Source organism: Zosterops lateralis (genome assembly GCF_965231275.1).
Source record: "Zosterops lateralis genome assembly, chromosome: 2".
In the NCBI taxonomy this organism is placed as follows: Eukaryota; Metazoa; Chordata; class Aves; order Passeriformes; family Zosteropidae; genus Zosterops; species Zosterops lateralis.
Window position 1 is genome coordinate 73,158,995 of NC_139763.1, and position 72,089 is coordinate 73,231,083.

At 40.5% G+C, this 72,089-nt stretch overlaps 1 protein-coding gene across 1 annotated transcript; it reads left to right on the plus strand.

The window, feature by feature from the left end:
• The first annotated feature begins 4,187 nt into the window (after positions 1-4,187).
• Positions 4,188-55,671, plus strand: CRYL1 (crystallin lambda 1). The gene is made up of 8 exons (XM_083854718.1): positions 4,188-4,319; positions 6,878-6,985; positions 14,016-14,142; positions 26,113-26,274; positions 30,266-30,460; positions 39,317-39,422; positions 51,535-51,641; positions 53,418-55,671. Exons 1-8 carry the CDS (start codon positions 4,288-4,290, stop codon positions 53,529-53,531), a joined length of 951 nt encoding a protein of 316 aa, XP_083710844.1. The 5' UTR covers positions 4,188-4,287; the 3' UTR covers positions 53,532-55,671.
• The last annotated feature ends 16,418 nt before the right edge of the window (positions 55,672-72,089 follow it).

A 72,089-nucleotide genomic window follows, 5' to 3' on the forward strand; every position in this document is an offset into this window, starting at 1 on the left:
TTTCTGCCTGTGAATCCTCAAATATAATTGAACCTATGGTTTTTACATTTTTCTCCTTGTCCTCAGATGCATTAATATGCAGCAATTGTGGTAGATTGTGTGGTAAGAGACCTAGCTCTGCTATCCAGCTTGTCCATATTGGGGACCTGGGCATACTTGTGCCCAGCATTATTCTCCCATTTCAGCCCAAATATCTAGGGCAGTGAAAAGAAGGCACTGTGCCAAGGAGACAGTGCATCTAATTTGTAAATGAGGTGGTGCTGAGGCAACCCTGGAATCTGACCATGTTCCTATTGTCAAACTTCCTTACCCTCCAAAATTGGGGCATGCACTCAGACTAAAGTGGCCCCTGGCCTGTATGGCCTCTGACCGTACTGGGAATGTGCTCTGGCCCAGGTCCTGAGACCTTGTATGCCAGCTGCTACTGGTGACATATTCACAAGAATATGAGACTCTCAATGACTTTGTTCATGTTTCTAAAAGCTGTGTCAATTGGCAGGGTTGGGTTTTTTCCTATGAGGTGCTATGAAGTATAAATACACCTTAATACATGAGGATTTCACACAAACCCTCAATATCTCAGGATCCTTGGTGGCAACACAGGGCTTGTCCTGAGTAAGCACTCATGGATTGTGATCATAAGTCATCATCTAACAAGATGATGCTACAGTAAGAAACCCTCTGATGGTATACGATGATGTAATTGTCTTTACTGGCTAAATCCAGAGGGCAATCTAGAAAGTGAAATTGCCAAAACAAAAACAACCAAACAAAACTAAAGTAAATTTAGTATATAGTCCAAGTAGCATTGTATGCTTTAAATTCCTGATCATTTTAAGCTGGACTAAATCACAACAGTCACTAAATGCTCCACATCAGTCCTCTTACTGGCATCAAGTTATATAATTGTGCAGCTGAAGCAAACTGCTAATCTGATGAGGTTTTCTTTCGGTCACTATTCAAGACATCAAGTATACCTGATCCAGTGAATTCAGTGAAAATTTAGAACAGATTAAAGAGACCATGAAGCTATACTCTTAAATAGGAATTTCTTTGCCTTTCAATACATAGTGTATCTGCCTTTTTCCAGTGGTAACTTTGCAAATAAGGACTCAGCCAAACTGTTCCAGGACTTACTAATTTGGGTTCAGGGGTTACTGGCCATGGTCTGCCTGTTATAATTGCTGTTAGTGTGTACCTTTTGTAATCGCTGTTAGTGTGTACCTTACCCTTGCTCTGCCAGTTGAACTGTTCATCTGATCAAACACTGATTGGTGGTTTTCTGAATTGAAAATGTAATTCTCCCACTGTAATCTTTAAAAAAATGATTTTCTAGTACTGAATTCTGGACTGATCAGGTCTTTGGGATTTCCTGCTGTCATGCAGAAACCATTCAAGTAGCTCGACTGACACAAACAGTGAAGCTGCATTCAAGTGCTCCTCGGGGAACTAATGTATCTAGTCAGCATACAGTTTGAAAACAAAATAAATGGAAGAATCTCATTATGAATGATGCATACGTTACAAATAATGTATATAAAACCGCATATGTGAATTGGAAGAGATCCACAAGGATCATCAAAGTCCAGCTCCTGGCCCTGCATAGGACACCCCAAGGATCACACCACGTGCTTTTCTATGTTGTACCATATGTTGTAGTTTGGGTCTAAAATACATTTGCAACAGGAAAGTTATCTTCTTAACAGGTATTTTTACTATTGAACTATATAATTCTATCTAATTTTGTTGAATTGTGCTTTAGTAGTATCTACTCTAATACTAATTATTTTCTTATTCTTTCAGATTGCTTCTTTAAGACTCATCATTTTAATAATATTGGTAGTATTTGCATCAGGCCATCTGCACTTTGAATGACCACCCAAATTAACAGCACAAACTATTAAAAGTAATTAAAATTATAGTTTTAATTGTAACATCATTTCAATATAGCCACTAGTATGCAAACCATTAGTTAGAACTCTACAGAACAGCAATAAAGTTATTAATTAAAGATATCTTTTTAAGGCATTATACTTCACGAACCATTAGGAACACAGTAGCAACAGATCATAGTCCATTACCAAATAAATGTACCTTCTGGTTGCTCTGGTGAACAAGTGATATATTAAACAGATGTAATATTTAACAAATGTGAACTATGCCTCTGTGTTTATTCCGCAGTAAAAGCTCAGAAATCACTGTATTTTAAAAGCATACCATTCCTTTATTTTCTCCAAGGGGGAACTCACATCTCCTTCATATTCTACGTCCCCATGGCTCAGAACTATTGAGAGTTATTTCCCCTTGCTCATTACACAACCCTTTTATACCATAGTGCTTCTCCCCTGCAGTAAATCCACCCCTCTGTGGCCAGTAGCAGATTTCAACTCTGCCTGTGGGGCAGCAGTGGAGCACGGTCCATAGAAAGAGACTAAAAACATAGAGGGATCAACTGTGCAGCTCCCAACGCAAGTTAAATCTGCCTCTATGCCTATTTGGCTTTGACAAAAGATTACATGTGCTGGTGAGTGCATATTTGCTCCACTTGGGCCTCTCCTGCTGCCAGTACAGGCTCTACTTTTCATTCTCTAATGGAGCCCAAGTCCTTTCACCATGTTATTGGTTGGTGATGGTTTTTGATGTTTCTGGGCTTACAGTGCCTTCTGTCCTGCCCACGTGAGTGGCAGAAGAGGGAGAAGAATCACTGTCCCTATCTTGTGGAGGCTGCAGGAACTGGGCCTAAAATTCTTATGCTGCTACACAAAAATTAAACTTGTACTTTGTTTTTAAAATCATATTTTCTTCCCTTGACTTACAGTTCTGAAAATTTAATTATCTATATTTTCCTTTCTTCTTGCAAACATCTCTCTCCTCTTGATCTAGTTTGGACTTATCAGTGTGATCACTGCAGATACTGGGGAATATGGCTGCGGTCATATCCTAATTTTGATTAAGTACTGCAGAGCTATGAGTCTCTATCACTAATATATGGATAATAATAACAACAATATAGTTCAGATTTCATTGCCATAGACTTGTTTGTTCAGTCCCAGAACTAAAAGACCCTGAAATTGTTTTTATCACAGCTGTGATTAGCTCTCAAACCCTTGCAGCAACACTCCCAAACTGAGCTTTGAATTCTCTAAATCCATTTGTAGATCTGCAGTGGCTTTTGTCTCTTAGTCTATTGCTGATGACAAGTAAGGTATAAACACACATCTCAGGAGGTCAAAGAGTATTAAAATAACTAATAAGTACTTCTAAATGGAAGTGATGGTAAAGTTATCCTGAAGAACATTTTTCTTCAGCCTGGGTGACATTACTTTTATGTTCTAGGAACTTACAATTTTTTCCTTTGAAGCAAAACCCTGAGTTCACAAAATAAATGTACATTGTTTGCTTTAGTTATGCTCTGCCTATGCAAAGGTCTTTGTGTTTAGAACATGTGCCAAGTCATGCCATTTTGAATGAGTCTGCAAAGGAGCAAAATTGGTAAAACCTTAAAATGCTGCTTTGTACACCAGCCTTCATAAGCCCTGAGCAGCAGAAGTGGCACAGCATCCCCACACTCTTCTGTCCCACTGCCTTAAATCTTCCCATGGCCCAGTTTACTGCCATTTTGCTCCACTAACACTTCCCATCTACTGGCATATCTCAGGTTACATTGGTGGTGTTAAGGCCAGGAAGCCAGGGAGATGATAGTTTGGTTTTCTGCCTTCTATCTGTAGAGCAGTCTTCATGACGCCTTTAGGAATATATAATTTTGACTTCTCTATCTCGTTGTCGAATGTGATTAGAATTAGCAAAGTGCCAGTGAGCGGGCAGATGTACCAAATTATTAAGTCGGCCTTATTTTTATTTTTTTCTTTGAAAGTAGAAGAAATATTAGCTGAACAAAGTTTCAAATAAAGCCAAACAAAGGTTCACTAAACTTCATCAGTAACTACCAAACCTTTATTCTGGGATCAAATGTATTACTTTACGACCGTTTGGGGTTTTTTTTCAGAAAGACAAGAAAACTTGAAAGTATTTCTCGGATATATTAAGAGTACATTAACATAATCTTTGATACTTATTATTTAAAATATTTTTTCCCCGGCCCCGCCCCTGCCCCTGCCAGGCCCCGCCCCCAGCCCCGGGCAGGCCCCGCCCCCGGGGCGGTGCCGGCGGCGGAGCCAATGGGCGGCCGTGACATGGCGGGAGCCGCGGGCGGGGCGGGCCCGCACAGGGCAGAGGTGGCCGATCCCGCTGCCCATCCCGTGTTTGCCGGTCGCAGCCCCCGCAGCCATGGAGCCCTCGCAGGTTGCCATCATCGGCAGGTAAGGCCTCTCGGGGAGGAGGTGCTAGCCCGGCGCGGAGCCCGCAGGACGGATGCCCGCGGCTGCGAAGGGGCTGGGGCGCCGTCTCCCGGCTCGGCCCGGGGCCGGCTCGGGGCGGGCGGTGGGGTTTGCCCAGTGCGGGGGCGCTGCTGCTGGAGCTCGGCAATGGGGGGGATGCACCTGCTTGGCTCTGCTTAGAGCGCTCTCTGATTAACCCCCCTGACAGCTCTGTGCTACCTGAAAACAAACAGCAAATAAACATCTTTACCGAAGTAGGTCACCCTTTAGGTCCGAAAGGCTGCTGTCCCTTTTCATTGCCATGCCTTGTGTGAGTGAGTGCAAGAGGAGTGGAGAAGTCCAAGCACTGCTTAACGTCCTGTTGGTCAGCTGTGCCGGGAAACTCCTGAGTTAGTCTTAGACACTCCAGAAGTAATATTGACTTGCCACAAAAGTCATAAGTCTGGCCTATGTGGGAATGCATTGTTTCATCCTCTGATGCAGCTGAACCTAAAGTTTTTTATTTGAACAGGAGTCTGGAGGGGAGAGAAAATACATGCTGGATTGTGGAGTAGATATTTTGTGAGCTTGAGAAGAGTGCACTACTCTCCTGTGCACCACTGTACCTTGGTGCTGCCGGTGTGGGCTGCAGCAAACCTTATTAGCAAGACTATTGGAAGCCTCAGATGGGAGTTTTGGTGCTGCTGTGTGACACTGACCAGACTGGCTCCTGCTGCTGGTACTCAAGGAAACTTGCCTGCTGTGGCTCCTGCGGCACTACTGCAGCTGTTGGTAGCACCTGCAGAAGTTGTGTCAGCAGATCTGGTTGTTAGTGATTTGTCTATCACTGGACCCAAAATGACAGCGCTTAAAGTGTCAAAAATACTGTCTTGGAATCAAATATGCTAACATCAGGTTGTAATGATGCTGTCATGTACAATGCAGTAATGGTGCAGGCCTGATAGGTACCATCAACTTACTTTGTGGTTCAAAAGAAAAACCCCACAGTCCTAAAAACCTGTATTAAAGTGAAAGCATTTTTTTTTGTGTGTGTGTTTTAAAGAAATTTAATTTCAAAGTACAATTTAGAGAGGTTATGCTACTTTGTAAGGATACTGGTAGTTCAGATATACTTATGTCAGGTTGAAGTGATTCAAATGCTTTTATTTTATAAATGCTGATTAGCCAGGAGGCTGCAGTAGCTAACAAACCTTGACCATCCCTATTCTGTAAGTGTGTTCTGTTGCTTGCCTCAGAATTTATGAACTCTGGGCTTACTACAGAGAAGTTGTTTATTTTTACTTTTAAATAGTAGTTTTTGAGTGAGACCTTACTGTCTGTTTAACAGCACTAAATGCTTCACTTTTTTTTTTTTTTTTGTCCCAGTTATTTCCACTGATTCCTGCTATTTCCTGAAACTTCCTGTTTTGATCCTTTTTTAAAATATATAGTTAAACCAAAGGCTGAGCATGTTCCTGTTTTTTCTTCCTTATTTTCTCATCTACCCTATTACTTTATCTCTGACTTTTGCTCCCCTGTAATCTTTTATTGATGCCCTAATGGCCTTGAATTTTTCACTTGCCAGAGATCACTGAAGTTTAATTCTGCAAATACAGTGATCTTGGAAATGAGAGAAAATGCAGGTAATTATCAAAACCCCCACTGTAACAGTCATGGATATGGAGTTCTGATCTTGCCTTTGTTATAGATTTTTTTTTCCTAATTTTTTTGTGATTTCAGGTTACTTAAGCTTGACACTGTGACACTGTGCCTTGGTGCTTCCATTTGAAAAGACTGCTGCCTGCTACACATCTAATGAAGTTAAAACCTGCATTGCTTTAAGAGAGATAATAAAATTGTCAGTTACTACAGATTTCCTCCATGTATTGCTCAGTAATATGATTTCACCGAAAGATGTAGGCAGACTGTTCCTGTGTGTATCCAGCATGATTAAGTGCTTAATCTAAAAATAAAGGTAGTGCTAGCAATGGCTAGGTGGAAAAATAATATCAAACCCATGCTCAGTTGGGATTTTTTTTTCCCTCTTTTCATGTGCTTGTGGTACTTTCTGAATTGCTGAGGACCTGTGACTTCAGTAGCTGGGCCTTGGGTTTTCTGATCACCTCTGAAGCAGGATCTTGCACTCTGGGATCAGTGGACTGCTGCCTGTCTTCAGTCTATGAACTAGACAAATCTCTGTAATATAAATGCATTAACCAACTGCAGGTTAAGGTTGTGGCTGACAAAACTGTTGGTGATTGAGTCCAGTATCCCAAAGTAGTAGTTCCTCCTATTTGAATTCTGCTCTCCTTTTTCTGGTTTGCTTTGGGTTTTTTCTTCTTCGTTATTTTCATTCCAGCTTTCAGAAAAGCTGCTATACACAGCCAGCAAAGGGGATTTCTCTGTTAGAGAGATTTGTTTCTCATCAGTATGTAACTGATCTTTTTATCAAATATTAAAGAGTCCAAGCTCTGGTTTGTTTTTTTCAACACTTTCAAGATCTCCTTCCTCCTATTAAATGCTGGTTTATTAATTGGCTGATTTTTTTATTTTTTTTTCAGTGGACTCATTGGTCGCAGCTGGGCCATGGTGTTTGCTGCTGGAGGCTTCAGAGTGAAACTTTATGATATTGCACAACAGCAGCTAACAAGTGCACTGGAAAATATTCGGTAGGTAACCTGGCTTGGAATAACTGGGGTTGGAATGAAACTGTGGGATTTTTGTAATTATGAATGAGTAGCCATATCTTGTTAGTTCAGTGAGCATATATTTTAGTCTTTGAAGAAGGCTTTAACTTAAAAGTACAGGTTATGATCTAAAGATCTGTGCTTCCAAGTGTCACTGAAACTTCTGAAGAGAAATTGAATTTTTAAGTTATTCAAAATTTTAAGTTTAAATTCAATTTTTTAAAATAATGCTCACCCCCATTAGGTTATATGCTAGGTTTAAAATATGTGAATGTAATAGTTTTTGCACAGAAAGGCAACAAAGACCCTTTCAAAGTGGAGGTAGGTTAAGATGGATTGCTGAGAAGCCCTGCTACAATTACTAGCATTTTATAACTGGTTTTTAAACTCTTAAACTGGTGTTTTTCTGTCCAAGGAGAACAAGTTGCTAGTGTCATTGATCACTTATAGTTGAAGTAGGAAGCATCTGTAAAAGGAGCACCAGTTTGAGGGTGTGGACGTGACATCGCTCACACCAGTTGAGTCCAGGAGGCCTCCAGCCCTCTTCTATTGCCCATGGCACTGTGGCTAAAGGCTCCTGCTTTTTTTACTACAAGAGCTGCAAGTTCAAGTCTTTGCCTGTCTGCTCCCCTCCCCCAACCTTCAATGCCAACAAGTTAATTACCTGTTCAGTCACTCTTAACTGGATTTCTTCCAAGTATTTCTCTCACCTTCCCTTGAACTGATATAAATCCTTCTGTGGCCTCCTTACCAAAGGACTTTGTGTTCTGCTGATTTACTGCTCGCCGTGTGAGGAGCCATTCCCTTGGGTTTGTTTTGAACCTGGCTCCGAAGTTACTTTGATTGACCCCTAGTTCTTGTGTTAGGAGGAACATGTCTGCTTGGTCCTATGCACCCTCTTCTTGCTGGGCATGAAAATATAGCTTTTATCTGCCTGTGAGAGAAGGTGAAAGTACAGTTATAAAGTAGTTTTATGTACAACCTTATGTTGCTATGTCAGCATTTAATGCTGGACTTCAGATGACTTCACAATTAGCATTAACCTAAATGGTGCCTTGGAGTGACATAATGTTAGCTTGTGTGTCAGCTGTATGGGGTATAAGGTGCACCTGAAAAAAGGTTGTGATGTGTTGTATCTTAATTGCTTTCTGTAACAAGCCTTAAAGCAAAGAGGAATGACTTCAGGAACACCTTGTAGATCAGTTCCGTTGTTAGAGTTCAGAAGTTAAACAGTATGTGATGTCTAGAGAGATCTGCTAAAAAAGGCTTGATAACAAAAGAGTGGGAAAATCTATCCCCTGGTTTTTTTCTTTCCAGGTAAATGTTAGACCAAACATCTCTGTTGCATCACTTAGATGACACAAACTTTTGGGTTTTTTCAGAGTTGCTATCATAGTGGTAGCCACAATGGATTCGTGGTTCTGGATTAGTACCTGGCAGTTTTGTGGTGTTCATTACTAAAGCCAGCACTTGCCTCAAATTTTTTCTTTTTCTAATAGCAAGCTGAAGATGTTAGCCTTCCTAGGTTTTTAGCTTGAAAACATGAAGCATAGAATGTCATGTGTAATAGGATAGAGTGCTGTTTGAGTGGGTCTGTACTGTTGTGTGTTCTCCTGTAGGAGTTCACAGAATCACCCAATGGTAGTGTTGGAAGGGAGCTCTGGAGGTCATCTAGACCAACATCTCTGCTCAAGCAGGCTTTTTAAAAGCTCCTTGTATCCAATCAACTTTTGAATAGCTCCATGAAAGAGACCCTACAATCTTTCTGGGCAAGCTGTTCCAGTGTTTAGTTACCCTTGCATTATAGAAGCTCTTCCTCTTGTTCAGGTGGAGCTTCCTGTATTGCAGTTTTTGCCTGTTGCCTGTTGTCCTATTGCTTGGCACCACTGAGAAGAGCCTGGATGCATTTCTTGATATTGCTTTCAGATGCTTATAGAAAGCACTCTTTCAGATGCTTATAGACATTGTTGAGGTCCCCTGTGTTGCCTGTTCTCAAGGCTGAACAGGCTAAACTCCATCAGCCTTTCCTTGTAGGAGAGATGCTCCAGCACCTTTATCATCTTCATAACTCTCTGCTGGGCCTCCTCCAGGAGCTCTGTGTCTTTGTCCATGTACTGAGGGGCCCAGACCTGGACACAGCACTCCAGATGTGCCTCACCAGGGCAGAGGAGAAGAGCAGGATCTCCTCCCTCGACCTGCTGGCACTGCTCTTCCTAATGCACCCCAGGATCCCTCTGGCCTTCTTGGCCACAAGAGCACTGCTGGCTCATGGACAGCTTGTTGTCCACCAGGACCCTCAGGTCCTTCTCTAGCAGGTTGGCCTCCAGCCTGTGCTGGTGCCTGGGGTTATTCCTCCCCAGGGGCAGGAAACTTCATCTGCCTTTGTTGAATTTTAGAAGGTCCCTCTCCAATCTGGTCCTCATGAAGGGCTGCACAGACCTCTGGGGGTATTGGCCACTCCAGTTTGGTGTCATGAGTGAACTTGCTGAGGAGGCACCTGCCCGTTCATCCAAGTCATGATAAGTTCAAGTTCAGTTGAGTTCAAGGCAGGTTTTGCCTTTTACATAAGATGTTCTTAACTTATAATTAACTTGGGTATTTTGGCTATGGTAACACTCTAGTTGAAAGGCCTAGTTTCAGGAAAATGTAGTTGTTGTGACAAGAATACAAGCTACACAGTTTCTTCAATCATTATTTTAATGATTGTATCTATCAAAATAGGGTCAAACTTCTTTGCACTCATTTCGTAGCCCACAACCTGCAGTAAATCACAATGAGTTACTGATGTGATACTTCTGTAAGAGTTGGAGCTTGAGCAGATAATGTGTGTGCACAGGAGAGCAGCAAGGGGAATGTCTGTCTGATAGAACTAGCTGGTGACTGATTCTCTGAACTTGGTGTAATTTGCTTTCCTTTTTTCCTCCAAATAGCAAATACTTTTAGGGAAGTTTTTAGGCTTAGGGGTTTTGGGGTTTGTTTTAGTACTGGAACATATTTATTCTACTCTAGTCAGCGCAAACTTCTAGTGTATGGAGGTACTACTTATTAGGGAGAAACTGAAGTGTACAGATGACTATTTGTAGTTTCCCTTTTCCAAATAAAACTGGGATTTGAGTAGTAAACAACACTCACTTTACTTCTAAAAGGAGATGATACTTCTTTGGTGGCAGAAGTGATACTTAAAATTTTCAGTTGTTGCCTTTTGGTCTGTTGACTTATAACTCATTGCCTTTTATATAAATTCAGAACTTCTCAGGGTCTGCTCTGATGGCACAACCTTTTGTTCTGCTGAAGAAACCAAACTAATAAACACCCTTATACCACACTGGACCTACTGAAATCATGCTTTAGTAGTCTGCCTTGGGAAATGTAATTTTTCATATCCAGCATGCTTTTTCTTGCATTGGTGTGACTCTGGTTTGAATCCAAGATTGCTAAATTTTGAAATAATGAGAATTGAAGAAACAAGTAGAATCCTATTCCTGAAAGTAGTCCTAAAACATAGGATGCAGAAATGCTTTAGTGCATGCCTCTCTGCCAAAAATAAATTTCTGATTCTTGTAGTATGTAAACTTTCCCAAGTAGTTACTGTACTATTGTTCTAGACATAATTATTCTGCTGATAAAGATTGATTAATTACCAGGCTTACTGGCTTAGTCTTCCAGTCTGTCTTATGTCTTGCTTTGTTGTATTGGTACTGTATATATCAAGAGCAAAATGCAGCTTGGCATAGTCTTCTTTGATAGTTTAATATATCTCCTTTGAGGGGAGAACTTCTAACTAGATGATTCTTTTCAGAACACAGTTTGATATTGAATGCCTGATCCTGGCACTTCAAGCTTGTGCTAAATCATCGGCTTGATTCTACATTTTGATTTTATCTCTGTCCACCCACCATGCCCAAAAGTGCAATTAACTAGCTGGGCAAAACTGCTTCACTTGAAGAACTAACTAGAGAACATATTGATAGGCTTTGGAAGGGGATGGATTCCATCCTTACAAAGGTTCTGTCTGACTGTTCTGTCTGACTGAGTTGAAAACACCTCCAGAAGGAAATGTTGTCTTTTCACCTCATTCCTGCTTGGTAGCCAGTCCCCTGGGCAGCTGGAACATACGATTGCAGTAAGGGTGATTTGTGCAATTAGCAAAGTTGTGTTTTGAGAACAGGATGGTGCTCACATTGGCCTGGTATGCAGAGTAACAGGCTGTCCAAGGAGTCGGTGAAATCTCCTTTCCTGAAAGCTTTCAAGCTTGGCTACACAAAACCTACTTGGTCTGTTCTGTCTCAGGCTAAATATATGGGACCAATGATGGTTTGTTGGTTTGTTTTCGCCATGCCAGCTGCTATCTCATTTACCAGACAGCACTAGATGGTAGTCTTTGACTGGTGAATAATTCTAGTCTTTGGGCAACAGCAGCTGGCTGAACTTGTGAAGAGCAGGGCTGGTGTTTTCTTCTCTTCCTTCCCTTCTTGTTAGTGTGGGCAGTATGGTTGTGATTAAGTGGTCTTAATTCCATTAAGTATTTGCTGGTTGCAACAATGTGTGCTGAATATAACTGCCCAGTAGTGGCTGTGGATAAAGATGTGGCAAGTAGGGTGTGAACAATATGAGTTACGTGTTAGCATTGCTTTCAGGGTCCTTCTGTAAAGACTTTTAGAGTAGGATTTGTAACCAGAAGCATTCCAGGCATTTTATGTGATTGGGATAGTTCCCATAGATTGGATGCCTTATCCTGAAGCAAATACTAGCCCAGTTCTCAGAATAGTGCTGAGGGGCAGACAGGTACAACAGTAAAACTCCAGAGGTAGATGAAGCATAAGCTCAGAAAGGAGGTAGTATTTTCTTATGGGTGTGAATTCTTCTTTCTTCAAAGACTATGCAGGTATTGAGTGAAACTCTCTGAGCTGCACACAGAATACATCTCCAGATTGAAAGTATGGACATGGCTGCAATGATCACAGTCTAGGGTCATCCTAGGGATGATCGCCTAAAAACTTAGGCTTTCTTCATTAAAAAGTCATCCAGTAGAGGTCAGTGGTGCACTGCTGTATGTACAAACCTTTGTGTCTTAATGTATGGTGAGTGTCAGGGAACACTGTTTTCCTACAGTTCTGTAGCAATCTAATACCCCGTGGAAATATAAAGATGGTTTAGTGTTTGAAAGACTAAAATTTATTTGTGGAACAAAACAACCAGAATACCTATAGGAGCAAAAAATGAAATTTTCCCAGGAGGGAAAGCTAAAATTCAAGTAATGCTCGTGTTTCCTACTCCATGTTTTAACTGACTTAAATGCATGGCTAGTATGAAGATTGGTTTTGTTAAAAATAATGTTTTTTGTTAAGGAGTGGAAAAAAATCAATCCAGCCTCAAATTCCAAAGGTGAGGATGATAGTTTTGAAGGTTAACTAAGAAACGGCATTCAGAACGCACAGTGTATTGTTAGTGGTTTATGATAGAAAAGCAGAAATTCAGGATGGTTATGACTGGCAGAGAAGGAAAGATATGAAACAGGAGATAGGTGCTGCAAGCTTCTGTAAGAGCTTGAAAAATAGAAGCTAGATTTCTTAGTCTATGACTAGCTGTTTTGAATCCTTCAGTCACCAGTCATGTACTGTAATTTTGGAGAACCTGGGAGGATCAGACAAATGTAGTATTGCAATGAGAGTGAACAAGAACTTCACCCTCTTCTTCAAAGAAGGAAGTAATTCTTATATGATCTCTTCAAATGTAACTTCTGTTTTGTGTGTGTTTTTAGTTTGGTTTGGGGTTTTTTAAAGCATGTGAATGAGAGGGCAAGAGCACCTGGGAAATGAACTTCTAAGGAATGGATAGTAAACACCTTTTGAATTATTCATCTTGCCTCACAAGATGTGAGGGACGCAGAAGTATGGATTCTCTAGCTTAGGGCACCTGTTTCTTTCCAGATGAAGCACTGGCACCTTTGTGCTAGAAACCTTCAGTGTTGGATGAAGTTTCTGCCCAACATGCTGTATATGCCCTGTGACCTTGGGAAAGGGAGCTGAAGATCCCTGTTTCCCATTCTTTGCCATGAATTGCTTAAAAAGTAGAAGTCTGTGCTTTTCAGCCATCCATTTTTTGTGTCCTTAATTAAGTTGGTAGGAAGAATGAAGGATTTTTTTTTTACTCCTGCTATTTGTTAGGTCAATTTCCTCGTGTCTTCACAAGGATGAGCAGTTTTTGCTGAACAATAGCCAGAGGCTCAGAGGAGTTCTGTCTTGATGAAGCTGATGAAAATGGAACCAATTTAACCATGATAAAGGCTACATCAAAAAGCTTTAGGTTGATTGTTATCAGACAGTTTAATCCCAAATAATTTCTGTGGCCATTGTTCCTCTAAGTGCCTTATAATGGTTTTGAAAAATAGATTGCTTGTTCTGGATGTTTGAGGGATTCAAACTGCAGGGAGCTTTACTGGAGAAGTGGCATGTCTGGTCCCAGCCGTGGTGTGTACTTGAGCATTCATTTCAAGTTTAGTAACTATTTGAATTTTTCAACACTTGTTCTGTAGTCATTAAAAAAACCCAAAATGTTATGGCATGGTTTTTAGAAAGGACTCTTGCCTGTATTGAATGTATTTATTTGTTTCTGTACTGGTAAAGAGGTGTTCCTGCAGTGAGGCTTTGTAGCAAAAGAGCTGTTTGTAAAACTAGATTAAGTATGTTAAAGGGACTTTGCTTCCCATTAAATTTGAGCAAAATAACCCTCTTGCTGATTGTGCATCAGTTAAAACAAATTTGAAGTGGTGATAGTCTTGCATCTCGGTGTAGATCTTGGAGCTGTCTGTGCTTGAAGAGAAGAAAAACCTTTGATAAGATGGGGGAGGAAGGAGAAATAACTGAAATTAACTTTTATATTTTTGAATATAGATGTGTGCAGTGGCACGACAAATAGTACAGTACATGGTTTGTTAAGAAGCTTTTTTTAAAAATTGATAGTGGGTTAACAATGATAAAGTGTTCAAATGAGTCTCTGTTGTTTCTGTCAGCAAACAAATGAAAGACATGGAGAAGATGGGAGTCCTGAAAGGAGCTTTGAGTGCGGACCAGCAGTTGGCTCTCATTAGCGTCTGTACAGACCTGAAGGCAGCAGTAGAGGGTGCTACTTTCATTCAGGTAAGCAAAGATTTGTTAACTCCTAACAAACGGTTCAGAAAGGTGATTAAAAGCTGTGCTACGCAGTAGGTGAGCACTGGAGAGTTCAACATCCTGATCCCATAAGGATATAGTTGTGCTTGTTAAAGTTCTTTCTAGCTTGGTATCCTACATTAGAGTCCTTGCAAGTTTGTTCTGAGTTATGGAGGGTGAGGCTGGCAGCTAAACTGAGAGGGAATTGCTGACCTCCATGATAATGACTGTACCTGTTAAAAGGCTGAATGTGAAGTGAATGTTAACAGGAGATTTTTGGGGGACAGATTATTTCTTAGAGAGTGCCACACATTCTAAAACTGGATCTGAAATGTGTTTTTTGCTCTCCAGGTACCTAATGAAGGCAGAGAGTATGACATATGGGGTGGCTCTTCTGTCTGTGAGGGGGTGCTATAGCCAAACACAGTTATCCCAGAGTGTTAGGGTATTAAAACCAGGGTGGATACATACAGGTTGATACAGGTTTGAAATCTGTGCTGCTAAGTAAAATTGGAATGGGGAACAAACTGAACTGTTAGACCTGATAGTTTGTGGCTGCTTAATTATTGATATGCTCACTGGAATTGGACATAAGTGCAGAGAATAGGCTAATCTAGGACCATTTCTGGGATAAAGTATGAATGAATTTTCATTAGGATTGGCGTCTTCTACCCTGTGTTATTATATAATATACCCCAGTATTATTCCAGTGTTGTACCCTTAGCTGTCTCTACATGTATTCGTGCTGCACTCAAGTTTTCAACTTACACTTTTTCAGGCTGCAAATTCCCAGTCTGATCAGCTGCAACACAATCCTAAAAAGGGCACAGACTTCCTAATAACAATTCCACTGAAAGTGCACCTTTTATTCCTCCCAATTTGGTGAAGTGAGGAGGAGAAAATGGGAGGCAGGGCGAGGCCTCACACAGAATTCAAGGTGTGAATGTACTCCAGATTTTTACAGTGGTACACTGTTTTGTGTTCACTCCTTTTCTTCATAGCGTGACATTATATATTGTCACCCCCAGTATCTTAATCTTCCATCACTAATGAGCTCAGAGCTTGTTAGTTCATAGTATTGTGTTTGTGAATGTATTACCTAATTCTTCTAAGTTTAATTTGCAAATTTATTGTCTAAACACTCAGTCTCGTAAAGTCCTTCTGCAAATGTTTTTGGTTGTTGTAATGATGGCCAATTTAAATTTCATGAGCTAACTTTCAGGTCGTTTATGAATGGATGTAACAGGGCACAGCTATCTGTGAAACAGCACTGGCCAGTCTATTCCAGTGAGTAAGATCTGACTGTTCTTCCTACCTTCTGCTTGTGGAAGCTGTCTTCTTGTTTCCAGTATTCTCATGGTTCTTGTTTTCTTTTGCTGTTTCAAGCATTTCTTACTAGCTGGTGTATCTATATAGTGTCCTTACTTTATCCGTATGCTTCCTGTAAGCATCTGATTGATCCTTCTTAGTGCCAGCTTTCTATCTCTTTAGCATTCTGGCTTCTATTTTACCATCTTCTTTTGAAACTGTGATGGAATTCTTGGGTCTTGTTGCTCTGGCAGGGATGTTGAGTTTTGGTATACTGTTGGTTCCATGAGAGATGATCTTTGGCATGCCATGTCAGATTAAATCAAGGGCTGCATCCTTCTCCACCACTATCAGTTCATTTACAAAATTGGCATTGGGGAAACATTTCAAAATCAAAGCAATTTTCTTTAGAAGGAATCTGTGGAAGTCATCTGACCCAACCCATTGCAGGACCAACTTGCATCAACTTGCAGAGAATTTGTGCAGTTGAGTTTTGGATAAATACTTCTGGTCTCTTTGGGTAACTTGTTACAGTGTTTGATTACTGTCATTGTGCAACTTTACCCTAATATTTAATTGGGAATCTCTTCTTGCAACTTCAGTCTCTTACCTCCTATCCTACCAGCCTGCACCTCAGAGACCCTGTGTGTTCCTTTCAGGTAGCTGAAGACAGCAGTGTTGTGCTGATAGCCTCCTAACAGCAACAGCTTTCTATTTTATGTTTCCTTAGCCCTCTTGATGTCTCCAAACATGTAGTTGTTTAGTATGTCAATAAAAATAAACAAAAGAGCTCCAGTATGCCCATGGATAACAAGTCATATGTGTGAAACACGGTTGGCACTATTTGTATCAGCTCTCCAAACTATTTAAAGTTTTAAACAGCTCCAAACAGCTTTAAAGTTTAGTTTGATTCAAGGTGTTAACAAATGCACAGTGAAAGTGGGCAGGCAACTTATTTGAAATAGACTTTAATTTCCTCTTGGAGGAGCGTGGTGGAATAGAATGAAACAATCTAGGCTCACAGCCTTATTTCAGCAGTGAGCAGACTATTTTATGACTGAACCATATTAAAGCTGCTTAGTGCAGCTTTGAATGTGAAAGACAAAATGTACTAATTGTAACTTATAAGCACAAGTGTTCTGACTTTCAGTTACTTAAAAAAATAAATTTTTGTTGCATTAATCTTAGTCAAATAGAGAGGACTCAATTTTCATGTTTAATGATACAACCTACTGATTAGCTTATTCCAGAATTTTCGTGAGACCTGCATTTCTTTACCCTGAATTTCAGTTGGTTAAATCTTAACTTCATTTCAAATCTGGCTTTTGTCGAATAAGTCCACTTAAAGCTTTAAAAAACTTCTTGATGTTTGCCCTCCATGAGTAAATTCTTCAGACAGTCGCCTTTTATGTAGTTTCTGTAGGTCATAAGTTAAAACAGATGGGATAAAGTAGTAAAAAATAGAACTTCCTAGGTTATATCAGTGAAGATACAAAAGGGGAAAAGATGCAGGAAATAATTAGGAGGACTGAGAAGAGAATTTGTAATAGTAATGTCTTGAACCTTTTAAAAGGTTATATATTCTCTCTCCTGAGCATTTTCATGAAGTAACTTGTCTTGATTAGTGTGCTTTATATCAACTTCAAAAGGAAATCAGTCCGTGTTTTGCTCTCAATCTGAGTATTCACACAAGTTCACTTCTCAGAACTTTCCTATTCTACTTGGAATAAGTGCATAACCTATAGCATGTAGGTGAATGTACACTGCGAGTTTTTATACCATTAAAAGCTTTAATTCTGAAATAACTTTTCCATTAACTGAAAACTCCATGGAGATAAATTAATGGATATCTTTGTACTGTAATATTCCTGGCATGGGCCTATCATGGGTGAATTAAATATTTCTTACTTTTGTGTTCTTCGCTTTCCTGCATAAATATGTGATGGCTTTTGTCTACTGTCTTTTTGTGATTATTGTGTATTGAACATGTTAGTACTCCTTTGAATATTAAAACCAGATTTTAGTGGGTATGTGTCTAGTTCATAAATAATATAAATTGAACAGAAGTCAGTGCAGCACTTGTATGATCCCTTACCACAACACTACTGAAACAGAACCAAAGGTTTTAAATCCAACAATTTGCTAACTGAACAATAAAGTTTACTAGCTGTCAGAGGAAGGTAAGATGTCTAACTAGTGCTAAGATCTTACTCTTGACACCTGAGGTGCTGTGCATTTTGGTGAGTTTTGAGGGCTGGCTGGGCTGGTTGAAGATGGACACACAAGGTGACTGAGAGGTGATCTCTGAGCCCATCTGTTGGGCTGTGGCATTGAACAGAGCAGACTGGGCAAGGGGCTGAAGTTAAGCTTTTAACTTACACCTTGTGTTCTTGAGGTATTTATCCTTTTTACTTTTAAAAGAATCTAAAAGCTTTAGAAGAATATCTTCATTTCCTACCCACCCCTTTAAAAAGAGAAGGTGTTCTGCCCCCTCTCCTCCTCCCCCCATTACACCTGCACAAACTGTTGAGCTGATGATAATGACACAAATAGATTTTCAACCTGGTATCTTTCAGATCTTGCTGGCTCTTTCATCTTTTCCATTTAGGCATATTTTTAAAAAACAGTGTTAACAGCTTTCAAAAAGCCTGGTGGTGCCTTCAGGGTGCCAAAGCAGCATTGACTTTGGAGGTTTGACAACAGGTGTCTTGTGTATCTGGTCATAAAAATTAGTTTTTGACTGTTTACCGGTTTCTACTCAAAGCTTTTGTTTGACTTTCCTGATGGCTTTCAAGAGCCGTTTTACTTCTAGGGATGAGGGAATGTCTGCAGACAGTGGGTGAAGATATCTTCAGCTGCCTGGAATTCACAGGCTGGAAGACCATACTGCTTTGGAGGCTCTGTCAGTCACAGACCTGTGTAAAAACAAAACTGCTGGCAGGCAGTGCAAGCATTGCAGTAACATGGCTTCTTCTGAACTGAGCCCTGGATGGACAAACATGGGTCTGTTTGTTCTCAGCTGGGCAAATATAACCTTAGGCCTGGCTTTACCCTGCAGAGCTTAAACACAGGCCTGAGGCACCAGAAGTTTTGTTTTGGCTTTTGAGGGAACAGATTTGAGCCATGGGACCTGGCTTGCTGTCTTTGTAGAAGTTTTGAGAAATTTCTTTCTAATTTTAGAGATTGAACTGATCAGATCTTAAAGACTTGCTGTAAAACATTTTATGAAGTTAGTGTCTGAGTTGAACTGAAAGATGATGTTTAGGGTAAACATGTTACTGCAGCGGTGCTGCTGCTGAATGGACTTACATCCTTCCAAATTTTCCCACATTTATTTCCCACCTATTCTGTGCATATAACAGCTGCTGTCATCTACCATTACAGTCTTGAATATGGTTTTGGTCCCTGATTCAGGAGGTTGTAATTGCCAAAACTGTCATCCTGCCTGACAATTAATCTTGCTCTTCAGGTTCTCTTCCATTGCTCCCTGGTCCCTTTTCTGGGTGGTATTGTGTTTCCATTGCCTTTCCTAGATCACTTTCCCTACTTTTCAGGATGGATGAGATCAGGATAGAGGAAAACAGGAAAAACCTAGTAGTTTGAGAGAAGATGTAAGGAGGAGGATGTCAGTCAAGTAGTTTGAGATCTTATTGCCCTTTCCTGAGGGAACAAAAAGGATCTTCATCTGTAGCAGCCTGATCAACTTGTCTGCCTTTTGAAAATTTTGTGGGACATGTGAACATCATGGAAAATGATGGAACTTTTCATGACATGGTACTAACAGAAGAAGCAAACTTGTCTTCATTTGCTGTATTTGTTAAAAAAAACCCCAACCGGCCAAAAAGCCTCTCACAGAACCCCTCAAACCCTCCCAAATTTGCAAGTCTTATTTTAGAAAATGTAGTTCTGAAAACTAGTACCTCTTCAGATCCTGGTTTTTTTTCTAGTAAAAGTTGAAAGGACACTTGTAATTCAGTCATTTATTCTGAACAGTATAAAATGGCAGTAACTTGATATTTTTATTGGTCAGATTCTTTAATAGAGTATGTTTATGAAACGTAGGAAAGTACAAAATGTTTCCATCCAAGTGCTGGATTTCACCTCAGTGTTGTTTACTTGCACAGTATTGTGCAGTCAACAGTCTTTCATGTCACTCAAGAGGTAGTGATTTAGGAAGCATCAGATTTCACGCTCATATGAGCTCATATGTTCAAGACAAATAAGAAATTATCACTCTAGATCTAAAGTGATTTATAGCCTTAAATTATTTTTTAAAATTAGATTAGCCTGAAAGTGCTGATGCTTTACTTGATCTTTTATGATTGCTTTTACAATAAACTTCATCTAGTGATGAGACTAAAGGCAGGCAGGATCACTCATACCTAGACAACTGTCTGTCAAGAATGTGTTAACCTGTTCTTAAAATTCTCTTGTGGTGTGATTCCTTCTCCTCCCACGTTTAGCATTTTGCTCCAGTGTATACATAACCCATAGAAAATCTGTAACTGAACCCCTGGGATGTGAAACCCACATGCCTATACTTTATTTATATTTTTTATAATTGTATCACATGGTGATAATGTGGCCCTCCCATTTCTAACAAACCAGTTAAAAAGTTAAAAAAGCCAGTCTGCTTTTCAATTAAAGGAGCTGCTGCCCTTATTATGCCTTTTTACCCTTGGCTTACAGGATAGCAGTAGTTAGTAATTTAGTTAAGGTCAAAATAGAAGTCTTGATTGCCAAGGTTGTGTGGCTTGTTTTTGACTAACTAGAGTTGTTTTATACCTAAGGGGGCTTGTGTTGCAAATGGTATTTTTGCTAATGATTTGTTTTTTGTTCATGAGCTTGAAATGGTCTGGGAGGAAGTTGTGTGCCCTCTTAGTGGAATGAGTATCTGCTGTGGGAAAGGGGCAGACAGTCTGATCAGCTCCTGTTCCCCTGTGTGTATCCCACTGGGTTGGGTTTCTGCCTCACATCCAAGCGTTTCAGGGCTTTTCTGGTGGTTTGTTGTTTGGGGTTTTTTCCTCATTCTACCTCATTTTAGCTGATCAAAATCCTGACACTGCACTGAAAGGTATGCCACAGCCTGGGGTCTCCTTTCCACAACAGCTGTGTGTGTGTCTCATCCCTAAGCCATGCAAAAGTGTGTGTGCCTCCTACCCAGCTGCTGGCCCTGCCTTTCTCCTCAAGGAGGGCAGAAACACTTTACAAAAAGAGACTGAAATAAACGTTTTCCCTTTACCATCTTTGAAATAACAATTTTTTGTTTGTCACCTTGTTTTAATATTGTCTTGGTATACTGTTAGATGCACATACTGTTCACCTCCGAAGTGCCTCAAAATATGCATCTAAAACTATTTTTGAGTGGGCCATGATGGAAAAGTCCAAAATACTCGAAGACAAGTATTTGTATTTGAAATATTGTAATGATTTTGAATTTTGTGAAATTTTCAAACCTATTCAATGTAGGAAAAAAAATAGATATTTGAGCTAAGTTCTATTGGTTAGCAATAATATCAGAAGCAAAATTGATACTCTGACTTAATAATTTGTAGTGATATTAAAAATACAATTTTATGTTCTATGCTTGTTTCACCAGCTGAACTCCCAGCCTCTGCAGTCAAAATGTCACATTTTTTAATTGGAGGTGGTGTAGTTCCCCTGGTTCATGTGTGTGACTCTTGTTTACTGACTAGAGTGCACTTTAGTGTCTGACATGGGATACAATAGAAAAAAGCTCAACTTTCCTTAATAAAAGGTGTATCTTCACTCTTCCAGAATGGAAATACACACCTAAACCCTGCAGCCTAAAAAGCCTGAAAAAGCCTAAATAAAAATTAGAATAATTTGGAATTAAATACTAGTGATAGTAGTAAGCATTTTAAACACTCTTTTGCTCAAAATGTATTTTGATGTGGATTCGATAAAATGATGACTGAAACACAGCAGTCAATATGCAAGATGGAGCAAATAGATGGCTTTTTGCTTTGGTAACTTCAGTAACTTTGCCAGTGATGTTGGGGAAAACAGAACTTGTTGTCAAATGGCAGAGTTTAATTTGCAGAGAGAGCTTATTTTAGCATTCAAAGAAGCTTTTACAAGAATCCTTTATTATATTATTTAGATATAGTAAAATTATATGGAATAATTGTATTTGCCTATACAGTTGCTATCTATAGATAGTGATTTGAAACCTCTATATTTAATTTCATTAAATATGCAGGTCTCCTCTTCAGATAATTTTAATGTCTGTCTTAAACGGCATTCAGGTTATGTATATAAAAATCCACAGGCTTTGGATTTGGATAAAAATCCACCTGCTTTTTGTAGGTTTATATTATTCAGGCTTTGTTTTAGAAATAAAACATTCTCAAGTGACTTGTTAGATTGAAAGTAAAACCATTATGCCTGTCTTTTCTGTGAAGTTCTTTTTCTAGTGGATTATAACTATAGAAGATAATGGAAGTATTTGTAGAAATGTATTAGACACCAAGCTTTCAGAAAAGCTCTTTTTCTGAAATGCAGAACTCTTTGTCTCTTAATCCTATGAAGTTCTTTAGATTCCCACAAAAAGCTGGACATAATGTGGTTCCTGTTGCAGGAGTGCTGACAGTCTGGGTCCTGCTTGTGGGATAGTTCGGTGCTTTGAAAGCTGCTGCTGTGGCCTCATTCTGTGAGAGGAGAGGATTGCTGTCACTTGACTCTGGGAGCTGTTCTAGAGGAGTGCCTTAAAAATGTCAGCTAAATCACAGCACTGACAAGCTGAGGCTCCTTAAAATGCTGTAAGTTTTATATGTGTGTAAACAGAGCAGGGGCTTGTGGCATGTTTGGAGATCCTCACTTAGCTGCAGATGAGGAGCATTCTTGTTGCAGTCAAAGTGGTCATGGCTTCTAAACAATTTACCTGCTGCTTAAAACCTTACTGAATTTACTGGGAAAGGGGAAGTTGAAGAACTCTAGATAATAATTTTCTACCTTAGTTATGTCTGGCAAGGGCACAGGATGCCCTTGCTGTAGCAGCTGTGGCATGACAGCAAAATGCAACTCAGGGGTTACGTGGTACTAGACAAAGGTGAATAGCTGTAGGAGGGAAATAGCTGTGGGAGGGGAATTGGGTGCTTCTTGCTCTCCCTTGGTTTGATTGAGGAGTCAGTTGAGAACTTATGGATCAAGATTAGCAGGACCACCAATATGGGAGACTTTGTGGTAGACGTCTGCTACAGATCACTTGATCAGGAAGAAAAGGCCTTCTTCAGAAGCCTGCCATTCACAGGCCCATGTCTTCATGGTGGGGCTTTAGCCACATCAATATCTGCTGGAGGGACAGCAAAGGAGAGCACAAAGAATTCAGAAGGATTGTGGAATGGATTCATGATGACTTTAACGCAGGTGGTTGAGAACTAGAAGAGAGGACATGATGTGCTGGACCTCACAGACAATGAAGAACTGATTGGAGATGTGGAGGTCAGGGGAAAGTCTTGGCTATACTGACCATGAGATGGTGAAGTTGAGGATCCTGAGAGGAGAAGACAAAAACTGGGATTACAGCCCTTGACTTCAGGAGGGACAACTTTGGCCTGTTGGGCCAAAATCTACTTGGAAGAATCCTGTGGTATGGGATAAACTCCTGCAGTGAAGATGGGTCTAGGAGAGCTCAAGACAGATCTATCTTTACTTGGAGGAATGTATATATTATCATAAACCTTCATATTAAGATTACCAAAGAAACACTTTATTTATGTTTTGAATTTGCAGCAGACAGCATCTAGTCAGGAGGTAGGAATTCATTGTGCAGCTGTAGCTTTCAGACTTCTTTGTTCATCAGTTCCTAATACCTGATGGTGACTACCATCAGACTCTATACTTGTTATTGGGAAGGCTTGATGCTGCGCTCTGTGACAGCCCTTCCAGATGATTTTACAGAAAGTGGCTTGCTTGTTGCTGAGTGGTTGCTAATCTTTGACCTTCTGCATGCTAGTTTAAATATCTGGCTTTCATCTTATACTGCTTGTGTAGGATGTTTACTTATTTTAGGACCATACTGCTGTGTTGCAGGACTTTGCTTCAGGCCATATTTTGTTTCTTTTGCATCCCAGTACTAATAAATTGCTCAGCAGCAATTTTCATTGATAGTATAAGGAAAAGGTACTTTGCAAGATAGTGTTTTGGGGAGTGTTTTTCTAGAATTTACAGAGGAGTTGCTACCTATGCATATTTGAGAATGGATGGGAAGAACCTGGGGAGGTGCCAGCATTTAAATATCGGAGAATGAAGTTGTGCATTTAGATGAGCGTGGGTGCATGTGGGAGCACAGATGGTGGGTGGCATGGTGAGAAAGGCCTATATAAAACCACAAAGATACTGGATTTAAACAGATAAAACTCACTGGCTTTCCATGTACTGATATTTCAGGGGTTGTGTCGTATGAGTGCAGCATCTTAATTAGGGGCAACTAGGCCTCAATCACCATGTGGTGTATCAGTAGCTAGGGAGGGAATCTAGCATGGCTTTATCTTCGTGTAGTTCTTTAAGAGTTCATAAATTGGTTCAGGTAGCTGCTGTGTGTTCTCTGAACATGTATTTGAATAGTGTAATTCCTCTTACATCTAAGCCTTTAATTCAATACAACACTTCCAGGAGATGGGTTTTAAAAATTAACAGCTGTCATGTTCTGATCAGGCTCTTAAGAGATGTCTAATAATGTTTAAATTGGAAGCCAGATTTGTAGCAACCTTGTGACCAGGCCTTGGAATAAAGGTTTACTGTTCACTGCAAATGAGATGTATGATCTTCCTTAAGAAAAGGGCACAGAAATATACAGTGTCACTTAAAATGCATAGTGGTGCCTACTTACCTTTTTGCACTGTTTTTTTGAGAGAAACTGTGGTAGCTTTATACCCATATCTTATCTGCTCTCTGTTTGATCTTCTCTTTCTCATGGTAAACAGAATAGCTTCAGACCTCTCCAGGCTACATAACTGACAGTAAGTGAGGTTCCTTTTTAATGGATTGTTTAGAGCTTAATTTTCCCCCTGTTCTTCAGGGAATTGGTGTCTCTGAGAAAATAATTGCATGCTTGAGAACAGAAGCTTTATTGCAGTCGTCCAACAACCTGAATACAATTGTGACACTATACAAGAAACTCTAAGCAAATGGCCCATTCAGAAACCTTACGTAACCATGGCAGGTTTGAGTTTCCAGCAGATTTGAGTTTGCCTTTTCGATTATCATCTCATGTGAGAGCAGGCTTAGAGTTTCAAGTTCATAAACCTATTCAGAGCAGCTCTTTTATTAGCTTGAACAGTATCTGCAGAGTTCTCGTCATCTTTGGCTTCACTAAAAGAAGCTATTTAAACTTAACCAACAAGCAGGGATTCTGGAACTATGAGCAGAGTATCATTTTGTTTTGATAAGGCCGTCTAATACTGTGGGCTCTATCTGGAGTTCTTAAATGACCCTGTTTATCTCTTCTGCATCATGGAACCTTTGGTACTGTTCCATGCAGGTTGTTTTTTAAGACTTCAAATTACTTTTAAAACATTTTTTGGTTTAAAAACTGTGGCCCTGGACATTCTTGCCACAGAGTTTGTTCTGAAGCAGTAGATATTAAATGTAAATTTTGGATTATGTCAAATGTAGCCTTTTCCTCTAATCCTGCCATGTGTAATTCAGCATAACAGAAGGGACAGAATGATGTACTGACAGGTGAGAGGAGGTTAGAGTTGGAAAAGAGCAAGTATTTTCTGTGTGTTTTAAGAGGTTTTGCAATTTTGGGATCCTGATTGGATTTTTTAAACTCTTCCAAAAACCCTCAAAAACAGGCTGACCTCCTTCCTCCATTTTCTCCTTGTAGGCTGAAGACTTTTCTGTTGCTTGTGGGATCCACTGTAGTTATTATCCCATGTTCTTCTCCTCCCAGACTAGTACATCTTTGCATGCTCTCCTTGAGGCATCTCCTGGACATAACTTTGGAAATCTGGTGACTGTAGGTTGTGGCTCTTGGCTCACGCATGTGAAATTTCACACAGTAGTGTAGAGCTGAATGTTCTCAGTAGCTTTGGAAGAAGTTTTGATAGCATTCATTCTACTTCAGATGGTCTTCATGAGTCTTTTTCAGTGAGCCTCACGCTTGAAATGCTTAAGTATCTTCCTTAATTTCAACTCTAGGAATTGTTTAAGCAAGGTTGCAGAGCTGTACCTTGGAATGTCCTGCCATAGTTCTGGAGATTGTAAGTTTGTCTTCTTTTGAGATACACCTGTTCATTTCCATCTTGTCTGAGATAGAATACTGACTTCTATCATGTGAGATTCTCTTAAAAAGTGGTAATCTCTGTATTGTGTTCTCTCTCTCAGTAAGTTAAGGCCTGTATTTTAGACAAAGCAGAATATTTTCTTATGTGTTAAATCTCCTGTAGGATGTGGTGGTCCGTATTCTGCTGTACATAAATGCTTGGGCTTTCCATTTCTGTAGCTGTGGGAAGATAATTTTGTGTCAATGGCTCACTGGTATATCTAGGCTGATTAAAATAGATGGTTTGTGCTGAATTCCTAGGTGTCTAAGTCTAAGATGGGATCAGTGAAGTCTGAGATGTATGGATAGATACTATTGAACTACATGACTTCTAATACTGGTTTTTGGTTTTATTCCAGGAATGTACTCCAGAGAACCTGGAGCTGAAAAAGAAGATTTTCGGTCAGTTGGACCTTATTGTGGGTGACAGTGTTATCTTGAGCAGTTCGACCTCTTGTCTCTTACCCAGCAAATTGTTCACTGGCCTTAAACATGTCAAGCAGTGCATCGTGTCACATCCTGTAAGTATGGTGGCATGTTTCCTTTTTGTGTAAACTGCATCCCAAACTCCTTCCTGGAGACTGAAACAGTCAGAAGAGTATTTGGGGCTCTTGTGTGCCATTGTAAGTGTGCAGGGCCAACTGCTCAAAAAAGCTGTAGTTTGGTTATTCTGTGAGCAGCAGCACTAATCTACAAAATTGAGAGGCTGTAGCATGTTGCATACTCTTGGTTCAAGATATGTTCTGTATGAGCTGTTGTGCTCATATTATTGTGTGTTTCTCAAACTTTCTCAAACATGGCTTTCAAAATGTAGGAATTCTATATTTTGGGTACAAATTCATAGCATTGCTACTTTCTTCTTGTGTCATTGTTAGTCTTGTCTAGTATCCTCTTTTAGCTTCTGTTGGGTAACAGTAAGACTCCAAACACAGAGCTGCATGTGCTTATCAGGCTATATTGATAAAAGATGGGAAATTTAGACTCCAGTTTCTTCAGACTTTTGATGGCAGAAGCAGTATTCCTTAATTCCAGAAAGAGGAATTAAGGAATGATGACATTGAACAAATTGGACTTGGAGCTGAATTTGTATGCTTCATGACCAACTGGGACAGGGCAGTTAATGCAAAAATGGAATTACTAGATGTTGCAGCAGGACCTCAGAATGGTCAAAGGCACTTATGAGCTTCTGTAGAGGTCTGTTTGGATCTGCCAGACAGCAATTTATCACATCTCTCCTCTTCATGGAAGAGCATTTTATCCTGATCATCACTGGGATTCTTACTGCTTCTGTTTTCCACTACTCAAGAAGCTGATGAATTTGTTAACCCAATGTTAGTCTGCTAGTCAGCTGGTCAGTTAAGAGGACTGTTGTCATGAAGAAAGGTGCTGCCCTGGTTTCTGCAGTTTGGTAACTACATGATGTCTCTCCAGGACATCCCTCAGACTGTAAAGTAAATGTCAATTCCCTAGGCATGCTCAAGAATAGAAAAATACAGCACTACTTTACTGTAGTAGCTGTAGTGTCTATACAGCTAGCTGTAGCCTAATGCTATAGTGTGAAAGCATTTGGTCAGTGCCTTTCTGACACCTCCCCACCACCACCATTGTGCCTTGGGGTGCCTGAGTGACAAGGAGAATAAAAGGCTTGGTTTGGTTTATTTCTGTATAATAAGTTTTTAATCCCTTTTAATTATTAAAAAAGTCAAATTTCAAAATATGTATCTGTGCCTAGGTCTAGCCTTTCTCCAGTCTAAAATTCAATAGTTCCTTATCTCTCATTTCCAGGGTTGTAATTTTCTGTAGTGCAAGAGAAGACATAATGTCTCTTTAACATTTTGATATTAAGTAACTATACAATTTCTTTTTTTTAACCAATTCATGGCTGCCTGACTCTTGTCAGTCTTTGATTTTACTGTACTCTTTCTTAATATTTTCCCAAGTTGGTCTGTACCAGTTGATTTTGTTTAGTCTGAACTGCAGTCTTCCTAGGAGCCACTCCTGAAACCAGATTTTATCAGATCTGGAAAGGTAGTCTGTCTCTGCATAAATATTTTCAATGTTTCTGTTTTGAAGATATGTATTTTGTCAAAGTGAATGCTCTGGAGTACCTTAAAATGTCTAATTGTTCCAGAATGGCTTTGCAGTCCAAATGAGACTGTTTTCTTAGTAATCTCAGCTTCACTCAGCTCTTCTGAGTCTACCAAAGAAGCTGTAAACCAGTGTACTCTTCCAGGGGCCTTTCTGCATCTGCATCAGGAAACATGCTTGCTTTGTAGCATTGTTGGCTTTGGGTGGGTTCTTTTGGTTTATTTTTTATTAAGATCTTGGACACAAATAGTAGGATTTGGTTGCTGCAGGAAGCAAGCAGCTGTGCAAGACACTGAAATCAAGTATGGAATTTGATATACCAGAAAAATTAAAAGCTAAATTTGTAGTGCCTCTGGCATGGGTGAAGGTGTTGAGGTTAAATGAAATTAAATGAAATGCTCAAAGTGCAGAAGCAGCTCAAGCCTTTGCTTAACATGGGTCATTTATTATTAAAAAAAAAAAGTCCCACAGCACAGCTGTACGATAGAAATGCACACACTACTTACGTTACAATACAAAACAGGTACAGCTGTTATCTGAAAGCAGTTTCAGGCAGTGGATCAGTAGAGGTCTGCTGCAGGGTGGTTCTTTTCTCATGTACTGTATATGCCTGCTAGGTCACACAACTAGAAATCTAGAGGAGAGGAGATTGTGCCACTGAGTGAAGTCCCCTGTTTTACAAGAAATCCTGCAATCAAACAACTTCAAACCTGCATTAAACGCTCTCAGATTGTTTTTTTTTAACTCAAATTCTCCTGTTAGAAATTATTTGTGTCTTCCATTTTTTGTTCCAATCTTACTACTGGTCCATTAAAATTAATATTTATGTTTGTTGACAGCTTTTGTGTAACTTAATTATTTTCAGTGGTTTTTTTCATCTTCTTTCTTAGCTGTCACTTTGTTACACTAAGGTGACCTTCTGTTCCCTGGAATACTTCTCATTTTTAGAAACTTTCTTCCATTCCCTATTTAATCTATGTTCTATCACTGTCAGTTTTTATCAGTATCTATTATCTCGCTCCTGAAGAGTTGTCTTCCTGTGTCTCCTCAGTGTGCTCATGAACACACCCATATGTTTACTGTGCCAAGTTCATGAAAAGGAATGCTTCAATAAGATCATTGTCAGCAGTAATCCTTGAAGAAATTTTTAATAGCCTTAGTCTCCTCTTTCTGATTGGAACCTGTGGTATACTTAAGGTTTAGGAAAGCCTCAGAGAATGTCTTAGTGCTTGCACTGTTTTGGGTCTTGCTCAATTGCCTGGCACCACTGGCTGGTGTCCATCCACCACACTGTTCTTCTCAGTGTTGGTGGTGGCACTGCCAAAGATACTGATGGGAGAGAGGCTGTGTTGGGACACAAGACCCTCTAAAAGGAATGAAGTGTGTTACATCAGTAAATAGAGCAGATGTCAGACCCTGCAGGAAAAAGAACCATGTAAATACTGAAAAGAAGGAACATGCATGGAGGAAAGGCTGCTTGCATGTTCCTGTGACTAAATCCCGTATTTGCATTTACAGGAGCACAGTTAAGAGAAGTTGATTATAAGGGAGCATGATGAAAGAATCAGTATTTAATTACATTTTTTAAATGTCAGTGTTATTCCTGGTAGTAATTTATAATATGTTAGCTCTTTCTGTTGCCTGGAACTAGATGGAGAGCAATTTAACACCTTTAAGAGTACAGCTGAAGGACTGCTACTTTAGAAAGAGCATGCATGCTGCATTACTGTCTATAACACTATGACCTGAAGAACTTTTTCCTGTTTCCAGGATGTTCTTTAGGATTTTTTTGGTTTTCACTTCAAAAATACATAACACAAAGATCTTGACTTGATGAGAAATTACATTTGGGAAGAGTCAGGGAGAGGTAATTTATTTTTTTCTAAGTACAGTGTTTGAAGGTAACCTGTTCTGCAACATTTTCAAAGTATGCTTTATGTGATATCTGTTACTGTATTTAGCATATATTTACAGGCTTGGGCCAGTATCTGCTTATCTGTTAAGTGTTGCATCTTACAGGTGGTGTTTAGCAATACTTCTGTTATAAAGTTCCTGACTCTTTAAAAGGAAATGCCTTGCTTAATTTGGAAAGACAGGTGGTGACCATATGTCTTACAACAACAAGCAACCTGAATATTGAGCAAACAGTTCCTCAAGTCAGAATAAAATCTTCTAGTACTGTTTGAGTGCTGTCATCTCTGATGTAGCTCCATGAACTTTGCTGGGGTTAAACAGAGTTTAATTTAGTGCAAGTTTAATTATTTCTTTTAATTTGAATTAATGATTGGTGAAATCTTCCAAGGTCTGAATGTCAGGCTTGCTGTGTTCACTGGAAATTATCCAAGCTAGTGCCAGCTATAAAGATGCTTTATATTAACTTGTCCTGTTGGTGGCTGATGTTCTTCTTTTCTGTTTCTTCTTGAGGTAAATCCACCTTACTTTGTGCCGTTGGTTGAAATTGTTCCTCATCCAGAAACAGATCCTTCTACAACAGAGAGAACATATGCCCTGATGAAGAAGATTGGTCAGTCTCCTGTCAGACTAAACAGAGAAATTGAGGGATTTGTTCTGAATCGACTACAGTATGCAGTGATAAGTGAAGCTTGGAGACTTGTGGGTGTATGTATATCTTTCTTTTTTCAGTACTTGGTCAGTTCTGTAGATGTGATAAATGAAATTGTATATTTAAACATCCCTTAAATTTGTGTAATCTTTGTTCAGCTGTCCCTTATGAACATAAAATGTATATTTAAATGTAAATCAAGCCCCGTAAGAAGTGATGTCAATTATAAAAAGCAAAGACTGACAAAAACAAGGTGATATGTGGTGGTAAAAATTATTCTTTCTCCTGCTTTCTTTTTTCAGAATACTGTTATTTTCAGGGCAATCAAAAGAATAATTTTAAAAGCACAGGAATCAAAATACTGATTTTTCGTTTTGTAGGCTTCTCATCATTTCCTGTTTGGTTTTTTTCTAGTGTTCTTGGCCTAGTGTACAGTGGTCATGAAGATATTTTAAATGATTTTCTCTTTGGCCTTTCAGGAGCTGCACTCATAGTTTAACTGTTACTTGATACTTGTAGGTAAAGACAGATTTCTCCTCCTCCTGCCCATTCAGACTTCTAGCTGAGAATCATTTGTTTGTGTGGCTTCTGCTTTTCCCACAGTTAGCTGTTCTCTGCTGAAAAGTCTGATCTTTCAGCAGCAGGAGCTGAGTTGTGAGTCTGTTGCTGTTCTCTTGAGAAGAGTTTCGACTGAGCTTTAATAGGACTTACTTGTGTTTTGATTTCTCAAGTTGTTTAAAACAACCATGCACACAAATACAGGTAAAGATCTTAAAACTAAGGTAATATTACTATAAGCAAGGCAAATCTTTTTCCAAAGAAGTGTTTAAACATAGTTGCTGAACTGATTTTGCTTACCTGTAGCTGGCTTGCACTAGCAATGTAATACAATATAAAGGAGGTGGTGAATAACAGTAAGTAAAACAGTGTTGGGAGGAAGAAACTGGTCTACTGCTGAAGATGTTCATTTAAATTTTAAAAAGGTTAAACTTTTAATACAAAGTCTCGAGTTTATGATAAGAGAAACACCTTCAGACAGCTGTAGTCATGTTGGAAAACACAGGATAGAAAAGACAGTCACATACAGTCACAGGATAGTTTGGGTTGGAGGGGACCTCTGGAGATCGTCTAGCCCAGCCCCCTACTATAGCAGGTTGCACAGAATCACGTCTAGGTGGGTTTTTAATAACTTCAGAGGAGAATATTCATTCTCATTGGGCAGCCTGCTTCAGTTCTTTGTCACCCTCAAGGTAAAGAATTTTTTTCTTCCTATTCAGATGTAACTTTGAGTTTATAGTTCGTGCCTTTTGCCCCTTGTTCTGTTTCTGAGCACCACTGATGAGTCTGTCCCTATCCAAATTAGCCTCTAAATTATTTTTGAAACCATAAGAACACTGGTGAAAAAATATCTTTGAGAATAAAAACAACTACTATGTAAAAACAACTACTAAAAATTGTGAGCAAGGAAGGTTAAGTTAATGAGGAAAAGCTAGCTCAACTGTAACATTCACTATTAAAAGAGGTTTCCACAGTGTAACCTTTCCTTGAAAGGAAGAGATCTGATATAAAATAAGTCATGCTAAGAACAAGATTTTTGAAGGAGGAAAGGATACATGAACAATGACAGACTGTGGATGAGAAATTGAACTTACCCGAGGATCACAAAACCAAAATATGAAGTTAATTAAATACTAATTTAAGCACCTTTTTATATGCTATCTAGCATAATACTGCAAAAATGGATATCTCTTTTTTAAGAATTCCAACAGTTGTTGGGAAACTCTGGACCAGGCACCCTTGGTGAGCACAGACATTCAGATAATGCCTCAAAAATCTGACAGGATTCTTTCACATCTCTGAGAGCATAAACTCAATGATGAAAGCTACTGCCATAGTAAACTAGGATGCTAAAAATTTGAATGGATCCAGGGATCATTTAGACACTTTCATGTTTGACTGTGCAGAAACACCCTCCAGCTTCAAAGTCTCAAAGACCTGACTGCTGGGAGCTGAGGCAGTACAGTACATATCCCTGAAAGTATCATTCTCTGGTTTTGCTGTGGAAGGAATGTAAGAACAATTCATGGGCTGCTGTTGGAAAGGAAGTACTGAGTTGAGGCAAGCCTTTAGTATCAACCTGTTGTATGGATGCTTTTGTGGCAGTGGTGGTTATGTAAATAGTAATAAAATAGTGCTTGAAGGACTGACAGATAAAGAAAGTTGATTTTGCTGTAAATCAAAGTTTCCAAGTTGTTCTGTTCTTGTGTAATTTTATTGCGTTTCAGCCAAATACACATTTAAACAGTAACAACTTTGGTGGCCGTATTTCCACTTCCAGAAGCCTAAACAATAGCAGCTGTCAAAGGTGTGTAGTTTCAGCTGTGTGACTTCGGGCTGCACAGTGCCTTTGATGGGAGGAGAATCACTGCAGATAGGTGAGAACTGCAGGCCTAGGGCAGTTTGTGTGTTTCTACTGTTCTGCTGCCAACTTTGTAATTTTTTATTGCAAGTCATGTTCTTTTGGTGTATTGCACTTTCCAAATGGGGAAACATAATTCTTGATTCTTCTGAAACATAATTCTTGATTCTTCTGATTGTGAAGTTACTTTCCAGTTCTTACTGTTGAAAACATCAATGTCCTGAACTCTCAGTCTTTGAGAGACTCCTAAAAATCAAGTTTTACTCACATTGGTAAAATCTTGAACAAATGTTTTCATTACTCTGAGAGGCACTGGTGAGTTGTTACGTTGTTTTATTGGGTTTCTTGGTTGGTTGGTTGGTTGAGGGGTGGTTTTTTTTGTTTGTTTGGTTGGTTGGTTGGTTTTTTTGTTTTTGTTTTGTTTTGTTTTCAGTCAGTTGAGCTTATTTCAATACAGAAACTAGTGGAAGCTTCTCTGATAGAAGTACTAATGTCCTGTTAAAGTAATTGATGGTAGCATAGACATGCAGTACAGCTGTACTTAAAACATTTATCTTGAAAACTTTATGATAAATAAGCTGTGCAGCTTGCAGAATATGTTTGATTTCCCAAATCTATCTGGGAAACTAACAACCTGCCAGTCTTTCTCTGTTTTTTTGGCACCATTGTGTTGGGATGGACAAGACATGGGCAAGAAATGATGTGATGGGAGAAAGGCTCTGATACAGAGCATGGAAGTAAAGATGCAGCTGTGTAGAAAGAAATGCGGTAAAGATATCTGCTTGCTGAATGTTATATGGGACTCACTGACTTCTGCCATGTGGGTCCAAGAGTAGGACACATTTTTAACACAGACAGAAATCTGAGGTAAGGCTCTGCCAGCACATTGGGTGCAGGCTCAAGACTCCACATGGTGCTCAAATTGCATGTGGCATGGATGCCAGAGCACAGAGAGAAGCATGATTCAGTCTAAAGAGATTAAAGTAGCAACAAGAAACCTGAGTATTGGGATACAGTTTGTCTTTGCCAAAGGTGCTGGGGTTCCCAGCTGCACACACAGGGAGGCAGGGATTTTACAGCTGGGCGCAAAGTGAGTGCTGTGAATGCGGGACTGGACTGAATGTGGGAGTGGGAATTGTAGTGGTAAAGTGGTAAAAAATTAATAGGCTTGCAAGTTGAGATCCGATTTATAGGAAAGTAAAAGAAAGAAAACCCATTTGGAGATGTACAGTTGAATGCTGAGAACTTTGCTTATGTGGATAATTAGGAATGTAGATTACAGAATGCAGAAGTTTGACTTTACAAGAACTTAGAAGCAAAGACCATGGATTCATTTATGGGTCTAAGAGATGTAATTCCAACAGGTGCTTCTCTTTGAGGCAGGAGTGCTACAAAGAGATGTTTAATTTTGGATCTGAGTTAGTCTTTTTGTGTCAAAATGTCTTCTTGAAGATTCCTTTGACTTGCAAGTCACAAGCATTTGGACAGTGCAGGTGTTTGTGGCAGGAAATTTTTGTATCAGTTATCTCTGTCTCCTCATGCTCCACATTTATTCATTGATAAAGCAAATACTAGGAACACTGCTGTCTGTGTCTTTAAGGTCATGTATCTGAGGACTTTCTGTAGGACCTCATAGCCTATCTGAGATTGGCATTCTCATTTGCAATGACTCTGAAGTACTTCAATGTATGTTTCTTATTTATGTATTCAATAGTTAGGGCTCTGGTAGAAATGTTGCAAAGCTGATAATGATGAGAGTAAAAGAAGTACTGTGAGATGTTGAGGTTGAAGATCCTTATTCCTCTCTTATCATTCCTAAATTTTTATATTACCAGTTTGGAACCATTAGAATTTAGCCAGTAACAGGAAAAATACCTCAAACTGCTTTCTCTGTTATTTTCTGTTGCTATTTATTTACTTTCTCACATCTCCATTGACAGTGGTCACTGGTGTGTCTGATTTTGTTCATAACTCTTGGAGCAGAAGCTTACTGCCTTTATTTGCCTGGGACACACACTGCGCTGTAGACATCATTACTTTTGTACTTTCACCAGTACCAGTACATTTTAGAGTAGTTTAGGATTATGTTGCAAAGGGTATTAATTAAATAGCTTGACTTTATCTTGTTCTGAAGGTAAAATTTTGGTTAACATAATCCAGAAAATAACAACCAAACAGTTTCACCAACACTTCAGTTCAGAGGTCTCAACCCTTACTCTGAGTAGCTATGATTGTCATTTAACTGTGGATCACAGAGTGAAATCTTACCTTTTTGCAATATTTTCCTAATCATCACCTGGAATTTGCAAGGAGGTCATAAAGTAACAGCAGCAGAGATAGCAAGTGGAGCATGACAGTTTTTTAACCTGGATATAATTTAGGAGTTTCAGCTGCTTTTAGGAACATGTTAAAATTGTTACAGGATGGATTGTGTAAGTACTCTACTTACCTCTGTATAAGATTTTAATACTGTCTTAATGTAATTGTTTTTCTTTAAAAGTGGATTTTCTTTTATATTATAGTCATTGCAAAACATGAGAAGAATGGACAACTCTTCAATTTTTGTTAATCTTCAAGAAAATAAAGTCATGGTTTGGCTATGTGTCCATTTTAGTTTGGTTTTGTGACAATCAGGTGCATTGGCTTCAATCATTAATTTACATACCTTTCCTTTCTCAAGTGACTAGCTTAGCAGACTTTAAATGCTGGCTAACCTTTTAAGTCCAGATTCCTAACTATTAATCGTATTACAGTGTTATTCAGAGGACTTTTCCAAAAGATTGAGGATGAGGTATAGGATTGAACATTTAATTACAGTGCCCCATTAAAAGGGGAATATCCTAAAAAGGAAGTTTAAAAGGACAAGATGAAAAATAATGTTGATACTAAGTATTTCTTACAGGGTGAGGTGAGTGAGGGTGCCATGGAAGAAGGAAGATAAAGGCCAGCAAAGCAAGGAGGTATGAAGTGTGTAGGACAACAAGTTTAAACATGATGAAATTGAGAGATATAGAGGGATATAGGAGAAAAGTCATATGTTCAAAATGACAGGACTGGAAAAAGATCTCATCAGGGTGTGAATGGAAGGGACTTGATTGAAGTGATAGTGAAGAGGAGGGTGTAACAAGTACTGCTGAGACAGAATGCATATATTAGTGGCAGTCAGAAAAGAAAAAGAATACTGGATTTGGGGAATACATAGGATGAAGTGGCAGATTTGGAAACAGAAAATATGTGGTCCAGGAGGCAGTGAAGTCCAAAATAACTCTATAACAGACTGGAGTGAGTAGGAAAATATGAATTGGTGGAACCAGAAAGACTGTGATGTGTTTTGGCCATTACTTTTGGTATGATTACAAGCCTGTGACAGAAGTTGCGATATGGGTGTGACCCAAAGATGGAAGCAAAGACTGGTGATTAAAACCAAGCAGGTTGGGTCAGAGCCTAATGCTGGAGACTGCAGAACCACTACAGGTTTCTGGAAAGGTGAAAAGGGTCCCTGCACAGGGAGAAGCACTAATAAAGTACCAAAGGCTCATTAGGATAATCCTGTGGTATCACTGGAGGTTAAAACTTCTAGGAAAATGAGATTGTGGTATATAAATGTTGTTGTAAGAAGTGTGGAGGATTCTAGGATTCTAGATTTTGAAATTTGACTGGCTGTTGTGGGATCACTGAGGATTTTGGTGGAATTTATTTTAAATCTTAATTTTGTAGCTGTCAGAGCTTCTAGTGAACTCTTAATATACTTCCTCTTCTCTCTGACAAAATGTTGGAGGCAGAGCCTTACCAGAAGAGTAATTCAGGATGAAAAATCCCATTGGGAAGATTAATTCGCACCTACACTTAGTGAAACCGGATAGGAACTCTTTCTTGTTTAGTTCTTAGCATAAACACCAATCCTTGTGGAAGGCACCTTGCTGAACTTGCAGCCTGGTGATCATTCCACCAACTTATGATCTCCTTATCATAAATGGGCGTAGGGTTATTCCCTAGGGTAGGACAGTCTAACTTGTTTATCATTTATGTGTTCTTAATTTATGAAGAGAAGTAAAAAGTTTTTCTTTAGGAGGGTGTTTTTGACAGGAAGAAGCTGAGCTCATTTGAATAAAACACTGTATCCCTCAACTGAAGGGATCTGTCATAGTTTCCTTCTGATAGCAATAATTCTTGCTTTTTAGCAGCTGTAAACATCAAAATGCAGCTATAGTCAAAAGGCCAAGAGCAAAGCACTTATCTCATGATTCTGAGGGCACCTGGTCTTCAAATAACAGTATAATAGCTGAGGACTATGGTATCCAAAGAAAGTAAGTTATTAATTTGGAAATTAATTTGCAATGACTCTGAAGTACTTCAAGAGACTGTTAAATCTTTTAACATTATGTTTACAGTTTTTTAACTGCTGCTCTGGTTCAAATGCTTGTCTGGAATTTGTGGTTAGTCTTTTGTCCATAAATCCATGTCACCCAGGGGGACAGGGGGGAACCACTCATCAAGCACAGCTTTACCAGCACAACCCATTGTTTGGATGAAGCACTCTCAACAGAGGAACACTTTTATTGACTTTGCTGATGTTGTTCAGAGAAGTTGTGTTGCCATGTCAGGGAAAAAAGCTTTCACAGAACTTATGGTGCCTGTGTTAGTTATCCTGATGCTAGTCTGTAATCTGAATTCTGTCTGAGGTTTTTGTTTAGTCCTGTCTTTATGCAGACTTTTCTATCTGCCTGTAAATGAGTTATTTTACCATGTCTGTGCTTTACCTTTAATTTTAAGAAAATTATGCTTTCTTATCCCTGCCATTTTATGGCCAATTGTTAGAACTGTGTGTTCTATATGTGGTACATCAGTCTTAATAATTATGTCAGTTTTTCCTTTTCAAGGTAGAATTCTGCAACAGGGATTCAGACAGGCTTGGTTTTGATAGGAACAATACCTATAACAGGTTGAGTCTTGAGGTTGTCTTATAAAAATCTTGGTTTACGCATGAGATGATGAAACTCGATGTCTGTGGCCAGCTGTAGAAGTTATGTTGATTTGTGGTTTTTAAGTTTCTTTTAAAGTAGCAGGAGATGATGTAAATGATGGACACAGGAAGACACTGTTGGTGAGATTCAGTTCATTTAAGATGGGATATTGAAAATGTAGACAGTGATATCTAAGCTTCTTACTCATCTTTCAGTCAGTGAGGAGAATTAGGCCCTTTTAGGACACAACTCATCTTACCTACTCTAGATGCCCGCTTTAGGATGCTGATTTCCTTTTTCTCCCTGGTGATTATAAAGAGAGTCTAGATGTCTAGCTCAGATGTCAAGGTCTACTACAGATCAGAAGAGCTGTCCTGTGTACCCGTAACTCTAGCCCATGACTGTGTGATACAAAGGACCATTCAGACAGGGCCCTGCAAGAGAGAAATTTAACAGAAAATGATGTGGTTTTGTCCAAGCAGATGAATTTATGAGTATTCTGAAGCTTAAAGGTGCTTTTTAAGGAAGAGGCACTGAGTAGGCCATACACCTCAGAGTCGGGTGAAAAGATAAATTAGAAGCAGTTCAGTATCTCTTCCATCTTCTTACACAGAAGGAAATGTTTTCATGTCTCTGGGAATAAAGAGGACAAGTTCTTGAAACCAAGCTTTATCTGATGGAAGTGGTTAGAACAAGTCTTCATTAATTCTCTCTAGTAGGTAGAAAACAACATCATGTAATAAATAGTATTCTTCTAAAGTAAATCAGTTCAGGTAAAGAACTGTGAATCATTTTTTACAAGCCTTTCTGTGCTTGCCCCAACTTGATGGAGGCATTGGCTTTCTTGTAGGTGCCACATGTGGGTGGAATAGCAACGCTCAACTTTTAACATGAGAAATGGCTTCATTATGCTTGCTCTATATCCTGCCAGCTCTTGAGATGTGAGGCTGGCAAGGAACTCAAGAACTCTGGGCAGGTTGAGGCTGGGTAGGTTGAATGTTCGGTGAGTTTTGTGGGAGGGAGTGGCAACTGCATTGCCTGTGTGTTTGGACCCAGCCTTTTTTGCAGGTGGCCTCAGGAGCAGTACCCACTGGTGCACCGCCATTCTGCTAACTGGGACTCTGCCCAAAAGTCCGTAATGAAGAGAATACGAAGGGAGATGTAACATTTAGCCAAAATTCCAGTATTTAAAAGAGTTGGTATAGTGTTTGGATTTGATATAAACTGTTTTGGCCATGTGCTATTAAGAGTGTCATGCTTGCTTTCTTCTCCGATTCTCAGTTTCTGGGACTGTGAAGTACAGTCCTAGAGATATGAATGACTGCTTATGCTGAACACAGGAAGGCTTGCATAATAGATGGACATTTCTGGCAAACAGTTGTGTTCTTCTCTTTGCAATCTCAACTGCTGTTTCTAGCCTTAGTTTTTATTACCTCCCAAATTTTTTAATTATATACAAAAAATAGGAAATTTTGCATTAAAAGCAAACATTCACCAGTCTTCCTTCCTGTTGTACTTTTGCTGCTTAGGAAGGAGTAATGTCTCCTACTGATCTAGACCTTGTGATGTCTGATGGATTGGGAATGCGATATGCATTTATTGGACCTCTGGAAACCATGCATCTTAATGCAGAAGGTAGGTAGTATAAAATGTTGTAAGTATGAAGGGAAGGTTTGCTTTGCACAAGATTGTGGAAATGTTATGTAACAAACCAGGTTAGGATTGATGCAACTATGACTTGTCTCTTTTTTTAATTTAATGGTAAGAAAAACTTATTTTAAATGTTCGGTCAGTGGAAAGAAATGGATATTGATTATCCTGTTACAAATCAGGTGAAAGATGACAAACTATTAAAACACTAGTTGTGTAATAAATTTTTTCCAACATCCATCCCATCATACTTTGATAACATTGTTGTAGCCATAGTTCAGAACTGTCTGAACTATGAACACCTGTCTGAGTGTCAGGTGAAAAAATTGTTGAAAAAGTTTAGCTGATAATCCAGTGTCAACAGAAAATCACTTTCCATAGATGAGTACCCCCTGCTGCTGAATTTGTAGCAAAGCTACAGTGCAACTGTCCCTGGAACTGCTGTGCTTTAAGCTTATATCCTGAGTGAAAAAAAATTGCTTTTGTCAGCAAAATCCTGTGCATACAAAGCTGACTTGACAAAGCAGTCAAGTAACAGTTTGACATTTGTCTTGGATAATTAATACAGATATTTAGATTTTTTGGAATAGTATATGTGAATCCTAGGTAAATAAAAAATGGATTGTGTAAAATGAAATAAAAATTATGGATCAGTTTAACAAAGGTTTGAGCAAAAACTTTAACAAAACACAAAACTTCAAAAAATTAGATCAATTAAATACTATCTCTTTATATTATCATGTGTGTCTTTATTTTGCTTTTGTATGGTCCCTGACATGGTAGGCTCCTGCTCTGCTGCTGGATCTTTTAGGCAATGCTGCAGTACTCCTGTGTACTGAACCACTTCCACAGCAGCACCTTGTCGGCTGGTTCAGTAACTTGGATTAGGAAAAGTATTGCTTCACTCCTGCACTTGCAGATACATTGTGTCTGAATCAGAGACAGTTTAAATCAAAATTGCTGATGTCAGGACCTGTGGTGGCATATGTTCATAGTTCCATGCCAGTGCCAACTTCTCTTTGATTGCCCAGTATTGCTTCACATAATGTGAATAATATGGACCTCCTCTTCATTGCCAAGGATTTGCTTGACTAACCTGATCTCCTTCTAAACCAAGATGATCTGCTTAGTGGATGAGGAAAAATATATTGTCTACCTGAATTTTACTTAAGCATTTGATGCCATTTTCCACAGCATTCTCTTGGAGAAACTGGCTGCCCACTGGGTAAAAAACTGTCTGGATGGCTCGACCCAGAGAGTGCTGGGGAATGGAATTACATTCAGCTGGGGGCTGGTCACTAGTGGTGTCCCCCAGGGTTCAGTGTTGGGCCCAGTCCTGTTTAATATCTTCATTAATGATCTGGATGAAGGGATCAAGTGTGCCCTTAGTAAATTTGCAGATGACACCAGGTTGGGTGGGAGTGTTGATTTGCTGGAGGGCAGGAGGGCTCTGCAGAGAGATCTGGACAGGCTGGATTGATGGGTCAAGACCAATTGTATGAGGTTCATCAAGGCCAAGTGCCAGGTCCTGCACTGGGGTCACAACAACCCCAGGCAGCACTGCAGGCTGGGGGCAGTGGCTGGGAAGCTGCCTGATGGAAAAGGACCTGGGGGTGCTGGTCAGCAGCAGCTGAACGTGATCCAGGGTGTGCCCAGGTGGCCAAGAAGGCTGATGGCATCCTGGCCTGGATCAGCCATGGTGTGGCCAGCAGGACCAGGGCAGTGACCGTCCCCCTGTCCTGGGCACTGCTGAGGCCACACCTCAAATCCTGTGCTCAGTTCTGGGCCCCTCCCTGCAGGAAAGACATTGAGGGGCTGGAGCGTGTCCAGAGAAGGGCAGCAGAGCTGGGGAAGGGTCTGGAGCACAGGTGCTGTGAGGAGCAGCTGAGGGAGCTGGGGGTGTTTAGCCTGGAGAAAAGGAGGCTTGAGGGGACCTTAGTGCTCTCTACAACTGCCTGAAAGGAGGGTGTAGCCAGGTGGGGATCAGACTCTTCTCTCAGGTAACAAGTGACAGGACAAGAGGAAATGGCTTAAAGTTGCACCAGGGAAGGTTTAAATTGGATATTAGGGAAGAATTCTTCATGGAAATGGTTGTTAAGCATTGGAATAGGCTGCCTAGGGAAGTGGTTGTATCACCCTCCCTGGAGATATTGAAAAGATATGTATATATGCCAGTCAGGGACATAGTTTGTTGGTGAATTTGGCAGTGCTGGGTTAACAGTTGGACTTGATTTTAGAAGTATTTTCCAATTGAAACGACTTTATGATTCTATGACAGCTTTCTCTGATGCATTGTACTAATACTGTATTTTTTATTAGTAGAAGGAAGTGGAAGTAGATACAAGAAACTGCCCCTATCCTTTTCATTTGCCTATCAGCTTTACCATCTTCACAGCAGCTGCCTTGTTTTTTTTACAGCTGTAAGATATTAGTTGCCCACAGTCTTAAACTCTCCGTTAATCAGTGAGGAAGGATGAAGGAAGCATATGAGACAAAATAGTGTTATTTGTGGGAGAGTCCCTTTGTTTTGTTTTGTTTTGCTTTGGTGATGTGGCGCTGTTTGGATTTGAATAAATTTATTCCAATTATTTTTTCTGAGATTGGTGTTTCTTCTTTCCCTGTGGGATGCATACATCAAGATCCTCCCATGAATTTCCTATGGGCTAATGTCATTTTTTGCCTCTGTTAGGTCTTACAGCCTTTCCTCCATATTCATAAATGATCCTATCAAACCTATTATCTAGGCCACTTTAGGTTACCATTTAATCAATGCATGGATATTAGGAATGCTGACTATATGGCAGTGAGCCAACAGCCTTGAACATTCAATAAAATGACAGTGTCAAGTCATTAAAAGGAGCAGAGACAACAACAGTTTGAAGACTGAATTGCAAGAGACAGGAAGGAGACTGCTTTGGGGAGGAAAAAAGCATATCCAAATTGCATAATAATATAAAGTTGATTGTTGATTTCAGCAAGTAAAATTAATGTTGATATGTGTTTCAGATTTTGAGTTTGTCCTCTTATGATTTCACATGCCAGCATCACAACAAATGCTGTTAAGTCTTTTACAAGGATGATCAGTAGACTTCACTACAATCAGTTTGCCCGTTTACTGTTGTGGGATTATGTTAGCAGACACAGCATCCCACCTGCACATGTACTGGGCAATCTATGAATATAGTGAAAATGGTCCAACCTCAGTGAGATTGTATCTCCTAATCTCTTGTTTCTTGAGAAATCTCATTTCTTTTTTTTTTTTAAGCCCTTGCAAGCAATCATCTCTAGAAGCAGAGGCTAAACTATTATATCCTGTGTTTTACAGGTTTGCAGCAAAAGTTCTTCATGTATATTTCACAATTGGCTTAGATCAGTTATTTTATTAGTAGGTTATTTAGTGAGCTATAATTGGAACTTGATCTAAACTGCCAATATTAGCAGAAGAGCTGGATGAGGGAATGTTGAAGGATCTTTGTTGCTGTTTTCTCTCTCATATTTATGTAAACACCATTCCCGGATTGTATTCTACCTGTCACTCACTGAGGTATTCATACAGCTATCTATAGGAGTTATGTGGAAATTGGGGCTGATCTATGGTCCCCATATAGTAAGTACAAATATCCAGTAAACTAGAAATGAGTTTTCATGATCAAAGCTGTGTTTCTCTTACAAAATGTGGGAGTACTTGCTCATCTTAGAAGCACCTGCCACGTGAATTGATATTGTATGATAGGAGCAGAATGATTGTGCTGTGTGAAAAGTACAAAATATGAAAAGGAAAGAGTGGAGAATCATAAATCATAGTTCAAAGGGAGGAAGTTTTTCTTGTTTTGTTGGGCAAGTCATAGCCAGGTGTGGTTTCTAAGAATTACTCCAAACAGATATGCCAGCTGGTTCAAGAGCAGAAATTATTTCCATTGCTACGGCCAGTTCAATGCTGCTGTACAGGGAGCAAACCAAACTTCAGCCCAATTCAGGAGTTTTTATACTGCAAGCTGGTCAGTAAGTGTGAGAAACCTTGAAGGTAGTAACATCTAAGAAAAGGAAGATTGCCTTCTTTTCTGTCCAGTCTATGTGTTATGTTTTAGGATAACAAAATATCTCAGCCCAATTCAGGATACTTGTAAGAGGGTACTACTGAGATGAAGTATCACAGTGGTATGTACTCATACCAATGCTTTTAATTTTCATAAACCCACCATATATTTCATACATGTTTCCATGCATTCAATTCCTTTCCCAATAAGCTGAAGAAAGCAGTTTATAGCCCTTCTAGAACTGCTGTTTGCCTCTGTGGAGCTGCAGGGCTTTTCTGGATGAAAGAGTTTATATGCAGTAAGTCAAGATGTGAATTTTTCAGGATACTGGCTGCTGTGCACCAGTTTCCTTCTGTGGGCTCTTAGGTATAAAGTAGTTCCCTCTGCTTTCTGAAGGGAGCACATGGCTTTGCACAGGAATTCTTTATGCTTTATTCCTCAAGTCATTATAGATAGTTCCCAAAGAACACATCTTGATGCATTAATGAAAGAATGTGTATGATCACCAAGTGGCTCAGACTGAGGAATTCATCCCAAGTTTGAAACTGATCTAACAACACAAGCAGTTCATAATGACTCAGTTTAATTCCTTAATGCAGCTCACAGCAGGCCTGCAGAAATACTTGTGCATTGCTGTTGAGATGGCAGCACTGGCACAATGAGAATAAAGCTTCTTTTGGTGCTACCACTGTTTCAGTGTAGTTCCAAGTATTTGTGTGACTAGAGCTGTAACTGAATCCATATAGCAATTAATGTAGTGTACAAAACGTCTTGTGAATTCACACCCTACCTCAGAGCATGCATCTGTGTTCAGACACACCCTTAATAAAGATAGGATTACATTTAGAAAGTTGCCCTTGGAGATGTAATGTCTAGAAATGTAATCCCTCTACCATTAAAAAAGTTTGGAACTTTTGGTTCTCTGAACATAATCTAACCATGTCAGATTCCTCTACGATGTTCCTATTTTTGTTAAAATACGCCTTTTTTCTGTTGTCATCTATACTCATCTTTCACTGTAGCTTCTTCTTAGATTTTATGTACTGAAGTCAACCCCACCCCAGTCTTTTCAAATCGTTGATGCTATTGCATCAGTGGCTTGACCATCGTGCCTTCTCTCTTTGAGTCATTACAGTATCTTAATGTGCTGCCCATCAGGTTGAAAGTCATCAAGTTAATACTCAGTGTGGTGGAGTACCCTCTCTTTTGCATGTTCCCTGTCCATGTCAGTGACACTTGCTCCTGCCTCTCATTCTCTCTCACAAGTGTCTCAGTGCCTTGCCAGGCTGGTTTACCAAGTTCGCTTGCTTGTATTCTTCAGCCCTTATGCCTGTTGCCTTTCTTGTGAAGAGAAAGGGATGAGACAGCATACAAGAAGCTGATCCTTTAAGATGCTTACAAACTAGAATGCATGAATATAGTACATTTTATACTGTTGTGTTTTCACTTCTCTTTTCCTACTACTACAGTCATTGTCCTCTTTATGAAGTTCACTTGTGTCTTCTCTCAGGGCAGTGAAGCATGTTTCGAAGCTAAATATCTGTCCTGAGTTCCTTTTCCTTCATCAATACTGTTTTCATCTTGGTGGTGCAACTAGAGGCATTGCAGCAGTAATCATGTTTGCACCACACCAGTGCAAGTTTGCAGGTAAGGATCGACAAACCTTAACTGTGGTTTTTAGAACAAATTCTTGTGGGGCAGTTCATTAGCCATTTTGGAAACTGCCTGGACTCTCATCGAAATGGAATAAGCAGCAACTTATTCCATTATTGGAGCCTTGTGTGTCTTAGATACATATGGGCAGCTGAAGAGCCTTGAATCAATACCTTTGTCTAGCTTGTGGTAACATGTTCTTGTAACTAGACTGTAGAAGTCAGAAATGCTGAGAGGGTTTGGGATTTTCAAGGAAGATAGGGTATTCCCCTTTTCATCTCTATAATCCTGCATATACTGCCCCCTTAGAACCTTTTGTAAAGGGGGGAATCCTCTTCTTTCACTCCCTGCCATAGCTGTGACTAAGTGGAAGGAAGATTCAGGAAACTCCTACCTTCCCTGGAAGTGTTTGTTTTGTGTTCATAGTTCTCAGCTGCCTACTGCAACATCTGCCTCCTCCCATGGCCTCTTTTCTCCAACACCGACAAAGTGAGTGTGTGCAAGAAAGGTGAAGGTTTAGACAGGGAGCCAGCAAACCACACAAACAGGAAGATTTCATCTTCTTCCTCCATCCCAGATGGATCTTGTGTCACCCTTGCTCTCCAGTTGGAGATAGTGAGGCACAGCATGGGCACAGCAGTAGCATGCAAAGAGAGATGATTGTTTTTATCAACACCATTTACCATCTTGCTGTTTTTCCATCTCCCAGGTGCTCCTGTCTGTTTCACGCTGTTTGCCAATGCTAATCCTTCCAGTTTAAGCTGCTCCCGGAGTAGCATCAACAAGGATTAAAGAGATTCTGTCACATTTGTTTTCCTTCTTGTCCCTATGCTCCAGCCAAGGGCTCTTCTCATTCACCTTTGCAATAGCCCTGACCCTTGAACCGAGGGCTCCCAAGACTAAAGGCCTGGAGTCAAATATTTGCTATGAGTTTGCAGTTAAAAAGCAAAGTGATTTTTTCAGCAATATTCCCCACTGCCCAAATCCTCAGCTTCAAGAAGGCATTCAATCAGTTGATCCTGACTACTGGAATCAAATTAAAATTGTGTTTCACACTGGGAGAACCATCTTGAGTTATTAATTTTGAACTATTGATTTTTTTAATCCTTGAGTGAGATTGTGTGTGTTTTCTAACTTTTGGTCTATTGACTTCACTTGAGACTTGAAAGATTTTGCAGTGCCCACTGGTTGGCATGCAGCATATGTTCCTGCATGTCACACACAATGTTGAGATCAGCTGGGCTAATGCTGCTGCTCTTCTCTAGACCCTTAACTTTTTATTTTTTCTTTCTTTTCTTTTCTTCTTTTTTTTTTTTTTCTTTTTCCTTTTTTTGCTGATATTGCATAAGGCTTCTCTTCATTCATGCATTACACGCAGTGGGTGAGTTGTGTTACTCAGCCTGCATTTGGCATGTCTCTGGTGCATTGATGAGCTACACCCACCCAGAAATTGTTCTGATTCATTCAAGCAGTAGGTGAACTGCCAGTAGGAGCTTGATTTCCAGGTCTAACTGGCTGAGTGAACTTTAAAGGCCATGTCCAGCTCAGGAGTTCATACTCAGCAGGTAAATGGTTCAGCCATTTCCAAGCATTCAGCTTTCCCAAGATATTAATGTGCGTGAGGCTTGTGAAAAAGATTTCTGCTGTACAGTCTTCTATTCTACCTTCCATTACTACCACAATCAAAACTACTCAGATCTATGGTATTATTGCACAAGCTTGCCAGATGTTTGAAAGATTCCTGTTGACTTTTGGAAAAGTACCAAATCTAAACTATTTGGTCTAAGTGCCATAAACCTGTGTCAGCTGGGTAAGCACCAAAATAACTGGTAACTGATGCTACTTTTATCATTCCTTCTGTTGCCAGTTGCTCATGGGGATTTGCTTGAATTGCTATATTTGACTGAGTTGCCTTTTTTTATTTTGTCATTGTCCAACTGGCAACAGCTGCTGGCAGAATAAATCTGCACTCTTCTGCCTCAGTCATTTCTACTTCTGCATCTGGGAACATTCTATGATGTTGGATGATGTGGGAACATTTTTGCTCAAACTCCTCACTGTTAGAAGACAAAGCTCACATGAGCAAGTTGCATGTAATTATCTTTGTCTTGTGGCTGGTGCATGAGTCTTGTACAGCATTGTCTTGGGTTCCCAGGATTGCTCACATAGATAGCATACCCCTGGTAAGTCAGTCTGGGTTGGCTTCAGGTGCCAAAGCCTGTGAGCCCAGTTGTTAAAACGTAATAGGCAAGCACTTAGGCTAATGGCAGGGTATGGTCAGAAAACCCTGATAAGCAATGGTCCTTTCCAGAGTGCTTATGGAAGTGGATGGTGGTGTCTGCGTCTTCCCCCAATGAAGAGATAGGATGATACCACAGCCTGTTCCACATCCCACAGTAATACTTCTCTTCCTGAATCTCACTTCCTGCCAGGGATGTTTTGAAGCCCCTGGCAATCTGGAGGTTTCTGGCTGTATATCAATCAAGAAAAATGAGCAAAATACTGATTTTCTGTGTAATTAGAAAACCAATATACCTGTATGACTAGCTGGCATTCCTTCTTGTGTTGGGGAAAGCCAGAACATTCCAGGTTGTATTCTAGGAATGCATATGCTCTTTGGGTAGATAACACAAGGAAACGGACAACTGAATGCTGATTGTCACACTCTTGGCACCAAATATAGGTTCAAACTATTTAACAAGGCTGTATCAGGCTGCTGTTTTTTCTCAGAGCCTCCTCCTCCCTTCAGATACTGGAGAATGTTTCTAGTCCATTTTTAAGAGAGTAGAATACTCTCAAATCTTCCCATGATGCTCTTGTGCAATGGACATATTCTTCTCTTCTGTCTTTTCAATTGTTTAGCTGATGATCATTGTGACTTCAGAGTTCTGAAGTACATTTAATACTTCCTTGAGGCTTTGTCCTTTGAAAGTTCTTCTTTGGCCCAGAAGCAAGAGTGTTCTCCATCCTCCTACTGACCTCAGAGGCCTTTCAGAAACCCTCCACTTCAGCAATTTCAGGCATGTTGAGCAGTCTAAGTGTTGTTGTTTATGCTACATAGTTGGCAATAGTCAGAGTTTTCCATTCATTCATTCCAACAGCAGCCATTTTAGGGTTAGACAGGTGTGACTTCTAAGGTATTGATATTATACAGTGTTGCATTCCAGGGAACTGTTGAGGAAAGAGATCAGTTAATGACTCTTGACCTGATTCGCATTCTTTTGTGTGATAGTCAGGCTTATGTTTCCTGCATTTTGTGGTTTGATTAGACCATGAGCAGTTCTTGTTCATACTTCTCAGTCTGTACAATCTCCTGAGTCTTCATGGAAGAGTTGGTAACTGTAACTGCTTGCTTTTGTCTTTTGCATGTTTCTCCTCTTTGTTTTGATAACTAGCTAATGAAAATATAATTAAGTATATGCAAATTCTTCAGTCTCTATGGTTCTCAGAAGCCTCCTGTGGATGTCCAGAATTTTTCAGATCTGGGATGATCATCAGGATAATCCATACAGGTGTGATAGGCTGGACTCGATCTCGAAGTCTTTTCCAACCTAGTTGATTCTGTGATTTTATCATTGTCAGCTTGCTTACTGCCAGATAAGCAGTGCTCATTTACTGTCGTGGTGCAGTTCCTGATGTCCTGATTGGGAAAGGCTGCCTTATCCTTTCTTGATTATGTGGTAGTTAATAGCACAAAAAAGCCTACTAGATATGTATATCTGGGTGAGTGACTGATTTCTCTTTTTGGTGCATGTATTATTTCATACTCTCTAGTGCCTCAACAATAATTGTTTAGAGCTTCCTATTGGAGCTGATGGAAGCTGGGTCTTTCTGTAGTTCAGCCAAGGTCTACTTGATTGCCATTTTACCTGTTATTACCAGTTAGTTGGTTCTCATGTTCTCTGACCATGTGTTTAAGAGCTTCCCAGATTCTGTGGGGAAAGCCCTGAGGTCAGATTAGGCTCACGTGGTTTCATACAGTCTTGAAAAACCCCAGAGGTGGAAACAGCACAACCTCTGTGAGCAACCTATGCCAGTGCTTGAGTGTCCAGTCTGAACCCTTCATAACAAATTGTGCCTGTTGTCCCTTGTCCTTCTGCTGTCCAACAACCGTAAAGAGCCTGGCTCTCTGTGCTCATTCACCTCCCCACAGGCTCTGCTGCAGCACTGGGGAGCTGCTGGTAGGTTCCCTCAAAGCAATCTCTCTTGCAGGATGAACAAACCCAGATCCTCCAGCCTCTCCTCACAGGACAGGTATTCCAGGCCTTACCGTTTTGGTGGCTTCTGCTGAAGTTGCTCTGTTTTGTCAGTGTTTTTTTATACTTGGGAGTCCCAAACCGAATGCAGTATTCTGGATGCAGTCTAATGAGTGCTGAATAAAGGATGTTAATCACTTCCTTCAGTCTACTGTTAATTAATTTCAATCTTAACACAGCCTAGGCTGGTTGCCATCTTTGCTGCCAGGGCACACTGTTGGTTCATGTACAGCTTGCTGCCTGCCACTACCAGGAATTCTTGGAGTTCACAAGCCTGTGTTGTTGCAAGGAGCTCTTCCTTCTGAGGTGCAGGATCTTGTGTATGTCCTAGTTAAAGTTTTATATTGGCACATTCCTCCAGCCTTTCTAAGGGCAGTCCTGCCCTTCAATGTATCAGTTGGTCCATACCCCTCCAGCTCCCACTCCTACCCAATTTGATACTATTCACAAATATTATGAGCATATTTTGTTAAGTAGTCTCAGGTCTCAGGACAGGTTCCTGCAATACTCCATTTTTGCTGGCCTGCAGGTGGAGTGCAATCCATTAACCATAACCTCTGAGCCTACACATCCAACCCATTTTTTGTCCATCTAGTTGTCCAAACAGACAGACCCTAATGTCCAAACTTTGATACAAGAATATAATGAAGGACCATGTCAAATGTCTTTCTAAAGTTGAGGTAAATTATATCCACTGCTTTCCTATTTTTCACAGTTATTTAATCACAGAAGGCAACAAGATCAGTTAGACATGATTTACACCATGGTGTACTCAGTGAAGACTACATGCTGATTGACACAATCACACTCTCATTCTTGCGTCCAGGAGTTTCTTTCAAAGAGGACTTCCTCCTCGATTTTCTCAGGGACAGAAGAGAGATTGATTGGCCTGTAGTATCCCAGATTTTTTTGGACCTTTTTTGAAGATGGGTGCAATATTTGCCTTCAGTCATCTGAAGATCTCATGATGACATTGGTGCATAGACTGACTTAATGTTTGAAGTATGGTACAAAGCAGACTTGCAAGGGCATGCTAGTAACAATAAGGGCTATTACTAACGGTAGAAGTCCTTCTTGTTGCTCTTGACATCCTTACAAGTTTCAACTGGAGCTGATCTTTGGCTTTCCTGATACCATTCCTATGTGCCTAAGTGGTGTTTTTTAATTTCTTCTTTACAGCCTGTCCCTGCTTCCACCTTTTTGTACTGGAGCTCATCTAAGCAAATCTCTTGATACATGTACTTGTCTTCTTGAATATCAGGATAGACTGTTCCTGCCCTTGGAGGATACTGTGCTTTACTGGCCTGTCCACAGACTCTCGCTCAGCCAGTTGCCCTTCCCATGGAATAGCTCCACAGAACTGAGCTGCCCCATTACAGAGATAGCACAACCCCTCCTTGTCTTTCCTGCAGTGCTTATCTCTCCAGTTGTGTGAGCCATCCCCACACACCTCAGTTGCTCCTGATACAAAGTTTTTCTCACCAGATGGGCCAGGGTTTTGGCAAAGATGCCTTTTCTCTGCTTTGTTGGGTGAATCCTATCTACCCCTAGAAGTCCTCAACTATCAGAGAGAGTTATAAAAGCCAAATCCCTGTCTCTAACCCAGTTAGGGGTTGAAAGATACTGATCTGCAAGATTCATCTGTTCCTCCTTTAGTCTTTTTCCTTCACTGGAGGCCACCTGTGTCTCCATGCCTTTGATGCTTTCCCCCCAAGCCATGTTGTTCTTGATACACTCCAGGTCAATAAATAAAAATAATTACAGGAATGCTTCAAGACACAACACACACTGACTGGGAGGAGAGGTGAGAGCACTTTTCTTCATGGACCCTGGTCAGGGAAGCTTTCTGGTCACAAGTAACAAAGCACAGGTATATTTGTGGTCATGCACTGCACCCTCACAGCATTGCCTGCTGGTCTATGACATTCATTGGTTTTGCAGTACAGCCGTGTCCTAAATAATTTTTCTGTGAACCTTAATGGCAATGGGGTGGATGGAATCCATTTTTCCTTGATGACAATTAAGTGTCTTAATCATAAGAGCAGACCATTTTTTAGGTCTGTGGTTTAAAACAATGCTTAAGCACAGGCAGCCTTACTGACTTTAACTAGGAATTTCTGTTGAAATGTAACTTTTCACTCTTATTTTCAGGTGTTTCAAATTATTGTGAAAGATATGCTGAAGGAATGAGACTTGTTCTGAACACGTTTGGACCAGTTCCAGAATTTTCAGGTGAAACTGTGCAGAAAGTCAATCAGGTAAATAAGGAGTTGATAAAAACAGCAACATTCAGAACAAAGAATGTTAATTTTTTTATTTTAACATTTGTACTATTTCAGTTTACTGCTGGAGGTATCTGTAGTCTGTATTTATTGTGTGAATGTGTACTTTAAGGGAAAATATCAGTACAGCATGCCTCTGAGTCCCTTTTGAAAGCACTTGGACAATATATCATGGGAAAGTGACCTAGCAGTCATATTATTACCTGTAGCATTCTTACTAGACAGAGGAGTCAGCTGCTAACAACTGTGCTTTATTGACATTTCATCCTCCATGCTATTCCTTACCACTTCCCTCCTCTTATATTATGCTCAGCCTCCTTTCCTACATGAATATTCATCCTGTGTCTTCCTCCTACTCCATGTTCCTGCATAAACCTGTAGCTTTTTTTCTTCTTTTTATACTTTACAAACTAGAGTTCCAGTTTGTAATGTGTGCAAATGCATGTTTAAGACAAGCATGTGAGCAGTCTGGTAAGGTTACCTGCATATTTAAAGATAAAGTGTGTTTAAGTGCTGTTCTGGGTTGGGATCTCGTTTATGTATTAACATTTCTAAGCCCACAATTTGTTTATACTCACTACGTAGTCAATTTGAATGACCACAGGGAATCAAGGGAAGTATTATCATTTCCTAAATCTGCCTTTTCAAAGGTGTCTTAATGATTAACTAAAGAACATGTGTAGGAGTTGAATCATTTCTGATCACCTGTAAGAGATTAATTCCAAATACAGAGGCAGCTTGTCTGGAAGATAGCATTTTGTGTTCCTATTTATGTCAATGCATTTTGAGGAAAGAGATTCTTTTATGCTTAAATAACACAGACTGCTTATAATAATGATCAATAATAATTCTGGAATCATTCACAATCAGAAGCTTTTAATTGGTATGAAACAGTTTGGCTTTCTTTATAAAAGGCTGGATTCTACTTCAACATCTGCTTCTGTATCTCTTTATTATCTTCAGTCTTCAATGCCAAAGATGGACTTGCAGGGATGCTCTGTTAGAGTAAATCATTAAACATTTCTTATCCTACTCTTTGGTCCCTCTCTCTGATTTTTTTCTGGAGTGACTACAGCTTGCCAGTGACTGCAGGTCTGGGTTTCACCCAGTTTCTCGATACTTGCCTTTTAAGTCTAAGACCTCAGGTCTTGTTCTGGCAAAGATGACCTTGTGGTCTCTATCTGCACTCTCAAAATAACTTTTTTTTCCTTGGCACTTCTGAGACTTTGTGCACTCAGAAATACTTTTTTTCACTGAGTTTGCTATGTGTCTTCCCCTGTCATTTGTATTATAACTGGTATTCTTAAGACAAAATGTTTTTATAAACATGATATCTCTCACTGCATTTATGGGGAGCCACACACAGGAATCTGGTTCAGAACACATTTTCAGCAACATAAATGGCCAGGTTGTCTCCTTTCTGCTTAATAAAAGATTATCATCAAAGAGACTAGACAGTGACTATGTGGAGCAAAATGAGGGAAGAGGCTGATGCATTATTGTTTCTGTAGTCATCTTCATTGCCACATTCAGGATAACCTTATCCAAGTGGGAGCATTTTTATTCCCATACAGGTTGGTTCCTTTCCAGTTACTCATATAAAGAATTAGTGACCTATTTCTTGTGATAGCCTAAATTATAGTTTGTGCAGATGGTGAGTTGGTCTCACACAGGGAAGGCAGGAAAAAAATGCTGGTGAAAAACTTTTCACTCAGAACTTGAAATTTAGTCATCTTAAATTTTCTCTTCCAGGCACTGTCTGAAAAAATTCCAGCTGTTCCAAAAGCCCTGGATGCCAGGAGAAAATGGAGAGATGAATGTCTCATCGGTCTTGCCAAACTGAAAACACAAATGAAATCTAACTGAGGTGCACATTGTCTAACAGGAGAGACCAAATGAAGAGCGGATCTTCATAAAAAAGCGGAAATTTTTGGTCATACAGAAGAGGAGACTGAATGGGCAACCAATGATATATGCACATGGAGACCAATGAAAATTTGGTCCAAATTTGCCAAATTCATGAATGACTACAAACAGTTATTAAAAAGTTCAGTTTAAATTTATCAAATTACTACACAAATGCTTTAGATGTGTAAGCATTAAATAGCTTTAGCAGCATTAATATTGTGCAATGCAGGAACAGAATCATATTTTAAATAATGCATTTTTCAACTTGCTTAGGGATTCAGCACTTGAACAATATTTGCTAACACAGGGATCTGAAACAGGCAAACATCAGCTGTTTGTCACTGGAGAAAATAAGCCCTCCCCCCACCAGTCACTGTGACAATGAGGTTAATTTGTAAAGCAGTGACTGCAGATAGGAGAAGGTTGTATTGAGCAAAGCATGGATTCACCCCAGGGTGAGCTGAGACCTCAGCAGCAGTTAAGAGTCACTTCAGTTTGTATCTGTTACTGTTTCACAATGTAGGGGAAAGGTCTGCTCCTCCTTTCCCTCCCCTTGGCACTTCTGCACCTGTATGGTGATCTAAATGTGAGTAAATAGAGCAGAATTCCCCCTTCATTCCCTCCCTCTGGTTCTCTAAGGCTTACCAGAGACCTACTTGGTTTTCAAGACCCTGCACTTGAAAGCCCATGGCTTTGCTCACTGATGTTTGATGCTGGCTGTTGGCATTGCTGCATAACTATGTGCCTAGTTTTATGGCTTGTCTGTGAGAAGTAAGAGATCTGGATTTAGTAGCTGGTTTGGGAGACAGTATGGTGTAGTGCATCTGTCTGGGCTTTCTGCACAACCTTCCAAATGATCTTGGGAAACCAGTTCACCTCTCTGCAGACACGTCTTTTTTATATATTGGTTGAAGCAAGATCTGCTTCTTTAGGACTCAGTTGTAGTGAATGTAACAGCTGTAGCTGAAGGAATACCCAGATACCTGAGTTGGAACTAAATGATCTTTAAGGTCCCTTCCAACCCAAGCCATTTGATGATTCTATGATCTGCTCTTCTGGTCCCTTAGAGAGGGAAAGATGCAGTGGCTTAGATGTAGTATTTATGCTTTACTGCTGCCCTTCCCTCAGGAGATACATCTCCACATAGAAAAACACAGGATACACCTGGAAGTAGGATCAACCTCAGGTGCTGCAGTGGCATGTTTTGGTCCACTGCAAAGTGTTACTGTGAACATCTGTATTCTGTAATATAGTAGGACTTTAATCTTAGGTGGAACCTTGGTGCATTGCTGTTAATGCAGATAGCAGGAATAACTCAAAACAGTTCATTGCACCCACCCTGCTTGAGTTATGCAGTTCTGAATTTGTGCTAGCTGGTCATGTAACTTCATAGTACAGATGCAGAAGTTTTAGGCTGTCCTGCTAATTCTCACGTGTTCATAGAGGATGCAGTACACAAACACACTGTTGTTTAGTAAAGCTGTAACTTTACTAGTTACCATTTTGAGCTTAGGAGAAATGTCTGCATGAACATACCAAACCCACTTATTTGTGCTTAGGTCACAGTAAAAGAGACATAAGGTAATTTGTATTGCTCGACACAAGCGGTGGGCCAATAACACATCTCTGGATGTAAAACATAGGATGGGAGGCATAGCGCAGAGGTTGTCCTGTTCTTCTTTATTATCAGTGCAGTGAACAGGAAATTTGTAAGCTCAGATTATTACTTTATCCCAAGACTTTAAATTTTCATGTTCTTTCTCTTGTTTTTTATTGCCACAGTGACAGGCTCAACTACATTTAGATATCTGAGAGGTCAGTCCTCACTCCTGAGGCCTTACTTAGCAATAGCAAATTAATTATGAGGTTGATTTCCTCATTTTGTGTATGGTTTTTCACTTCAGACAAGGCTGTAGAAGGTTCTGATTACTTTCAAGATTTGACCTGTTTTTCTTGTGGGCATATGACATTGTCATAACTAATTAGCTTGCAATGCTTCTGTTTACTCTGAGATTTTTTAAAACTTGATCATGCCATGAAATATTTGCTGCTTTATTATTTGTGTATTAATAAAATATTTTAATGAAGAAGATATTAATTTGTGTGCTCCAGTGTGATTGATGTTTTAGAGACAGAGCACTTCTGTACAGTGAGCAGCTGCTCCACAGGGTTACAGCAGATCTCACCTCAGAGCTTCAGTTCCCACACAGGTTTACAGCTCTAAGTTAAGGTGGGGGAAGATTCTTGACAAAAAAGTGTATTTTAGCTGACATTTACATAGGAGATCCAGCCTCCAGGAGACACTTTTTGCCCTACGAGGATTAGTTAGGCAGAGGCACATGTTGTCCACAGAGCTGGTGTAGTCTCCCAACCTGGAGGTTTTCAAATCTTGACTGGAAGAAGCCCTAGCAGCCTGGTCTGACCTCAGAGCTGACTTGCTGTGAGCAGGAGGTTAGAGCAGAGATCCCCTAACCTTCCTCCTGGTTTGCACTTCCTGATTTTAAGTTTTATTTGATTCTGGATAATTTTGTATCAGAAATGTTGCTCCAGACACAGTCAAGTATTTATTTTGATTGTCAACATAATGAGCAGTAGTTAAATGTTAAAGTAACTATTTTATGGTAAAATATGAGATATTTTGGAATAATTTATCTTGTGGTTTCTTTTTTACACAATTGCATATTTTAAAATCCTATATATTTTTATTCAACTTACACCTATAGAATTTTCTAAGACCATCTTTGTTGCACCATGTTTTTCTCTGTTTCACCAATTTGATATTTATTGTTTTCCTTATTGCATGTATTTTACTGGAAGTTACTGCTGCTTATTGGAAGCAGTGTCCAATATGTTCATACCAAAGCCTTTGATTTAATGCCGTAAAAAAGGAGCCATGTATGATGTGTGAGATAGGAAGGAACAATAGATGCAGGGAAATACTCAGTTGCTTCACTGATGGAAGTCTCCAATACCTGTTCCTAAATCTCGGAGTGTAATGAAGTAGTTTGCAACTTGCAAAGCAGCTATATTAATTTACTTCCCCTGTTCTGGAGTTGTTTTCCTATTCTGTTAAGTCATGGTAAGTTTGAAAGTTAAAATGTGAGCATTCTTCTGATTGCACTATCATCTAATTGGAATGGTATTCAACTGCGTTATCCCATCTATACCATCTTTTAGGCCAAGAGTGAACACTGCTTCATTGGGGGAAGCAGGAGAAGTGTTTGTGGTGTTTGTATAAAACCAGAAAAAATCATTTTGAGACAAAGTGATGTCATTGTCAGACTCAGTTTCTTGAAAGATGAGATCTGCTGCCAGTGCCCATATAGTTCCATGTCAGGATTGCATTGCCATAGTATGGAGTTGCAAAAAGGTATTTGAGAACCTGTAGCTGTGGTGCCCTTGCAGGGATGGAGATACAGAGGACAGGAGCTCTCCGTGAGAAGAGGAACCCAGCAGATGTGAACTTAACAATTACTGCAAGTATCAGAAGGAAAACCAAATGGTCTTCTGCTTTCAGGAGCCTACCAGGCCCAAAGGGAGTATTTCACAAATTAATTTGGATCTAGTTAGAGCAAACAAGTGTAAATGAATATGTTTGCTCTAGCTGCCTGCTCATCTGCTCTGTTCCCTCAAGCTTCAGTGTGAGTGTGTGTGTGCATGCACGTGTGGGTGCTATTGTAGAGTAGAAAGACAAAAACTGACCCCAGGGTAAAACTCTGATTTGATTTGGTAAGGCTTTGTATGTACCAAGCCAACAGACAAGGGTTTCTTTGTGTTCTTTCCTGTGATTTCAGAAAGAGAAAGGAGTTCCTCCCTTCAGCATGTTATTCAGAGCTAAGCAGGGGTGCAGCTTAGAGCACATCACTTACAGGAAGTTACCTATGGACTGGTATCTATTACAGTTCATTTTTTGGGTAGAACCTTCTTCTCTAGAAAGGCTACACAAACCTCTTGCTTCTATTATAAATGGGAGGTCATAAAAAAACCCAGCAATGTTCTATTTTTCTATGGAGCAGTATAATGTATTTTCTTAACATATTCAAAGAAGTGCTCCATGGGGTTGCAAGGATGGATTGGTCTTCACCAGACATTTAAATGGAGAGATGCTTAGAATAAAAGAGCATTCAGTGGGCATGAGATTTCTTTTTGAATGTGGGTGTTAAATGGAGATTTTAACATGAAGCTTGGTAGACTGCTTCCAGCTACTTGGATTTCACATCTGTTTTCACAAGCAGCAGAGATGTGTAAGAAGAAGAATCATTTAGAAACTTGTTTCTTTACATCAATGGATGGAATATAGTCTAACATGGCAAAGTTTACGTAAGAATCCATAGTTTCATGTGGATATAGGAAAGCTTTATGCTGAACTTACTTTTTTTAGAAGATTCTATACAAGAACTGTAAATTTGCCCTAAATTGGATGTTTGATCTGTTTAGCTTAAGCCTAGATGATGACACTGCTGTAGTTTTAACAGATTGCCCAAGGCCTCCACAAGGGTCCAACACCTTTGTGTCATCACAATGGAGATGTTTTCCAACAAAAAACATCAAAAAGGCTCTGTAATTCAAAGCACTATAAAAACCCTCTTTCCATTCACAATGTGTTTAAACTTTAACATCAGGTCTTGCACTAATTTTTCCAATACTATATTGGTATCTACTTTCCACATCAAGCAATGGTTGCTTGTTCTTGGTCTGCTTAAACAGGTAGTGCTCCTAAGGAATACCATGGAGGCTTTTTTGGCAGCCCAGAGAGAAAGTAATGAGGCTGAAAAATCCTCACTGTGACTCTGATATTACTGAAAAAATGAAGTTGTTGTTTATGAGTCAGCTTTACTGCAAGCTATGTTGATGTGGAGCTTATTGTTTTGGTTTTTTTTATAAGCCCTACTTAATGGGGTGAAATCTGCATACTAAGTCCTTAGTAATAATATAGAAAGTATTTCTGTGCAGTTAAAAACGTATTTCTGGAATTGCCAGTATAATACAAAAGCAGTAGTCACAGAAGTGTGTAGTTTTCCACATTCCAGAGCACCTTGCAACCACAAAACCAGATTGGCTGATATTACTCAGCAATGCTATTTCAAAGCTATGCAGTAATGGAAAGGTGTAATTGTGCCATTAATGGAAAGATGTAATTGTGCCATTTCAAACACACAGGCTACTGGAGACAGCAAATTGCATAGCCAGGTGATTTAATGGAATGAGCAGTGCCTGTTGTCCATGTTGTACTGTAGTTTATGGAGTAGCATGAAGTCACATTTTGTACTTCTACAAACCAGAAATGTTTCCATTTGCTCTTGATTTTCCTTCTTTAGAAAGAAAAGTTAACTACAAACATCATCTCCCCTCTATCAGTATCTGTATCAGTGCATAATAAAGGGTGATTACAGAAGTCTGAATATAGCTTCAATTGCTGAGACATCTCATACTACTCCAGTGTATTGTTTACAAAACAAAAGCTATTAAAAATAAGGATACAACTGCAGAGAAAAATAGAGGATATAATTTTTCTTATGAAGATGCAGGTATTACTTATATTATGAAAAATAAAATCAGATTCAATCTGATCTTAGTGTCCTAATAGTTTATTATAAGGGAAAACCAGTAGGTAGGGATCAATGCAAACATATTTAATCATCAGTTAAAGTGAGGTAGGTGCATGTTTGCTGCACTACACAAATAGTGCTCATTTACCCATTTTCCAAGCTAATTTCCCATTTTTAGTGACTATTCACCGATAAAACCAATTTTTTCCTTCCAAGATAGTTTACCTGTGATAGCTGATTTCCATCTGCCCTGGTGCTGTGCTGGTTCAAGCTCTTTTCTGTGATTCCAGCTGCAGCTTTTCTGATTTTTGCTGATATGGTTATTGCCAGCTGCCATCTACCTGATGGCCTTACTTCAGTCTGAGGAAAGCTGGAGAACTTTCCATGAGGGAAATCTTCATCTCTCAGCAGCATGGGGGCTCTTTTGCCAAGATGTGCGTAGTTGCAGGACTTTTGTCTGGTGGCCGTGTCAAAGGTTCTGAAATTTTTATTAAAAGGTAGAAGAGACCACCACTGGATGTTAGAGCCTACAATGAGGGCTTTAACATGATCATGCTCATGATTTATGAGTAATTTAAAAACCAGATAATTTGTAAGCTGCCAAATTAAAGCAATGTTGAGACACTTCTAGAACAACACATGATCACCTTATTTATAGCAGGAAAGCACAAAGACCAGAGCTGAATAAAAGCCAGCTACCATGGGAAGACTGTTTTGTTTAGCATTAACACCACAGCTGTCCCTTACTTTTGGCAACAGCCAGTGAGCTTATTTTCAGTAGTGGCACTGGATCAGTGTTATTCTGGGTGCTTCTCATCCTTTTAGTGTGCATTTCCTTAAGAAGTTTCTCTGAGGGAAGCAAAACTAGCCATTTTTTAAAAAATTATGATCCTCTGCATGATTTCCAACCTCATGTAGCCATATGGGTATATTCTACACTTTGTTGTATTACTTCTTTTTCCTTTTTTTCAGCTTTTTTTTAAATTGTCCATTCACCATCCACCTCTCTTTCTTCTGGTGACCCTTTATTACTGATATATCTCAGCTGCTGAGACAATTATCTTTAATTTCAGTGGGGATTAACTGCTACCCAGATGTGGTACCAACCTCCCCGACTCTACAAGCAAACTCTTTGTGCTGAATACTGATTATTTTCACTCAGTAGATTGGATCCAAACTCTGGATTTGGCCATCTGGACCCTATTTCATCATGGCTGGTGTCTCAAGGGTGTGTTTTGGTCATTCCCATTGCAGTTCCCCAGCCACAGCCCAACTGCCCACAGGCAGAAACTCCTCTGACTCACACTCCTCCCAGGACAGTGCTGTGTGCTGCAAGTGCAGAAGTGCCAAACACAGCCTTTTCCTAATCCTCTCTGTTGACAGCAATGTTTGACTTCTCCAATTTAATCTCATGATAGGTTCCAAGATGAAGCTGCTCCTTATTTTATGGCTGACTCAGTATTTATCTGTCAACTCGGTGCTTGCTGAGATCATTCATGATCAACTGCTCTGTGAGCCTTAAACAAAGTTATTGGCAGGTCTTTTTAGACCATGGGGGTTTTATGCTTGGATCTGAAAGGCACAGGGCAATAGAAGCAGGACCCTTGTGGTCAGCAGAGTCTCTGCAATGTGGGACATTATATTCTTTTCTTTAGCCTCACAGGACAGTTCTTCCAACTCCTAACTTCTGCCTGTTGCCTTTTCAACCCCTTGCATCCTCCCTGCGAAGCAGAGACCCCACACAGGTTATGAGTGTTGGATGTACCAGTGCTCACTGATATAGCTTTTCTGAGCCCTCAATCCTACAGCTCTCACTTGATATTCTTTCTTTCTATACCCCAGCAATGGGATACATTTCTGCTTGTTTTGGCAATATTGTCCTTCCAATCATGGTTTTCTCAAGGAGACCTTAATATTTTTGTTACTTGAACTATTATTTTCACATGTATTTTAGTGGTATATCCAACAATTTTACTTGGACAAAGCTCTTATGGCAAACCTGCAACAGCTCTTCCTCTTTTTTCATTCCTTTTGTGAGAAAATTATGAAGTGCCTAACACATGCTTCTGCTTTCATGAAGGTTTGGATCAGAACCAGCTACAGTTCACACAATTCCACCCTTAGCTAAAATCCTTGTTTACATACCTGGTAAAACCACAGTAACTGGGTGGAGAAAGTATAGTCTCCACAGTCAAAATGCAAGCTTGACTTAATGAAGGGAAATTTATTAGGGGAGAATTTTACGGCAGTATGTTTTCACCTTTGGCAATAATCTCATGTACAGCACAACAGATAGCACAGGGCTGAACAACACCCTGAGCACAGCCCAGACTGAGGGAGGCTGCACTGGGGGACCCTCAGATCTGTGTCAGCATCTCCCTTCACTGCCCAGGAAGACAGCCAATGATCCTGGCCCACTCAGTTTCTTTTTTTTTTTTTTTCTTTTTTCCTTTTTTTTTTTTTTTTTTTTTTTTTTTTGCATTTGTGTCATATACAGTTCCTGCCCCACTATCCCATATTTCTAATTTTGTTAATCCATGCCTGTTTGGAGGTCCCTTACAATCTCCCTCATTTTCCAGTTGCCTACTTACTGCTCAACTGGATCTTTGCATTCCCGTTTTTCCCTCAGTGGAGGCCAGCAGTGCTCTGGGTCATGCACCCTCCCAGGGGAAGAGGATTGGAGATGACAGAGGGAATGGCTGCAAGAGCTACACAGGAGTCTGATCTGAGGGTGGCACCTCAGAGGCAGAGGTCACTTACTCAAGCCATGCTCTCAGCCCTGAGCATGGCAAGTTAAAAAATGTGGACTGGGATCTCATCCCCTGTGAGCCCAAGACCAAGCAGATTTATCACCTGCTTCTCAGCCTTCCACATCTCCTCCTTCTGATGCCTGTGATTTTGGCTGACAGCTATTTTAACTGTTTGCTTGGTCTTGAGCTTTGTTCCTTTTTGTGGGCATGGAGACCATCTTCACATACTTATCTACACTCTTGGGCTCACTGCTTATGAAATAGATTAAGTACATTTTTCAAGCTTTTACAAGGTTGTACAAAGCTCGCCCTAGCTGCAAATACAAGTATCAAGAGAATTTGAACCACAGCTTAGATTTTTTAAAAAAGTCTTCCTCAGTGTAAGTTAAGCAACTGAGCAAGTAATTTAGAGCAGTTGCAGAGGTCTTTGAGTTCTCTCAGGAAAGGATTGATACACATCTCTTGGAGATGATGCAGATATAGTCAGTACAAATCAGAGATCCTTGATCCCTATGAACATGCAAATTAGGAACAATTAAAATATACAACATGGCCTAATGCTTAATGTAAGCATACACCCAATGTTCATGCAGCCACAAATTAGTTTATCTAAAGAGGCCAAGAGGAAGATGAAGAAAAAGGTGGGGTGACACTAGCTCTGAGAAGGTGGTTTCCAAAGGGATATTTTGGGAGCACTTTAGGTCATTGTACAAAGAAGAAAAAACAAAACAAAACAAAATCACAAAAAAAACCTCCAAACCCAAACTTACTGTAAACAACAAGACAAATATTCAAGAAAGCAATCCAAGACAGAGTGGTGGTGGGCATTTTGGAAACATAGTAATGCTACACAAACAATACATAATACGATAATTTCCAGAAAGGTATGAGCAAGCCAGGACTGATGGGACATCCCCATTCCATAAAGTAATGAAGAAATCACAAGAGCAGACACTCATAACTTTAAGAAAGGGGAAGCTGTGAAGGAAATAGGAAATAAAGTCAAGACACAGGTGTGTTGAAATAACCAGGGAAGGATGAATCACTGTCAACACTGAGGCAGTGACAGATGATAGAACAGAAGAGGGAAACAGAACATGGACATGAAACTAGTGGGAAAAGGCCACTGGAGCATCAGAAAAAATCTGCAAAGCCAGGGGAGTGTAAATAGGTACCAACTAGCAGGTTTTACTGCCCTTTCCTGATTTTACGGAAGGTCACCTCAATGCTTCCTTAGATACATGATGGGAGTCAGTATTGGAAGCAGCCTTGGTGAAAGTTTTTGTCAGTGGATTCACATCACTTTAAAGGCAGCAGTGAGCAAGGAGGAGCCAGTCAACCCCAACAGCTGAGCAGGGAGCTGGGGATGCCATGGGCTGGTCATGCTCATTCCATGTAAGAGGCATTTGCTTCTGGAGGCAGCATTTTAGAGAGTGAACAATGTCATAAAACAAAATGAAGATTTCAACAAGATTGCAGTTTTTCAAGAATTAGCAAACTTTCAGGCCATTGTCTGGGGTAAATACGAATAGAGCCAAGGAGTTGTGGAGCTCCTGTGCTTCTCATTTCCATGAGCAGTGATTTGGCACTTAGGGCCTGGGAGAGATACTCCCATGGAAGATCTGAATGCCATTTCTTGGTCACTGCATGTAAGACATAGCAGACATATTGAAATTAGTGACAACACTCTCCATTGTCCTGCAAGCATCAGTCCTTCCACCTTAGATTTACAGCCTCTCATCTCCATTGTCTTCAGCTAAGGCAAAGGGCAGAATGTTGTCATGCAGGAATTAATAAATAACAGATAGGTGCTGTGTTTGCAGGAGATGGACTCTGCACCACCAACTCCTCCATGGATGATGACAAATGGAGATTTACTCAGCCATCCATGTTGGACAGTACACTGATACTGGAACAATTCTTTGAACCTCTCTTTGGTGCCCAAGTGCAAATGTCTCTGATCCTGTGTGTGATGAGTCCATGGGTGTTATTCCATGGAGCAAGGATGGGTACAGCAGGCAAAAGGCTGGGTAGATTTAAGATGTAAATTTGAAAAAAAACGGGCAGATTAAAAGGATTGGTTGTAAAACAAAGTGAGTATGCTGTGAGATAAAGGTACATAATGGGCTGCAGCTGAAAAGATTATATCATGATAAGTAGTGATATAGAAAGAATGTTCTGAATTAATCACTTCCTTTGTGAAAGTATTTATGTTTTGCAAACCATTATCACTTAGCAACCTACACTGTCATTTTTATTTTTTACAGACTTAAACTGGTTCCTGGGGGTATCATCTCTGTCTGGCTCAGCAAAATTAAAACAGTAGCTCACTTAACACTGTCTATAAGTAGATGGAAATAGTTGGCTCCAGATGTGTTATGAATTGTGCTTAGAGAATTAACATGGTTTACATCATAGAAAGTGGGGCATATTTGCTGTTCAACACTTTCTTATAGAGCAGTAATCTGTGTTTAGCTTTATGAATCTTATCAAATGCTTGTTCAAGCCAAGTCACAACTCCTGCCAAGAATACTTAATGCCACGTTTGAGGCAATGAAATGTGAACCAGGAGAAGACCTGGCAGGATTGCTGGGTTCCCTCTCTGCACTGAGACATCCTGTGTCCAGGGAGCCCTGATGGACCCCTGCAACAGGCACTCGGTGCAGGGAAACATCACAGCAAGGTTTGTCTAAGGACTCCTGAAAAATCTTTCTGGAAAGGGATTCTCCAGCCTCTCCCTAGACTCCACGCCTTCCACATCTTGGAAATGTTCCCTAGTAGGTTGTCAAAGGACTCTTTGTTGCAGAAGGAAAATTGATTTCTTCATATCTTTGTCTACACAGATAATATAAAACAATCATCTCTTCAAGAAAGCTTTATGTGTTAGAGAATTGTTTCCATTCTCTGTTCCTAATATTCTTTCCTTGGACTAAATGAGCCATGTTTTTCATTTTGAATCCCTTGGTGTATAATTCTCTTGATTCTTGTGCTCCTTGAACGCTTCTCACTTTGTCCAGGTCTGCAAGTACCGTGTCCAGACCAGAACCCTGCATTCCAGTTAATTCATGCAAACATCTTCAGCCTCTATTAAATGTCACCATATCAATGCTCACTTCTGTTTTAAGAGGAGTAAAGATAATGCATATCTTTTCCCAGTCCTCAGACTGATTCGCTGCCATGCCAGAGTGGCCCACACCATGCTCAGTGGTGTTCCAAGCCAAACTGGCATGCTCAGACCTCCCACCTGGGCAGCCTGCACCTCTTGCCCTTCCTTTTGCATGCTGTTATTTTCAGCCCTGTCTAGATGAGCAAAGAGTGAATCAGTGAAGAACACAGGAGTGGATGATGAGTGGCTTTGTCCTTCTCTTCCTCCCTGAAATCTGCTGCCCAGCACTTGTGGCTGGCAGGGAAGGAGGACTGGGTTGAGTTGTGAGTCATTGTCCACTCCCTGCTTTCTTCCTAAGCCAGGAGCTGCATGTTCCCTGCCAGCTGCAAGCTATGGCCAAGGCCCTGGCCCCAAGTTTGTAAGGCAAAAATCTTTTCTCCCTGTGCATATCCACTGCTGTGGCACAAACATGGCCCCATTTAGACCAGCCCTCCCTTCCCTTTGCTCTGGTGGAGGAGAACTGCACTTCTCTGTGTCACTGCTGGCAGCAGATGCCTGCTGCTGTCCTGCTGCACAGCCCAATCAATGGCCTCACCATAAAGGATTTCAGCATAAAAATGGGCCCAAAAATCTGAAAAAACCCAGCAGTTGTCCCATGATACCTTAACATGTGGTGGAGAGCGAGATATTATGGATCCACAATGTGTTTACAGTTCCTGAGCTGGTTGATAGCGAGGAAAGTTCAAACACTTGAACAACAGCTGCATTAATGCCAGAGGTATAGACCCAAAGGGAGAGGTGAACTGAGGGGCTAAATACGAAATGGCTTTCAACTGTTAAAAATAGCATGTGTATGGCCATAGCTTCCCACTGGGAGTTCACTTTGACACTTGCACCTCTCAAACTCACAAGATATTGACAGAGAGATGCTCTCCATCAAGGCCTATCCACACTCCAGCTGTGGTGGGGCAGGACAGACCCAGCCTGGGCTAGGCTGGAGGAGACATGTGATGGGAAAGGACATGCACACACCTGGCACTGCTCCAGTATTGCCAGCATCTGAGAGTCAGAGGTCTGGGGTAAAAATCATGCAAGCTTTCACTGTCAAGAACTCTTTCCATTTGTTGTTATTGGTTTGGGACAGTTTTAAAATTAGTTCTTTATATTAGAGCATTTGGATACTTTAAGATGACTTTTTATTTCCACTATACTCAATATGCAGGATTGATAATGCACTGTGGGAGCTGGTTTTGATTTGACCTCTTCTGCTTGCCTGCGCTGTTTGCAGAGATCTTCCCACTCTCCAGGTGACACAAGAAGCTCTGACTTTTCAAAGAGAGTATCTATCATCAGTCAACACTCATAAAGTCCTGCAAACCCATGATCAGCAGTGCATGGCTGTGCCTTCAACTTTGCCTGGTATTGTAAATAATTTTAAAGCAGGTTCTGTATGAAGGTGCTGAGGAAGAAGTGCAAGAAGTGCTGGATTGCATGCTGCAGTATTTTCTGATTATCTCTTTCTTGTGAAATCTAAGACCTCCTCACATATGAATGAGCAAACCCTGCTCAGCATCTTTGAGTGAGGGAAGACCTGCCCTTCACTCCAGGAAGAGGTCATCCTTCTCCACTGCCCATTGGTGCTGTGGGGACCCAGCAGAGCAGCAGGTAGCAAATCTGCCCCGGCTCTAAGTAGGCCAGTGTGGGGCCATTAGTCACCCACTCTCTGCATGCCTCACTGCCTGTGCCCGGAGCAGACGTGTTCCAGTGCCTTTATGTAACCCCCAGAGGGCTGGCTGCTGCCTGGGCAGCCACTACCCCCACTGCCACCAGCAGCCAGTAGTGACCTTGTGCTGCAGGTGACACTGAAGCCTGCCATGAAGAGGCAGAGGTGCCTGTGAGCCAGGTGCAGGGGGACCTGCTGCAACAATGACAGCCCTGAGCTGAAAAGCCCATCTGGGGCAAAACCCCCTGGTCCTGGCTGGGCTAACCCTCTGTTCCCACTCTCTTGGCTGGGAGTGCACCATCAGGACAGAGGGTCACTATCAAACTTTGTGTCAAAACGCACGTGAGGCTCAGACCCCATTTCACCCCCTAACCTGAAGGCTCAGCCCCATCTCAAGCCAAAAGTCCTGGTGGATTTTTAAGAAGTGTGAAGGATTGGTTTTGTCTAATCCTGTGTGTGCAACCATCAGGCAAGTTCTTATCTTGACTCAACCTACAGGTAGAACGACTCTGGTCATACTGCCAGCATATTTCAGGGGTTTATGTCCACACCCCTGTGGTGTGTGCACTGCGATATCCCTCAGGTCGTCTTTCATCATCGGTTACGCTTCAGATCTCTGCAATCAGATACACTTATCTGAGCAACAGGGAGAAATATTTACCAAAATGAAATTTAGATGGGAAAATGGGAAAGAAAGAATAAAGGGAAAAAACCTAAAGGTGAAAACTTGTTGTTTGAAATTTGCACTGTGCACTGATGTTTGTTAGAAAATGAATTGGTTTCACTTTTGCACACTGGCAGTTCTATATAAGATTTATCTCATGCAATAGATTCTTTGCCTTCTAGTTTGCAAGGCAATTTGATTTTTGAGATATTTGGTTTTTTTCTTTCCCACACATTTAGCTCCTGCTAATGCTGAGAGAAGTTGTTGGTGAGGATCTTAAGAGACCTTGGATTGTGATGAGCCAGGGATGCTGAAAGTCCAGTTCTAGATAATGTTTCTACTTTTCTACTGTTCTTCTGTACATTCATTAATTTTTTTCCCAGAGTTTCCTCTTATGGGATGCTGTCTTGGCTATGATCAACAGGGGATGGCTGAGATCTGGGTAGAGATTGCTGAGCTGAGGTGTTGCAGCACCAATGTTGAGGTGACCAACCCAAGCACCATTCACCTGCCAAAGCAACCCATTGGGCCAAGGAACACCCCTGCCTTGGGATCCTTCAGTCCTTGGATGAGAGAACAACATTGGCGACTCCTGTGGCCATGACTGGGCAGAGCAGCTCAGTGACCTTGTGTTCTTCTACCAAACTCTTTGGGGATGGCTGCCAATGCCATTTGTCCCCCTGGTGTCCTGGTGGGAGGCTAGGGAGAAAATGCTAAAACCAGCAGCTTCGTGGATCATCACCATCTGTTGCCATCTCTGCATGTTGCCATCTCTGCTTCTTCCATGCTCCAAAACAGAAATTTCTGCCTCCTGATGGCTGGTTAATCACCATCAGCTTCTTCAAGTTCCAGAAATGGAAAGCTGCATCTAAACTAAGTGTTGTTACCATAGGTACTGTCCACAGCCCTGTAGGGTTCAAATGGGATTCCTGCTCTTTGCAGTTGTTCATCTGGCTCTTCTGGACACACCCTGACTTGTGACTGCCATCTCAGCACTTAATTAAGGGGTTAATGGACATCTCCTCCTGCTTCTTGCTCAATGTGGTTGTAATGGCAGACTGGACCCCTCAGGGAGGGAGAGCAGGAATGGGTCTCCCTTGGGATCTTCTTTGTAACACTAAAATGTATCCCATATCATGCTGTTGCCTTGTGAATATCTGATGTGGTATGGGTTACAGAGACATCTTTGTGGACATGAAAAGTGTTAAAATGTACCTATTTACTCTGTTGCAATTGCCATGCATTGCAAACTTAGGAAAGTATCTCGGGCAGCATGAATTTTGCCCTTAAGCACTAAGTAATTTGTGAATTACTACTTAAAATTAGTATCCTATACGTCTTAGGATTTGTTTTCTTCAGTAAGTTCCTTTGCTCCCTCCTCACTCTGCATACGTCTGATGCGTGCCACTATTCTTTCAATTGGTGCAAACTTTCCACCAGGCCCACAAGGATCAGGGTGCTCTGTGCCAAGGTTTTACCTTGGGAGATTGTGACCTGCAGGACAAGAACTGTGGATGAGAACTTGGAGTGCTCCAGAGCAGTCTGGAAGCCTGTAGGTACAAGCTGAGTGGCACCACCAGCCCCTAGCCAGCCAATGCCAAGGTTAAAGTACCACTCTGACTTTGGAAAGGGGAAAGAGGACAGATCAAGGTCACATATAAATAGCTCATGTAAAGTTTTCTTTCTCAAAACTCCTTCCTGCTCATGCCACAGGGTCTCCCAAGGAAAAGTCCCAAGGAACACTTGTTCTCTGGGGTTAGGCTGGGAATCTGAGTGGGGAAGCCAAGTGGTTGTGTGATTCCCAAAAGGGTTTAGAAGACCCCTGCATTCCCAATGGGGTTGATACATGGGAGGTGATCTGTGTCACAAGAAAGCCATGGAGGCACATGAAACAAAACCTGCTGATGAGATGGACTCAGAGCCCCAGTGCTTAGCATAGGGAGGACCTGAATGCTCTCTGACTTTTCAGAGCCTGGGCTTTAGCTGGATGGTATCCACTTCAGTAAGGCTGTTTTCAGGACTTTCTTTGTTTGTTTGTTTGTTTGTTTGTTTTCGTTTTGGGGGTTTTTTGGGTGGTTTTTTGGGGTTTGTTTGTTTGTTTTTGTTGTTGTTGTTGGGGTTTTTTGTTTTGTTTTGTTTTGTTTTAATAGAGGAAAATAAAATGGGCTCCTTGAGGGAATAGCAGAAGTGGAAAGGTAGGTCTTGGCACTACTTGACAGAGCAAGACTCTAGGCAGCAAACCATCAAGATGAGAAAATATTTTCTATTCCTGAATAGCTTGTGGCATGGTCCTTGGCACAGGTTTTGGAGGCACAAATTTCCGTCCTTTTGCTGATCCACCAACTGCCTGTGTCAGCCATGGCTCTGCCCCCCAGAAGAAGGCAGAGTGTCCTGGAGGTGACACTCTCAAGAGGTTGCAGCAGCCTGGTCTTGAGCTGCTGGGTAAGGAGGGTCCTGTTAGGGTATGGCCCACACTGGGAAACATCATAGAAGCACCTGAAAACCCCAAATCCTCTGGATGTCTGTGCCTTGCAGCTCTCCTTCCTGCTTACCACTGGGATGTGGATTTTATGGGCAAGACTCATCTCTCATAAAAGCAGGGAAAGAGCAGCTATTTAGCTCTGCCTTGTACTCTGGTTTAGAAAATTTACTATTAGTTTTATAGACAGGCAATGACTTTCATTTTCTCAATGGTGAGGTTATTTCATGGCTGAAGAAAGAGCAGAGTTGTACATGAAGTACTGGGTAAAGAAGAAATCCCTCATGTTCAAGGCCCTGATGATATAAAACGTACGCAGAAAACTCCTCTGCTCACATAAAATAAGGCTTTAACAAAAAAGTCTCATGTTTCCCTTTCAAAAATTCAGAGTCTCTTAAACCAAGAAAAATGCATCCATGGGAAGGGAGTGTCAGTAATAACAGGCCTGCTCTCACATCCACTGGAAAAGGAGAAACAAGCAGCAGTTTCCCCTGAGGGAAGAGGGATTCTGGAAATTAAACACAAATGTTTATGCTTGTGAAGAGCTAAAAGACTTCATAGGCACCCTGCTTCCCCCTCATATCCTGAGCACCTCAGGGCAATGCATCAGCCCTGTGGCACAGGGAAACAGCCCAGAAAAGAGCTTGCTTTCAGCAGCCCCATCTTCACAGGGAGACTGAGGAAACACCAGAATAGGGATGTGGCTAAGTGTCAGCAGATCTTGCCCTCCAAAATTCCCAGTGGTGACTATTTACATATTCTTTCTGTGCAGGAGACCACTGTTTTTTTCAATAGCTGAAGTCTTCAGCTGCCCAGGTTGAAAACTACTTTTAGAGGATTTGCTTTGTTAAATTTAAGGCAACTCACATAAAAAAGGAAGCAGTCCGAGTCAGATGTGAATCATCCTTTCACACCAATCAACCCTCCTGTTCTCATTTCTGCATTTGAATAATTTTGTTAAGTTTGCATTTAAAACTTTTCCATAATGTGGCTTTTGGCTTGGCACAAAATAGAAATAATTATCCTGCTCTATTAACATCTATATTCTGTGAGAACTCCTCCTGCAAATGGGCCACGTAATCTACACAGGCATCGATCCTAAATTAAAAGACAGCATCAAAATCTGAGTCAGCTCTTCTACACATTATTAAGTGTCCATTTTGGTTACACTGTTGATGGTTGCCAAACCAATTTCATACCTGCCTGTCCCTTTTTTCTAGTCTTCCTATCCTGCTGGCAGAAGACCACATAGATAGCCAGAGCACACTACAACTTATCTTTGTGTCTGCCTTTCACTTGGCTTTTATATAGATTTTGTCTCATATTTTATGTCAGGAGCACTTTGGTGATTCCATTCAGTTGATGGTCTTTCCTCTCTCTCCTATCTCTCCAATCCCAGCCAAGAGGAGTGGCTGAAAATCTTGTACAGAGAAGCTGAACTCCATAGTCCAAAACAAATTCTCTGGCTGTTTTCACTAGGTGGAGAATAATCTACAACCAAAGCAAATCTGGTTTCATGGCTAAGAGGCAAATCTTTCCTCCCCTGCAGCCACAGGACATCTTGACCATGGTGGAAGGACAACAATTTTGCTGCAGGTGGTAAGGGAAGGAAGAACAGAAGGCAGTTTCCAAAGGGTGACCTCCCTTCTTCATTCCACACAGCAGGGCAGAAAGATCCCACAGTGGGAGGACGCCCATGAGGATGGAGGCTTGCAGCCATAGGAGATCATAGCCAGGCTGTGTTATCTCATCCAAAACATCCAAACTGCTGAGCATCAGAATTTCAGAGATGTTAGCCAGTGCACACAACAAAGGGGATGACTGTCAGGACAAAGTAAGCAGGAGTCCATTCATCGCGTGGCAGAAGGTTGGGATAAATGGGAAGAGTCCTCCCTTAGGAGAAAAACTGGTTTGCTGCATAGTGAAGAAAGAGGTCCTGTAACCTAAAGAGGCTCTGTAAACCTGTCTAGCACAGACTCAGTGGGGACCTTTAAGTGCCATGGGACAAGGCTTCCCACGACCTGAGTCAGTTTGGTAATCCCCACATTGCACATTACAACACAGACGTGCATCCAAAGCAGCAGAAAAGACTGGAGATTGCGTCCCTCATGAACCACAGGTGCTCCCCAGGTCTTCCTGCTCCCCCAGAAAATAACGTCATCATGTCAAACCAGGCAAAGCAGAGGGTGTGACTGTCCTGCATTGCCCAACCTCTGCCCACTCAGCTGATGCCTCCCTGGCCACG

What these genes read in the sequence shown, in the direction of transcription:
- CRYL1 (XM_083854718.1), top strand. Translation starts at nt 4,288, where the DNA reads ATGGAGCCCTCGCAGGTTGCCATCATCGGCAG. An exon ending in AGTGCACTGGAAAATATTCG is followed by an intron (nt 6,986 to 14,015) that starts GTAGGTAACCTG and finishes TGTTTCTGTCAG; the next exon opens with CAAACAAATGAAAGACATGG. An exon ending in AGGGTGCTACTTTCATTCAG is followed by an intron (nt 14,143 to 26,112) that starts GTAAGCAAAGAT and finishes GTTTTATTCCAG; the next exon opens with GAATGTACTCCAGAGAACCT.